This window comes from Lynx canadensis, chromosome E2 (genome assembly GCF_007474595.2).
Source record: "Lynx canadensis isolate LIC74 chromosome E2, mLynCan4.pri.v2, whole genome shotgun sequence".
NCBI lineage: Eukaryota > Metazoa > Chordata > Mammalia > Carnivora > Felidae > Lynx > Lynx canadensis.
In genome coordinates this window covers 51,258,257-51,326,749 of record NC_044317.1, presented here as the reverse complement: position 1 = coordinate 51,326,749, position 68,493 = coordinate 51,258,257, and the positions used below count along the sequence as shown (strand labels likewise).

The following is a 68,493-nucleotide window of genomic DNA, read 5'->3' as shown; positions in this document are numbered from 1 at the left end:
ATATTGGGGGGGGGGGGCACCCGGGTGGCTCAGTCGGTTGAGCGTCCAACTCTTAATTTTGGCTCAGGTCATGATCCTAGGGTCCTGGGATAGAGTCCTGCGTTGGGCTTCATGCTGAGCCTGGAGCCTGCTTGGGATTCTCTCCCTCTCCCTCTCTCTCTTTCTCTCTCTCTCAAAAAAAAAAAAAACAAACAAAAAAACAAAAAAACAAAACAAAAAACAAATCGGGTTTCTTTGATGGTTATAGTACTATTTAACTTTTCTATTTCTTCCTGTGTCAGTTTTACTAAGTTGTATTCTTCTAGGAAATTGTCCATTTCATCTCAATTTAGATGACATTTTCCTATCGTTGTATAATTGTTTTTTAAAGATTTTATTTATTTTAGTATTTTTAATTTTTTTTGAGAGTGTGTGAGTGAGCAAGGGGCAGAGAGAGAGGGAAAGAGAGAGAGTGTGGAGCCCGAAGTGGGGCTCAAGCTCACCTGAAGCAGGGCTCGAGCTCACCCAAAATGGGGCCAGAACTCACAAACCCTGAGATCATGACCTGAGCAGAAGTCGGATGCTTAACCCACTGCACCACCCAGGCGCTCTAAGATTTTATTTTTAATTAATCTCTACACCCCACGTGAGGCTTGAACTTACAACGCCAAGATCAAGAGTTGCATGCTCTACCGACTGAGGCAGCCAGGTGCCCCCCTCAGTGTATTATTATTATTATTAGCTGCATAAGAGTCCGCTGTGGGATTGTCAGCTCTCCCAATTATTTTGCTGTTAGGGACCTTGCTGCAGGAATGTCCTTGTACATACCTCTATGTGCATATATGTATGTATTTCTGTAGGCTTCACTCCTAGAAATAGAATTGTTTGGTCATTAATGTACACTCATTTAAAAACTTTTAATTGAGGGACGCCTGTGTGGCTCAGCTGGTTGAGCATCCGACTTCGGCTCAGGTTCACGATCTCATGGTTTGTGAGTTCGAGCCCCTTGTCGGTCGGGCTCTGTGCTGACCGCTCAGAGCCTGCAGCCTGCTTCGGATTCTGTGTCCCTCTCTCGCTCATGCTCTGTCTCTCTCTCTCTCAAGAATTTAAAAAAAAATTAAAAACTTTTAATTGACATTGCCACACTTCCTCCCACTAAAAGCGCCCTCAGCTGATATTTTCATTTCTTTTTTTTTAACCTTTTATTTGTGATTTTATTTTTTTAAATTTTTTTAATGCTTTTGTTTTGTTTTGTTTTTTGAGAGAGAGACAGACAGAGTGCGAGTGGGGGAGGAAAGGAGAGAGAGGGAGACACAGAATCTGAAGCAGGCTCCAGGCTCTGAGCTGTCAGCGCAGAGCCCGACGTGGGGCTTGAACTCATGAGCTGTGAGATCATGACCGGAGCCAAAGTCGGACGTTCAACGGACTGAGCCACCCAGGCGCCCCTCCCATGTTCTGTTTTAATTAGCATGTCTCTCTCCCGTACCCTTGAGGCAACACATACTTTGGTATATTCATTGGCCCACTTGTAATTCAGTGAATTGCCTGTTCATACTCTTTGCCCATATTTCTATTGGATAAGTTCAATGATCATACCCATTTCATGGATGGATAACTAGAAGTTTGGGGAGGGGCCATTACTTCCCCTGATCACACAGCAAGAAGGAGGGAGTTAGGGCTAGAACCCATCCCCCACCTGACCCCACAGTCAGGTGGAGAATGGTATTTGTTCTGCTTTGACTTTGTGTCTAGATGGGTGGGTCCACCTCTCGGTAGCTTTGAACTCTGAGAGAGCAGGAGACCAGGCCAGCTGTGCTCACCTGCATCTCCACTGCCCACTGAGGCACTGGGGAAAGAGCAAGGAACAAAACAGAAAAAAGTTTCGTTCCTTGTGGAGTTTCCATTCTAGAAGGTGGGTGGGCAGTGTGTGTGTATGGATAAACAAGTATTTCTTTTTGCATACCAATGAATAAAAGTCATTTTTAAAAGTTTGCCAAGGGGCGCCTGGGTGGCACAGTGGGTTAAGCGGCTGACTTTGGCTCAGGTCATGCTCTCATGGTCCGTGGGTTCGAGCCCTGCGTCGGGCTCTGTGCTGTCAGTTCAGAGCCTGGAACCTCCTTTGGATTCTGTGTCTCCCCCTCTCTCTGCCCCTCCCCCACTCACACTCTGTCTCTATCAAAAAATGAATAAACGTTAAAGAAAAAAAATGTAATAAATAATTAAGGAAAAGAAAAGTTGGCCAAGGGATGCCTGGGGGGGCGCAGTCGGTTAAGCCTCTCACTCTTGATCTTGATTCAGGTCATGATCTCACGGTTTGTGAGTTCAAGCCCAGCATCGGCTTCTGCACTGATGGTGTGGAGCCTCCTTAGGATTCTTTCTCTCTACCCCTCCCCTGCTTGTGCTCGCTCGCTCTCTCTCTCTCTCTCTCTCTCTCAAAAATAAATAAATAAAGATTTTTAAAAAATTGCCAGGAAAAGCCACTGCTTGTCAGGCCTTCCTTTGGGAATATTTGCCTCATCTCCATTCCATAAAAGTGGCAACTCAGAAAGGGAAAGGGACTTGTCCAAGGTCACACTGGCCACAGGGGTCAAAATGGTTGAAGTACACATGGATGACCTTTCTTCTTAAGATTTTGGTACAAACTCATTAAAAAAGAATAATAAATAAATAGCAGCGGGGCGCCTGGCTGGCTCAGTCTGTAGAGCGTGTGGCTCGTAATCTCAGAGTCCTGTGTCCAAGGCCCACATTGGATGTGAAGCCTACTTAAAAAAACAAAAAACATGGGGCGCCTGGGTGGCGCAGTCGGTTAAGCGTCCGACTTCAGCTCAGGTCACGATCTCGCGGTCCGTGAGTTCGAGCCCCGCGTCGGGCTCTGGGCTGATGGCTCGGAGCCTGGAGCCTGCTTCCGATTCTGTGTCTCCCTCTCTCTCTGCCCCTCCCCCGTCCATGCTGTGTCTCTCTCTGTCTCAAAAATAAATAAATGTTAAAAAAAAATAAAAAAAAAAACAAAAAACAAACAAAAAAACCCCACCCCAAACAAAAAATAACAGCTGACTGTGAAATTGAGCATTTATTGCATGCCAGACTCTATTCTCAGTGACTCAATCCTCACAGCCTCGAGGGTATATTAGAGAGATGATATATGGATACTAGTATGCCCATTTCACAGATGGAGAAACCGAAGCACAGAGATGTTAAGTAACCTAAGTGAGGCTGATAAGTAGCAAAGCCAGAATGGAAGTTCAGGTTGCCTAAGAGTCTAGGCTCTTAAGCGCTGTCCGACATGGCCTATATGGATTCTCTCTAGAAGGCTACAAAAGGAACTGCTTACAGGCGTGGGAGCTGGGGGGCGGGGCAGGGGCGTTGACATAACAAATAAATAAATTCTGTAATTTGCTAAAGGTGACAAGGATTATGGGGGAGAACTGAGCAGAGCTATGAGGAAATTGGGTGGGGTGAGGGAGCAGAGATGTTTGTGATTTTAAGTAGAGTCATCTGGACGGTCTCACTGAGAAGGGGACATTTGGACAGAGATCTGAAGGAGGTGGGGGAAGTGAGGCATGTGAATAGCATGGGTGACGGACAAAAGGGTGGGAGTAGCCGGAGTGGGGGGCAGAGAATCGTAGTGTCTACTACATTGTGTGGGGCCTCATGGGCCATGGTGAGGATTTGGGTTTTTACTTCGAGGGAGGTGGGAGCCATGGGAGAATTCTGAGCACAAGAGGGACTTAGGGGTTTTTTTTGGGGGGGGGGGAGGTGAAAGGGTTAACAGCTCTATTGAGATATAAGTCACATATCTGGACGCCTGGGTATCTCAGTCGGTTAAGCTTCTGACTCTTGATCTCAACTCAGGTCTTGATCTCAGGGTTGTGAGTTCAAGCCCCCAGCTGGGCTCCACGCTGGGCGTGAATCCTACTCAACAAATAAAAAAGTCAAGGGGCAACTGGGTGGCCCAACTCTTGGTTTCAGCTCAGGTCATGATCTCTCAGTTCTTGAGTTCGAGCCCCGCGTGGGGCTCTGGGCTGACGGCATGGAGCCTGCTTGGGATTCTTCTCTCTCTTTCTCTCTCAAAATAAATAAACATTTTTTTTAAACGTTGAGATACAATTCACAGACCATAACATTCACCCAAATCGAGTTCAGTGGCTTTTAGTGCGTTCACAGAGTTGTACAGCTCTCCCCACAATCAATTGAAGAATATTTCCATCCCAATAAGAATATTTCCATCCAGTATCTCCAGCCCCTGACAACCACTCACCTACTCTCTCTATCTCTGTATTTTGGCTCATTCTGGACATTCCATACAAAGGGAATCATGCTATAAGTGACCTTTTGTGGCCGACCTCTTTCACTCCGCATGATGTTTTCAAAGTTCATCCACATGGGAGCGGGTACCACGGCTTGATTTCTTTTTTACCGCCGAAGGATCGTCCATTGTCTGGACGGACACACCACATTGAGCTTTTCCGCGCCTCGGCGGATGGACATTTGGGTTGTTTCCACTTTGGGGCTATTATGACCAAAGCCGCCGGGAAACATTCAGGTACAAGTGTTTGTCTGGAGGTATGTGTTCATTTCTTTTACGTAGATACCTAGGGACTGGAATTGCTAGGTCCTACGGTGACTCTTTAGCCTGTTAAGAAACTGCCAGGCTGTTTCCTACCCTGGCTGTGCCGTTTTCCTTCCCACCTCCTCGCCAACACGGGCTATTATCTGGGGGCTCCCTTTCAAACAGGGTCCCTCTGGCTCCTCTGTGGGGCCCCGGATGAGGGAAGCCAGCGAGGAACTGTGGCTGGACCAGAGTGCCAGCCGCAGAGGAGGCGAGAAGAGACTGCAAGCCGGAGTTCATGGCAGTCGTTACCAGATCAGTCGTGGGGCGTGAGGGAGGCAGGGCAGGGGAAGAATGACCCCAAAGATTTACTATCAGCTGGCTGAGCCTGCAGTAGGAGGGGGTCTGGCGGATGGGGCTCAGTGTTGGACGCGTCGAGTGCGAGACACCCGCGGACACCCAGCCGGGAATATACAGTGGGCCATTGGGTATGGGACGCTAGAACCACTCCTGGCGTTCACGGCCCATTTCTTGAATAAAGTCAAAGCGGAAGCGGAATCCAGGGTCTCAGTTTCCCCCTCCGGAAAATGGGCACAATAGCACCACTGACTGCTAGGCTCTCACGAGGCCGGGGCGACTCCTGGGCAGCACAAGGCGGGATTGCACGTCTGAAAACTGAAGTTACACGTCGGGTGGAAAGACGGCTGGGGGCTGCAGCTCCGGCGAGAAAGGGAGGGCATTTAGGTACGGTTCGAGCAGCGTCCGTCCGTCCGTCTCCCCCCCCCCCCCCCCGGCGTCTGGCCGCCGTCAGAAAGCAGGATAGGAGATTGGGTCGTCACCCTGGCTTCCCCCACTCTCAGCTGGGTTTCCTCCTTGGGGGCGGCCGGGGCCAAAGTCGCTGATGGAAACCAGCTGCGGGAGGCGCAGAGGCTCGGCGCACGCCCAGGCCCCTCCCCGGCGCCGGCAGACCCCGCAGAGGGGGGAGGACGAGGGCGCCCTGGCTCCCCTCCCCCCTTCCGCAGCCGGGCCCGGGGCCCCGGCACGTCCGGCGCGCCTGATGCTTTCCAGATGTGAGCCCGGTTCCCTTCCCCCACCTGGCCCTGTGGCTTCTGCGGGGTGGCGGGGGGAAGCGGGGAGTCAGGGTCGGATACCCTCAGATCACCGGCACCCGGGCGGTGTCCCCTCCCCGCTCGGCTCGCGTCCCCATGCAGTCGGCCAAAACCGCGTAGGGAAGGGCTAACGGCGAGGAGAAGCTCCCTCCAGGGCCTCCCCCTGCTCCCCCAATGCCCGCCCCTTGGGGCGCGCCTCAGCCAGCCCACGCCCCTCCTGGCCCGCCCCCCCCGGACGCGCCCCTTGGGGGGAACCCCGCCCCTGACCACGCCCCCCGCATCGCCCCTAGGCCACGCCCCCGGGGCGCGCCCCGCAAGCCCCACCTCCGCCACCGTCCCCGGCGGGAGGCTTGGTCTGCGAGTTGGTGTCTCCGTGCGCTTCTGTGCGTGTCTCTCGGGTGTCTGTGTTTCTCGGTCCCTGTCTCGGCCTCTCCATTTCTGTCTGTGGGTCTCTCCTCTACCCTGCATGTCTCTGTCTGTCTTTGCGATCCTCGGCCTGTCTCTGTCTCACCTAGTCCCTAGGTCTCTATCTCTCCAAATTTGTCTCTGCGTCCCCGTCTCTCTCGGCCTCTGCCTGCATCTCTCTCCCCTTCTCTTTGAATTTCTCCTGTCCCAGTGCGTCTTCAGTTCTCTCCCTCTGGCCTCCAGCCCCGCCACCCTGCTGTGTCCCGGCGTCCCTCCCAGGTCTGCGTCCCCCGCCGGCCCCGCGGGGACGCCCTGCCCTCCCAATTTTCCACCTCCGCCTACGGCTTTGGTGTCGGCGGGCCGCGGGCGCCCCCGTGTGGCCATCGGGGGCTGTCACGAGAGGCCCGAGGGTTGGGTATGGGCGCCCCCAGGGGTGTGACCAGTGCAAGACAGAGACCCTGTGGGTGCCCCTGGTGACCCCGGGGAACGGCGTGCGACGCCAAGAGACTGTGTGAGCGTGTACTACCGCGAGCTTGTGACGTTGTGTGTGTGGCTGTGTGGCCTGGTGACATTTTGTGACAACCAGAAATAGTGTGTCTGTGAAACCGTGTGTTAGGCAGAGAGGCTGTGTGCGACTGAGTGTGTGACATGAGAGGTCGTGACACGCAGGTGGCTGTGTGGGACGCCCTGAGGCTGGATGTGCCTGCGACACCATTTGGGGGACTGTGACATCAGGAGGCCGGATGTGACAGCGAGAGGTTGTAGGGCACAGAGTGCAACATGGGGAGGACACGAGGGCTGTGGGGGTCACAGGGTGACAGGGTGAATGAGTGTGACACACCCAGAGGTGGCGTGAGAAGGCAGCGTGACGGGCCCCGGGCAATGGGTGTGACAGAGGGACCACGTGAGTGTGACCGTGTGTGTCAGCCACGCTGGTCAACTGTGAGAAACTGACGATGTGCGACACACGGCAGGTGGGACAGCGAGAGACTGTCACGGTGTTGGGACAGCGCGTGAGGCAGCGCGCCACTGTGCGGGGCACTCGGAGATGACAACACGAGAGAGACCTTGTGCGTGTGTGTCCCTAACATACTGGGTGACGGTGAAAGCGCGGGTGAAGTTGCCGCCGGGTGTGAACAAGACAGACAGAAGTTCCAACTGCGTGTCAAGGTGTGTGACGTCTTGAGACATGGCGTGTGACGCGGCCGAGCTGTGTGTGCCCATCTGACACTCTGAGACAGCGTGTCTGGCTGCGGCGCGTGAGGCGGCATCGGTGATGCTGGGCCACACGAGGAGAGACGGGGAGCCCCCGTGTGTGGCGCTGGGGGGAGGGGGAGGGGCCGCGACTGTGACGAGCGAGCGCGGGTCAGTCGTGAGACTGTGTGGCCCCCGCCGCCGCCGCGCGCGGGACAGAGCGTGCACGTCGATCTGAGGGACCGCGAGGGTGAGCCTGTGTGCTGGGAGGGGTGGTCTGTGGCGGGACGACGCAGGTGGCCGGCGGGACGGGGTGGGAGAGCACGTGTGCTGGAGGGGCCGCGCGGGACCCGCATCCGAGGTCTGGGGGACATCGGGACGAGTGCAGAGCGTGGGGCAGGCACCCTTGAAGACTGTCTCTCCCTGAGAGTGAGCGTGTGCGTGCGTGTTTGAGAGGGACGGAGGCAGAGGCAGAGATGGAGAGGGGGACGGACAGAGAGAGGGGACCCAAAGAAACAGACCCGAGGCGGTGGGGGGGGGGGGGCGGGACAGCGGTGGTGGCAGCAAGGAGGAGGCGGGCCCTCAGGGGCTGCGCCTCGGGGAGGGGGCGGGGCTGACTAGGGAGCGTGGGGGGGTGGGAGGGGGACCCAGACTCGGTCTCCCAGGCTCTGCCACCTGCCTGCCATCCCGGCCCTGAGCAGCAACAGGTAGGAGGCTCCGGTCTCACCCCACGGCGGATCCCTGTGCCCCATCGCAGCCGCCATCTGTCCCCCTAGGAATGAATGAATGAGTGAATGAATGACTTCCTACGTCTGCGTCTCCACCAGCCTGTCTCTCCCCAGCCCCTCCATCCCCCTCTCTTTGTCCCCCTGTCCCCTCTCTCCTCTGTCCCTTTATCCACCCCCCCCCCACGCCTCTCTCTGCCCCTCTATCATTGTGCCTTCCTCTGTCCTTCCATGTGCCCCTCCCTCTATCCTTTCCCACCCCCTGTCTCCACCCCTCCTGGACCCTCCACCTCCCCTTCTCTGTCCCTGCCCTGTGCCTTCATCCCCTCTGTCCCCCCTGGATCACTCTTTTTTTTTTTTTTTGACCCCTCTCCTTGTCCCCCCTCCCCCCACATCGCTTCATCCCTCCACCCCTCTCTCCCGGGCCCAGTCTCTCTATTTCTTCCGTGCCTCGGTCTTTCTGTCACTCTGTGGCTCCCTCTGCCCCTCCATGTGTCCCTCTCTCCATCCTCTCTGCCCCTCTCCCAGTCATGGCCGAGTTGCCCGCCGCACCCCACCCCCAGCCCTCTGTTGGGCGGCTAATGAGCAGAGGCGCCTTTGAGGTGGCCAGGCCGGGCGTGGGGGAGCTCCCCAAGGGGGCCGGAGGGGGCAGCTGCTGCCAAGGCCCTAATGAGGCCCCCTCTGCGCCCTTCCCGCCGCGATCTTAATTCCTTGTTCTCCCCGAGCCGCCGCTAATTGGCCTGGGGAGGGCCCCCCTCCTGGCTCATGCTCTGTCCCCGGGGGCTGAGGACACCTGGATCCCCATCCAGCACCTGTGGCCCTGTTCTTCGGTCCCTCCCTCCACCTGCCAGGCAGCCTTATCACTGGACTTCCCTCCGGCCTTCCCTCGCCCGTCTTTGTCCTTCCCTCCATCTAGGTACCCCGTCTCTGCACCCCTCCATCCCTCCTCTGGCCCCTCTGGCCCTCCCTTGGCCTGCCTCTTGGTCGCCCATCTGTAGGTCCCTTCATTCCTCCTCTTTTCTCTGGTTTCCTGTCCCTCCCTCCACCTCCGGGCACCCCATTCGTACGCTCTTCCATCCACACCCCTGTCGCCCGGGTCCCACCACCGCTGCCACCCCCTACCTGGGGACCCCGGCTTGTCCTAGCCTACCCCGTCAGCCCCTACTCCCGCCCGGCGTTTAAACTCTTCCCCGCCCTTAGCCATGTCCAACAACATGGCCAAGATCGCGGAGGCCCGCAAGACGGTGGAACAGCTGAAGCTGGAGGTGAACATCGATCGCATGAAGGTGCGGGGTGGGGTTGGGGAGGCCGGAGGGAGCTGCGGGGCCGGGGGCCGGACCCCGCGCTGTTGGAGGCGGGGCCCGCGGGAAGACCGGCTCCGGAACTGGGCGGGACCCGGGGGCGGGGCCGGGAAGGGCCGGGGCGGGGCCGGGAAGGGGCGGGGCCGGGGCTGGGAAGGGGCGGGGCGGGGGCGGGGCCTTGGGCGGAGAACGGACCGCGCCCCGGCGTCCGCAGGTGTCGCAGGCGGCCGCCGAGCTCCTGGCCTTCTGCGAGACGCACGCCAAAGATGACCCGCTGGTGACGCCGGTCCCCGCCGCAGAGAACCCCTTCCGCGACAAGCGCCTCTTTTGCGTCCTGCTCTGAGTCTTCGCGACAGCTTACCCCCTCCCTCGCCACAGAGTGAATCCAATAAACGTGGCGGCTGTGGTGGTACCTGTGCTTTTGGGGAAACTGAGGCACGCACAGAGCTTGGGGCCATCACGGGGGACCCTGTCCCTCCACGGCCCTCCTGAGTGTGTTTGGAGTGTGTTGGGGTGAGGATGTGTGGCGTGGGGGGGGGTTGTGGATGGGGAGGGTGTACCGGAGGAAGTGAGCACCCCGGACTCTGACCTGCACTGGGCCCTCCGCGACCCTGAACTTATTTAATCATCCCCACAGCCCCAGAAGGCAGCCGGCTACTTGAATAGTATCCATTTTGCAGGGGACGAAACTGAGCCAAAGGAGGTCCCCTCACTCCAAGTTACACAGCTGGGAGGTAATGAGGGGTAGACTGTGGCCTCCAGCGCTGAACCCCCGAACCCCTGAGCTGGCCCCTCTCCTCTCCAGGAGCCCCCGTGCCCACCCCTCCTTTCCCTCTCCCTGAGTGACTCCACCCCCTGCCACGGGCTTACCTCTGTCCGTAGCACTGACCTCTGTTCATTCATTTGTCCCGTTCATTCTTCCAAGCCCTCCCTGAAGACCTACCTACCTGCTCTGTGACCAGCCCTGTTCTGGGTGAAGCCCGGGGACATAGTTGGGACCGAGACAGCCCTTGGCTTTGCCCTCTTGCGGCTCAGAATCCAATAGGAGACCCAGACCTGTCCCCAGATAGTCATGACCCAGACAGGGCAGGGCTGGGGTCGGGGAGCTCCGAGGGAGCGCTTGACTCAGCTTGGGCGCCGGGGAGGGCTTCCTGAAGGAGGGGACATCTGAGCTGGGACATGGTGGTAATAACACTTGGGGACCCAGAGGAGAGAGAAGCGTGGCTGGAGGGAGAGGAGACAAATTGAGGTGTGACGTTCCTCCCTTCGGTGGTTATTTTCTTTGTTCTGGGGACACAGGGCTGCCTCAGTCACAGTTCCTGCCCTGTATTTCTCACTTCACACATTGGTGGCCCACAGGACATTTATAGCCTGCAGATATAGATATATAAATATATATATATATATATATATATATTTTTTTTTTGGTTCTCTACTTTTGGCCTACATAATGTTTAAAAATGTTCTTGACTTGGTTGCCAAATTGAAAAATAGGAGTACTTCACATAAAAGTCCTTATTTCTGGCTTCTCCCAAATCGGAAGTTCTGGTGACCTCAGGCCTGCCTAAGCCCTCGGGGGTGACCCGGAGGCTGGGGGATGGGACCCGGGCTTCGCGGTTCACCAGAGTCTCCGCCCCTGTCCTACCGTCTCCTGGTTAAGGCGGCCGAGTCCCAGGGGGTTCTTACCACGGCGTGAAGAGACTGGGAAATGTCTTGAATGTCGAAAATGAGGAGACGCAGACCGCAGACCCGGTGAGGTGGCTGGAGGGCCACTGAGTTAGAGACCCCCCCCCCCCAGGGTCCTCACAGACTTCCTCTTCTCTCCAGAGGAACACCTGTGCTCCCCAGCTTGGGGCTAACGGGGTGGGGGGGGGTTGCTGGACCCCTGGACCTGGATGGAGCCCCCTCACTGGGCCTCCCCTCCCTAGAGGGGGCCATGCGCGCTTCTGGCGAGCGCTCCATTATTCACATCGGATTGGGGTCCCCTGGGCCCCAACTCCGAGCTTCCTGCTGGATCGAGGCAGAAGCTTCTGTAATTACATCTCCCTCCTGCCTCCCACCTCTCAGCCGGCTCCAGCCCCGGTTGCATCATGTCTGTGGGAGCCCCGGGGGAGACTGGGGACAGAGAGAGCCAAGGATGAGCTGGGGAGGAGGGATGCCGGGAGGGAAGTCGCCAGAGGGTTCTGGAATTTCTCAGACCCGGCATCCTTGCCTCTTAGAACCTGAAAGGCGAAGGAATCTCCAATTGCAGGACCTCAGAGGGCCGGCATGCTGGAGTCTTTCAACCCCGGGGGGCCAGAATCCTCTTCCCCTGTCCGGCTAGGATCCGGAGCTCTGCACCTCACGAGTGTAAGGATCTCTTGAACCTAGACTGTTGGGATTTTTAGACCCTTTCAGCTTCGAAATCTTGGGGCTGTATAGCGGAGATCCCTTCTCCTGACTTCCTGACCCCATGTGGGGAAGCGAGGGCGGGCAGGAAGGGAGGTCTACCTGGAGGAGGCGGGGGAGGCCGGATGAGCCGGACAGAGCAGGTCCCGGGTGACCAGCATCCATGCGTGTAAATCTGGATAACCTTGTTAGCGGGTATGACTCGGGAGCACGGGCTTCTGGTGACCCGCTGCTCTATCCGGCCAGCCCCAGCTGTGAGGTCAGCTCTGGGGTCAGAGCCAGACCAAGAGGCAGAGAGGTGACCGCCTGGGGAAGTGATTGCAGTCAGCAGTCCCCTCCCTCTTCACCCCCAACCCCAAGGGCTGCCCCTGCCAGGCTGTCTTCCCTCTGTACCCCACAGGCCCTGAGCAGTGCTTGGTTTTGCTGAAGGGGTCTGGGGGCGGGGTGGCCCCGAGCCACAACTGTGACCATCACTTCCTGGAGTCCTGTTTCTGAAGCCCCCACCTCACTTAATTGTTGGATAACCCCTTCTCCCCCCCCCAAAGACCCGGTTTATCCCCATGTTTCAGACGTGGCATCAGGCACAGGGCGGTGACATCACCTGGCCAGTGGGGGCTTGAGGTGGGAGTGGGGGCCCACGGATGAGCTCTTCCAGAAGCGACTGGAGGTGTCGGGAGGGGGCTTGCAGGACGGAAGTGAGGGGCACACCCCCCCACCCCCCGCAAAGGCAGGGCAGGGACGACAGGGGAGAGCCCCCTGGGGCAGGGGTGAGACGCAGAGTCTGGCGGGTAGGCAAGGGCCCATTTGCGGTGCAGGAAAGGGCGGTGGGCAGAGGAAAAGGGCCCCTGACTGAAGGCGTTGGGACCTGCCGATGAGGGACAGGTCAGGATGGGCACACAGCGGCTCCTTGCAGCGGGCAGAGGGCACAGGAGGACAGGTAGGCTTGGCAGGTGTCAGAGCTGACGCGGCTGTGCTCACTCCTGTCTGTGCGTGGGGCGGGGAGGGGTACAGGGTGGGTCCATCCTTCTCCCTTCTCCCGGGGCAAGGTCAGGAGGCTGGGAGCCAAGAGAGGGTTGGGCCCAGGGCAAGGGTGGGGGGGGGGGCGTGAGCTCAGCCGCAAGGCCAGATGCGGCCCAGGCAGGCAGCCGGAGGCCTTGGCCAACAAGCAGGGGTGGGGGAGACCTGGGGGGCGCAGATGACTCAGGGGAGGGCCTGCCACTCCAGTCTCCAGCTCTGACCTTCCTGTCCCTCCCCCGTCCCCTTGCCGCACACCGAGGGGGGCCGTGGACGGCGCCCTGCCTCGGAGCCCCTCTGGGGCCCTCCCCCTGGGCACACAGTTAAGCGGGCGGGAGTCTGTGGAAGGAATAACGACAGCAGCTACCTGAGGGCTGCCTGGAGGCGGGTGGGGTGGCTTCTGCCCCCACTGTCCACACCACGCCCCCAGTAAGCGCGAGGCAGCCACTCGAGGAAGGAGGACATCAGGGCTGAGCTAGACCAAGTCGTCGTCCGGAGTCACACAGCAAGTGGCCGGCGGGTGGCAGAGGGGGGGGCTTTCCAGAACCCGTGTCTTCCCAAGGCGCCGGGCAGCAAACCTTCCCTTGCAAACCGACGCGGGAGACACAGCCACGGAGAGGCCCACGGGCCCGCGGTACCCAGGCGCCGACACCCGCAACAAGACGCGTCAACAGACACCGATGGGCGAGTGGACCTTCGAGGGAAGGGACGCCAGAGTGCACACACACACACACACACAGCGCTCTTCCAAGGCTCACCCGGGTGACACTAATCCCACACAGACCCGCACGTGAAGGTCACACGTCCACCACGGTCCCTGGCACACCCCGCCCCCGGGTGCCCCCCGCCCCCCCCGCCCAAGTTCTGTGCTGGCCGGCGCCAGCTGTCCCTGGGCTGTCCTCTCCTCTGCCCCTCTGTCCGCGGTCCTTCTGGGGACGCCTGAGTGGTGTTCGACCAGTGCGAGAGGGAGGAGGCTGACTCACCCACCCGGGGCGGCTCCTTCCCACGGTTCCCCCGCCCCGTGGAAGCCGCCTGCCCCCTCATAGCACAGCTGGGGGGACCTTTCACCCCAAGGCACCTGCAGGAAGAGGAACCCTTTGTGGCCCTTGCTGTGGGCGTGGCCCCAGCTGGGCAGGATGTCAGGGTTCCCGGAAAGTAAGTGGGAGTGTGTCCAGCACTGACATTGGCCCCGGGACTCCCGGCCCCCAGTGGCACAGGTGGATAAACTGAGGCCTGGAGGGGGGGGCAGGGTGTGTGAGGCCTCACTGGGCATGGGAGCAGAGTGGACTTCCTGAACCAGGAAGCCAGTGGGAGGGAGGCTCCAGGAACCGGAGATACCCCCGCCCCCCCCCCCCAACTCCCCTGATGCTTCGACAGGACAGAAGCCTGCCAGGCGTCATCTTTCATTAATATGATACAACTTCCTGAGTTCCCTCTGGTCCGTCTGGGGACTGCAGAGCATGGGGCGGTGGCAGGTTGGGGGGGGGGGCACCACATAGCTAGGAGGCCTGAGGCCCATCCACAGGGGCGCCCCCCCCCTCAGAGCCCCTGCTATGGCTGGAGCTGAGGCCGGAAGCCGGGATGCCAGCTGGGCACGGGCGATAGGGAGAGGGGGAGAAGGAGTGCGGGGGTTGTGGTCACCGAGGGGCCTGGGTACAGAGAGAGGAAGTCTGCAGCTACCCAGTGTCCGGCCCTGGAGATCGGGAGCATCCCTCCTGGCCTTGGACATGAGGCAACACGGGCACAGGCTCTCTCCTTGTGACAAAGGGGGCTCTGGGATGGGCCATTGGCCGCGGTTGGCCGCCAGGCCCGTGAAGCTGGTGTTAGTTAGTGGTGGGATGGGGACAGGAGCTCAGGGCAAATGGAGTTTGTCATCCCTCTACTCAAACGGGCCTCCCCTAAGGGGTATCCGACAGGGTCTCGGGCCCTTAGGGGCGGGGAGGCTGAATGGGGAGCCGTTGACTCAGTGGGAACCAGGACCGGTTACCAGCTGGGACACGCAGGCCGACCACACTGGCCCGAGGGCGGCGGTGGCCGGGGGTGTGTTTGGGGTGTGGGAGAGAACCATGTGACAGTGATGTTGGAGTCTTGGACTGCTGTCTGTGGCCAGAATTATTCCTGGAAGTCAAGGTCACCAGAGCTTGGCCTAAGGGCCTGGGATTGCTGGAGCAAGAAGCCGGAGGGTGGGAGGGCGCTCCCCTTTAGTGCTCTTGGAAGCCCTGGGTACCCCCCCCAACCCCCCACTCCCCGCCCCCGACGGCGGGGACACCAAGTCCCAAGTCCCTCGAATCCCTCTTCCCAGACTCAGCTGGCTGGGTGAGCTTGCAAGTTGGGATGGGCTCCAGGGACTGGCATTTTTTCCTCTGGCTCGGCCACCTCCTTCTCCAGCCTTCTGGAAGGAGCGAATTGTGTCCGGGGAACAGAGATCGCAGTAATGCCTGTAAAACACTACATCGGGGAGGAATTTCCTGGTCATTTCTCAATCCCTGGGCAATGTCCTAACCCCGGGGCCTGGAGCCCAGAATGGATCCCAGAGGCCACCCGCAGACGGCCTCTCGGACCGGTCAGCTGTGCCCCTTAGGTCTTGTCCCGGTGTGCCCCCGAGTGTGACATTCAGTGGTCCCCACGGGGGGCCACCGGGGAAGGGAGAAGAGCAGAGAGAGACCCTCCTGCGAGGAAGTGGCAGGTGGCTCAGTGAGGGCACCTGGACCGGGCAGGGGAGATGGAGAGAGCCCGAGGTTGGGGAGGGGTGCCTCTAGAGCAAGCAGGGGAGGGGAAGGCGGGGCAGAGGGAGGAAATGAAAAAGCCGGGCCAGGCGAGGAGGGAGGGAGGGAGGAGGAGGGAAGCAGGGAGAAGCTGACACACACAGACCAACACAGACAGACACAGACCTCGGCTGACAGGAGAGCGGGGGACAGAGGAGGCACTGAGAGAGAAGGCAGACAGAGGTGCGGTGAGGAGGGGAGAGAGAGGGAGAGGCAGAGGCAGAGAAGGGGTGGGCAAGGGAGAAGACAGAACCGGGAGACGGAAGGGGGAAAGACAGGGAGAGAGAGGAGAGAGGCAGACAGACCGACGGGTGGACCTTGGGGTTGACCATGGGGAGGGCGGTGGGCATCTGAGTGGGGCTTGGGGGGGCAGACCCGGCTCCCCCTCAACCCCCCGCCCCCTCGGGACCCCTCTAGTCCAGGAGGCAGGGGGGATGGCGGATTCGTGCAGGAACCTCACCTACGTGCGGGACTCGGTGGGCCCAGCCACCAGCACCCTGATGTTCGTGGCGGGCGTGGTGGGCAACGGGCTGGCACTAGGCATCCTGGGGGCGCGGCGACGGTCACGCCCCTCGGCCTTCACCGTGCTCGTCACCGGACTGGCCGTCACCGACCTGCTGGGCACTTGCTTCCTGAGCCCCGCGGTGTTCGTGACCTACGCCCGCAACAGCTCGCTGCTGGGCCTGGCCCGGGGCCGCCCCACGCTCTGCGACACCTTCGCCTTCGCCATGACCTTCTTCGGCCTGGCCTCCACGCTCATCCTCTTCGCCATGGCCGTGGAGCGCTGCCTGGCGCTCAGCCACCCCTACGTCTACGCCCAGCTGGACGGGCCGCGCTGCGCCCGCCTCGCCCTGCCTGCCGTCTACGCCTTCTGCACCTTCTTCTGTTCGCTGCCCCTGCTGGGCCTGGGCCAACATCAGCAGTACTGCCCGGGGAGCTGGTGCTTCATCCGGATGCGCGCCACGGAGCCGGGCGGCTGCGCCTTCTCACTGGCCTACGCCAGCCTCGTGGCCCTGCTGGTGGCCGCCATCGTCCTCTGCAACAGCTCCGTCACCCTGAGCCTCTGCCGCATGTATCGCCGGCAGAGGCGCCACCAGGGCTCGCTGGCGCCCGGGCCCCGGGCGGGAGAGGACGAGGTTGACCACCTGATTCTGCTGGCTCTCATGACGGGCATCATGGCCGTGTGCTCCCTGCCTCTCACGGTGAGTCCTCTCCGCAGCTGGAGGGGGAGGGGGAGGGGGAGGGCGGCACCCGGCTCTGTCCTCCAGCGGTTGCGCCCGTTTCACGGATGGGGACGCTGAGACCCCCCCGACGAGGCCGGAGGCTTTGTCCGTGGCCAAGCAACTCCCAGCTTTCCGGAGAAGTCTGTGCCCCCCCCCCCGTGCTTCTGCCCTATTGGACCCCTGCTGACCCCTGGTCTCCCAGCCTTGCACATCTCTGGCACCCCTCCAAACACACCCCAACCTTCCCCTACCCCCGCGGTGATAAGATCCACCGTTCATTGCGCAGTTGCTCTGGGTCCACCCTGTGCTCCGCGGTTTACAAATTCTCTCCGGAATAATCTTCAAATGACCCGCTGCACCCATTCCACAAGCACTTAGCAAGGAACCGAACAAAGTTCCTGTCCCGTCGCTATTTTTACCGGTGGAGGGTCATGTGTCTTGCCCACACGCACACAGAGCCAGGTCTGGACCCCAGATTCCAGGGTCTGCTTCCCCCCCACCCCCCGGCCCTTCCCACCCCAGCCCCACTCTCCCGGCCTCGCCCCTTCCCTGCAGAGCCCCTGCCTGCTTCTCCGGGGAACTGGAACGTGGCAAGGCCACCTGGTCATCCGGCCCTGTATTCTGGGCCTCGGCTTCTCTTTCTGTAAAATGCGAGGGCTGGGCTAGATTTGGGGGCCGTCCAACCTTAGGGGGTGGGGGTTACGGACAACTCAGAGGCTGGAAGGTGTGGACACACACACACACACACACACACACACGCAGGGGCCACGGCCCCGGGACACACCCACACAACCCCAGCTCTGTCCCTCTAGGCTGGTACTTTCCTGGGACTTTCTCTCCCTCTGCGCCCCGGATGCATTTCTCACTTAGGTTACATCTTATCTTATTTCCTTCCTTTTCTAAAGGGCGCCCCTCCCTCATTCCTGCCAGCGACCCAAGTGGAAGGCGGGGCGTGAGGGCGGGGGCGTGGGGGAGGGTGGGGGGTTCACGGGTGCTTCTTAATGCTCTCGCCCTGTCCCCAGGTCCGAGGCTTCACCCAGGCCATCGCCCCGGATAGCAGCGAGGTGGGGGACCTCCTGGCCTTCCGGTTCAACGCCTTCAACCCCATCCTCGACCCCTGGGTCTTCATCCTCTTCCGCAAGGCTGTCTTCCAGAGGCTCAGGACCTGGTTGTGCTGCCTGTGCCCCAGGCCTGCCCACGGCGACTCGCAGACACCCCTCTCCCGGCCCGCCTCGGGGAGGAAGGACTCAAGGGCCCCCACTGCTCTTGGGGGGAAGGAGGAGAGATGGGTGCCCCTGTCAGCCTGGGGCGAGGGGCGGGGGGGACGCTTACCCCAGGCACAGCGATCCGCCAGCACCACGGGAACGTCATCCAAAGAGGGGTCGGCGGCGGCCTGCTCCCTCTGCTGACCCGGCTGCCACGATCTCCTGCCCTGTGTCCCGGAAGCAGGAGCCGGACACACAGGGGCGGCACGGCCGCTGGTGGACAAGCGGGGATGAGTCTCGGGGTCCTTGTCTGCTGGAATCTCGACCCCCTGAATGCGGGGGGTGATCAGCTGCTATTCCCCTATGTCTCCTTCTTCAGGGTGGCCACGGCAGGCTCTGGGAGAAGAGGGAGGGACAGAGGGGACGTTTGTCCTGGAACACAAAAAGAACAGGTCTCTCAAAATAACTGGGGGCCTGGCCGGCCCGCTCTGGTCCTCGCTTGCCCATCTATCTCACTGTCTAAATATTTAGAGGGCGGGAAAGTTCCCAGAAGCTTCTGTGCACTCAGGTCTGCTCTGGTTCAGGTTCTGGCTCTGATCCTCATCCCTTCGGGGTGCTTGGCTGGCCCGCCCCCAAACCCCAGGGGACATCCCTGCCCTCTCCCAGGCCACTCCAAAAGCCACCCTCTCTGCTGCCTCATGAGAACCAGAGATTCTTGGACAAGCTCCCTGCCTCCCCTCACTCCTGATTTCCCATCAGACGTGGAAGAGATGGGGCGGGGGGGGGGGGACCAGAGGAAGGAAAGATTGTCATATGCTAGGTGGCACTCTGGACACGTGCCTGGGAAGCTGCATGGCTTGGTGGCCTGCGAGATGTGGACTGTGGGGGCGGGAGCCCGGGTGCTGGCGGAGACGAGGGCGACCCGAGGACAAGGGCACGGGAGTTAGGGATCCCAGGGACCACCCGGGCACAGGGACGCAGACCCAAGTCCCTGTGCCTGTCCCTGAGTAAACAGCCGCCCGCTTACTTACAAAGCCTGACCTCAGCTCATGTGTCCTCAGAGCCCTCACAAAAATGTCATTGATTCCTTCCACAAATAGCGGGCACTGACTCTGCAGGTGTTGGAGACCCTAGACCAGTCTATGCCCCGCCCCGGGACTCCGCTGGGGTGATCGCCAGCCTTCTGGCTTCTGGCTTCATGGCCTTCGCCTGCCCACAGAGAGGCCAGAGATCAAGGGTGCTTGGGAGGGAGCTGACTGACAGGAAAGGAAGTGGTGTTTGGGGTGGTAGGCGGTGAACAGAGGGACAGCCGGGACAGCTTTTTCCCCCCAGCCCCTCCCAGTTCCCCTTTGTAGTTGCTCTAGGGTTAAAACCATAAATACGTACCTGGGGAGGGACCGGAGAGGGAGGCATGGGCTTCCCATAGAGATAACAGCAGCTGACATCATTGAGTCCTCTGCTCTGCGGGGGGGGGGGGGGGTGCACCCTCTCTCCAGCCTGCTCTTATTGGAGCCTTTCCACAGAAGCTGGAGTGAAGGCCCAGAGAGGGCAATCGCCAGCCTTGGGTCGCACAGCGAGGAGGAAGCACAGTCTAAGGGTGCAGTTGATCTTTCTATCTCCGGAACCCAGCTCGCTTGGCTAGTGGCAGTGCCTCCCTGGGCCCTGGCTTCCTTTTGTGCAGAAGGGCGATGATAACGTAGTATTCAGTTCACAGGGCTGTGCTCAGGATGACCCCGTTCCCCCTGGAAAGCAGCGTAGCACAGTGCTTTCCTGGAATAAATACCCCAAGACGCGTTACTGTTATTGCCATCCTTGTCGCTGCTATTGTTGTCTGTGGCTTGAAACGTGGGTTGAGAAAAAGCAACACTTTGCTTCCGTTGTTTCCCCATTTCTTTTTTTTTTGTTTTGTTTTGTTCCCCAGCCACTATGATTTGAATCACATTACCGGAGAAAGAGGGGTGTCTGGGAGAGTTAAAAAATAGGTCCAGACGATCGTCTTTAATGGCCATGGGCTTCCTTTTGGGGTGATCAAAACGTTCTGGAACTAGGTAGCGCCGATGGTCGTACAACACTGAAAATATACTAAACGTCTCTGAAGTGTACGCGTTAAAATGGTACATTTTATGTTATGGGCATTTACCACCATAAAAAATGCTAAACAAAATGCTAACGTGATGCTAAAAAATGCTAAAAAAAAAAATTGAGCGTGTGTAGAAACTTTTATGACAGTCTTGCCAGAGTGACCTCTTGGTTGAATTTAATAATCAAAAACTTGACTTGTACAAAAACCAAACGGGGGGCCAAGAAACATCAGGTGGTCTGGCTTTTGTCGCCAAACCTGGCCCAGCCTCAGTGAGAACCCACCCAAAGGGCCCTTGGAGGGCGGTGGAGAAAGGATGGGGTGGGGGGTGGAGGGACTGCAGAGGCGCATTTTGGGTTGGAGGCCAGGGAAAGGGGGCCTGCCTGTCCAGGCAAGACCCCCAGGGGGCGCCCGTTTCCTCTCTCTGTGCTGTCTCGGAAAGTGGGTCAGTTCTATCTGGCCTCTTAGGGCTCCCTCAATGGCAGCACAGGGCTGGGCAGTTGAACCCACAGCTTCCAAGCCTGAGGTGGGTGCTATTGTCATCCCCATTTTTCAGATTTGGCTTAAAGGGAAGTGAAGATTAAATACCTAAAATGGCTTTTTTTTTTTTTTTAATGTTCATTTTGAGGTGGGGGAGGGGCAGAGAGTGACAGAGAGAGAATCCCAAGCAGGCTCCGAGCTGGCGGTCATCGCAGAGCCCGAGGTGGGGCTCGATCCCACAACCGTGAGATCATGATCTGAGCCGAAATCAAGAGTCGGACGGCGCCCCTTGGGGCTGGTTTTCTGCTGGTTTTTAACCACCAGGCCTGACTTCTCAAGAATCTGTCCCCCCTCTGCATCCCACTGTTTAATCGCCGACCCCATCACCTCATCTTCCAGGCCAGGGGTTTTCAAGCATTCCTCGCCCCAGCTCCCAGCAGCCCCTCCGGGATGATTTGGAAACTCCTCTCCTAGCTGGTGTCCTGACCCCTGCCTGCCGGTGTATTCTCTTCCACAGTCCCCAGCCGAGCGGTCATTCCCCTGCTTGCCAAGCTCCGAGGGCTCCCTCTGGTGGCGGCCAAGGGACAGCTCCTTCCCTGTCTTCTCAGCCACAGCAGACAACCAAGGTTTCCCCGAGAGCCTGCGCAAGACCTATGTGGCCTCCACCCCTTTGTTTATTGAGCTCACCCTTCCTGGAACAGTGTTTCCCCTTTTCCAACCCTCAAAAGCACCCTGGCCCTTCAGGTCCTGCTTAAACTATTCCTTCTCCCTTTTTCTTCTTAAAAATTTCGTTTTTAAGGAATCCCTACACCCAAAGTGGGGTTTGAACTCACAACCCTGAGATCAAGAGTTGCACGTTCCACCAACCGAGCCAGCCAGGCGCCCCACTCCTCTTCCCAGAAGACTCACTCACTCCTATCTCAGCACTCTCGGCACTTTTGGGGCAGGTCGAGACTGTGGTGCTGGGGACACGGCAGTGACAGAGACAGCCCTGGCCCTGTTCTCCTGAGGCCCATAGTCCAGAGTGGGCGGGGCTGAGAGATGGGGGGTGGGGTGCAGTCTACGGGGACACCAGGGAGGGCTTCTTGGAGGAGGGGGTGGCTGAGTGGGACCTGAGGATTGCCAGAAAGGGAGCCCGGGAAAGAGGAATGTTTCTGTCCTCAAGGTGCTGTCTCTGGCCTCAGCCTCCTGCTCATCATTAACTCACCAGATTCCCTGGAGCCCCCTGGGTGGGGGGAGGGGGCCCAAGGCGGCTCTGTGCCTGCTGGGGATATAGCAGTGACGGGACACTACCTCGGCCCCATCTCACTCACTTCCCAATTGGATGACATCACAGAACTAAGCCTCACGCTAAGCAGAAAAGATACAAACTTGCAAGCTGGGATGTGCTGAGAGCACAGCACCAGCATCTGGGAGAGCAGGGCCGAGGGGCCCGCCCAGCGTGGAGTGGGTGTCAGGAAGCCAAGGAGACTTTGTTCGTTTATAACTGCATTTTAGTCGTTTTGGACTTCCTCTGGGAAGGCACTTGGCCTGGCCCACAGATGGGACTGGTGCGCGCGTACAAACACACACACACACACACACACACACACACCACACTGGTCTCCACCAGGGGCAACTACGGGGCTTTCTACAGCCATTGCCCCACCTGCTGGTCACACTGGGGATGACACTTAGTGGTCCCAGTGGCCACTACCCGGGGGGGGGGGGGGGGGGAGTGAGGGGGCCCTGGGTGGGCCCCCCCCCCCCCGGGTCACCTCAGCTAGTCACCTTCGAAGGACAGGTTTGAGCTGGCCTGGCAGACCTGCGAGTCTGAACTGGAAATGATTCCCATTCCAAGCATCTCTCTACTCGGGGCTGGAGTCAGCTCCCTCAGTGCCTGCCTGGTGTCCATTAGAAGCTCCGAGTGCCGTCTACGTGTCTTTGATTAATAAAGAATGGGAAGGCGAAGTCATGATTATTTAATAACGCAGCCTGTCTGGGAGTAAAAGTCTTTCAAAACATAGGGCCCAAGGGGGAAAAACGATGACAGGCAGTAGAGCAGGGCAGGCAGTGCGAGGCGAGGCGGTGGTTAAAAGCATTGGGTGTTTGGGAATCCGAATGATCTGGGGTTTGGGGACCCGGTTCGGCCACGTCCAAGAAGTGTGGTGCAGGAGGCTTCACCCGCCTGGGGCCCTCCAGATTTTGATCATTATTTTAGGGCCAGATGCCCTGGCGCAGAGCACGGGCACCCCAACTGGGTGCGGAGTCTCGTTCGGACTCAATCTCGCCCGTGCGCCAATTAAACGAGATGTGTCTAGAAAGTGGTTGGCACAGCCCTCTGAAGTCGGTGGGTTTTTTTTCTTTAAGTATATTTTTTTAATGTTTACTTTTGAGAGAGAGCATGAGCAGGGGAGGGGCAGAGGGAGAAGGAGAGAGAAGGGGACTCACTCGAAGCGGGGCTCGAACTCGTGAACCATGAGATCATGACCTGAGCTGAAGGCGGACGCTCGACTGACTGAGCCACCCAGGCACCCCTATTTTTTTTTAAATACGTTTTGTTTATTTTTTTGAGACAGAGAGGGCACAACTGAGCGGGAGGCAGAGAGAGAGAGAGCAAGAGGGAGAGAGAAGCAGGACTCACTCGAAGCGGGTCTCGAACTCATGAACCATGAGATCATGACCTGAGCCGAAGTCAGATGCTTAACCGACTAAGCCACCCAGGCGCTCTGAAGTGGATGTTTTTATGATCTCCCTTTTACGGGATCATTACTATTTTCCATTTTGCAGAATGGTAAACTGAGGCCCACAGGTTATCAGGTAGGAAGTGGCACAGACGGACCGACCTTGAGGTTTGGCGAGCCCGCGGACTCACTGTAGCGAGTGCTCATACGGCTTGGAGCCCAGTTCCGTGGGTCACCAAAACTTGTCTTCCTCTCAACGGTGAGACCAGAATTTTCCACAGGTGTCCTGGCAGCTAAGAGGGCAGCTGCCCTCTCGGGGGTGGGGGTGGGGGGGGCAGGCTCTCATCCATCACACTCCACCTTCTCCCTGCGCCAGAAGGCAAACCACAGCCAGAGGGTAGAAAAAGGGGGCCCAGAAGCTGGGGCTCTGGAAGAATGGCCCACGGCGGGAAGGCCCAGCCCTGGCCTGATGTCTCTGCCACCAGGAAGGCCCCCGAGGTTGGGCCCCGCTGCTGGCCTTCTCTAACCTCCCAAGGCCAGGGATGGGGCAGCGAAAAGTAGGTTTTTTTAAAATTCCATTCGGTTCAGTCCCTGTTTCCCTCCTGCCAGGTGGAGGAGGTGGAGTGTGGGCGGGTCAGAAGTTAGACCCTGTCCGTTAACGGTTCATCCCCTGCACCCCCGAGAACGGGGAGCAGGTGGGATTTGCAGTCGGGGGCGGGGCTCATGTTTTGCGGAGAGGATGGTTCCACACCTCCCCTACGGAACCACCGGACCCCAGCCCTTGTTTCCTCGTACCCCTGTGTCGTTTGGGGCTCGTTTCAAATCTCGTCCCGCGCGCTCGTGCCCTCTCGCCCTCTCCCAGTGAATGTCACCTCTTCCCCAGAGCACCCTGAGAACCCCCCAGCTGGGCCTCAGCCAGCTTGCTGCTGCCAGCTTGGGTGTGCCTCCTTGCTGTTCCCTGGGACGGCCTCCCTCCCAGTGTGAGCGCTCATCCTTCGGGTCTGGGTGTCGGCTCGGCTCGATGGGACGGGCTGCTCTCATGGCCCGAACTGGCCTCAGGCCTTCCCTGGCCTCATCTTGGGCTCCCTCGCCGGCCGGATACAGGGGGCGGTGCACCCTCATCACTATGGTGAGCGCGCAAAGTTGACGGGGCCACACGGCCGGATCAGTATCCCGCCCTCAACGACCCGGACCCGTGAAATCTGGCTGGGATCAGAACTCCAGCTCAGAGGTCCCCTCTCGGCAGCCAGTGACAAGGACGAGGCTCTTGAGTGAGCATGGAGGAAAGGCTCTTCCAGGGCAGGGCTGCAGGGCCCACGCAGGGAGCAGGCCCAGAAACAGAGGCGAGAGGGGAAGACCCAAGTCAGGTAGTCACTGTATTTTATTGGAAAACATTGATATATATTTTTCTTCACAGCTTGAACTGAACACAATATTGCCCGGTTTAAAAAAAAAAAAAACAAAAAACAAAACAAACAAACCAAAACCTAAACCAAAACACTCCGAAAATGTCCACAGCCTCACGCCTACCTGCCCTTAACCCTCAGCTCTTGGCTGGGTCTCCCACTACGCCCCGTCCCTCCCCTCCCCTCCCCAGAGGCTGAGAGCCAGAGGGTGGGTGAGGAGATTCTCAAAGCTGGGCAGGTCCCAAGAAAAGCCACTTGAACGACCTGGGGGCGGGGTGTGTGTGGGGGGGGGGGGGAGGGGGGGGGCAAGATGAACTGAACAGAAAAAGGAAAAGAAGAATCCAGACGACCGAACTGCCCACATTGACTTACTTGTCCCAGAGGCGAAAATCAGAAGCAAGGTCACGGATCATGCTCTCCGCTGGGGGAGTGTGGGGGCAGGCAGGCGGGCGAAGGGAGAGAGGGCACAGAGACAGCACGGATGTTAAGGAGCCAACCAAGTCACCACGGAGAAGCGGGAGGGGCCGGCTGGCCAGTCCTCCGGGCAGCTAGCCGACAACACCGTTTTATTGCAGGTATGTTCTCTCGAGAGCGTGGTGGGGCTCGCCTTCCCTCTCCCCACCCTTCGGCTAGCCCGGCAGGGTCTTTGACAGAATTAGTTTTAAGGGGCATAAAGAAAAAAAGAAAGAAAGAAAAAAGAAAACCAAACCCAAAGGATAACCTGTACATTACAAAGCAACATCCCCACATCCGTTCCAGCGAGGGGACCTCGGTGCGGGCGGGCGGGCGCCTCATGGCGGAGCGGCATGGGACGTTAGCACCAGGTATTTACAGAACAGCCGGAGATCGCTTTCGAAACACGGGTGTGGACAACCTGCAGAGCGGCCCGGCCGAGCGAGCGGCCCCCCCCAGCCCAACCTCAGGAAGTCGATCGGATGGTTTCAGAACAGCGGCCGGTGGGATCTGAGTGTGGTCCGCTCTGTCCGTCCCCTTCGGCGAGTCGGCCCCCTCGACTGGTAAAAGAACGCCGGCTTCCAGGACTCCCTTGCCCCTCGACCCCCTCCTGGGCCACAGCCAGTCAATACCACAACTCCTCAACTCCCCCCAGGTCCTTCTGGAACGCCTCTCTCGGCACCCCTGCCCCAAAAGGCTGCCGGGATGTGCACACGGAATCACGGGGCTGGTTGCATGCAACAGTAAAAGGCATGCTCTTCTGTCCGGGTGAGGCCTCGTCCCCTCCCCAGCAGGTCCCGGGACGGGGCTGGCAGCCACCCGGCACCCAAAATAAGATGACACACGAAAGGAAACAAACCAAAACGGAGGAGAGCCACCCGGGCTGGAGGAGGAGGGCAGAGGCTCCCCTCAGGGGAATGGGGCTTCGTCTTATGAACGCATCAGGCCTCGGAAGATGTGAACGGAAGGGGGGAGGGAGAAAGGAAGGGACGGTGGGCACGGGAGGGAGGAGGCTCAAGGAGGGAGAAAGAGCAATCATGCAGCTTGGGACAAATCTTTTGTTGCTTTATCAGATTCTCAGTCAATCGACTGGTGTTCGCTAGAACCGGGGAACGCGGGGGAGTGTTGAAGAGAGCGCGCGCGCGAGAAGAGAGAGATCACGAGAGTGGGCATCACCAGCTGCCCGGGGGCCTTCACTTGGCCGTCATCATCTGTACAAACTCTGTGGAGTGAAACGGAGAGCGGGGGGTCAGCGGGTGAGCGCGGCCGGGCCGGCGGCCCTCCCGGGCGCCAGGGGCCTGGGGCTTGTTCCCGAAGCCGCGCCTCGCGGCCGCTCCGGAGCAAGCGCCTGGCGTCAGCTCACCTTCATAGTTGACCTGACCGTCCCCGTCGATGTCGGCCTCTCTGATCATCTCGTCCACCTCCTCGTCGGTCAGCTTCTCGCCCAGGTTCGTCATTACGTGACGGAGCTCGGCAGCGCTGATGTAGCCGTTGCCGTCCTGGGTGTGGGGACGGGGAAGGGCTCCGAACCTGAGGCTCCGACGGGGGGTGGGCCCAGGGGGAGAGGCAGCAGGGCGGGGACCGGCAGGCACCCACGCTCAGCAGGGGAAGGGGGGCCTCCCGAGGCCGCGCGGCAAGCCGGCACCGGGACCGGTGCCTCGTGGAAGCGGTGACCCGGGGCCCCAGCCACCCGTCTCTCCGCCGGATCCCAGAGCCACTCCGGCAAAGGACCGCTTACCTTGTCGAAGACGCGGAAAGCCTCTCGGATCTCCTCCTCGCTGTCTGTGTCCTTCATCTTTCTGGCCATCATGGTCAGGAACTCCGGGAAGTCAATGGTCCCGTTCCCTGGAAGCGGGGAGAAGGGAGTCGGGAGTGCTCCTGGCCCGGACCCTGGGAGGCCACGCCAGAGCCCCGGCAGCGGCGGCACCCGCTCATCCGTCACCCCTAGGAAGGTGCCCCAGAGCGGGGCCGTCCGCCCGCGCCACGGGGCTCACCATCCGCGTCCACCTCGTTGATCATGTCCTGCAGCTCTGCTTCGGTGGGGTTCTGTCCCAGGGACCTCATCACCGTCCCCAACTCCTTGGTGGTGATAGTGCCGTCTCCATCCTTGTCGAAGAGGGAGAAGGCCTCCTTGAACTCTGGGGTACGAGAGGGAACGAAGCAGAGGTCAAGGACCACAGGGAAAACTCTCCGTGGACGAAGGCCAAGGGAGTCCGTCCTACCTGAAGAAGTCAGAGCGAGACTTCTAGTCCGAGCCCCTCGCTTCGGGGCTCAGGGCAGACCCCTTCCTTCAGTCAACATTTACTGAGCACCTACTTTGTACCCGGTGGAGCTACCCGTTCCGCCAACCTAGCTCAGCGAGGACAGAGGGGGAAACACAGGCTGACGGCTGTTCTTAGAGAATTCTACAGTTCTTGCTGGTCCCTGGCTTCAGCCTCTCCCTCAGATGATGAAACGGACTAAAGTCACGGAGTGGACAAGAGCCAAGAGAACTCTCTATCTGAAGTAGGCCGGCCAAGGCCAACCGGCTGGGAAGGGAAGGGGAGGCTGCAGAATGCCTTTGCCCGGCCCCGCGTCCCTCCCGACTGGTACCGCGGGCCCGGTTCCCCGGGCCGGTGCCACCGGCTCCCCGAGGAGGAGCGAGTGGCCGCGTGTGACGCGGTGAGGGGGTGGCCGGCAGCGGGGCGTGGCCGACGGACGGACGGCGCGTGGGGTGGGCGGAGGATGGAAGGAGAGGGGCCGGCTGCCAAGCGGGATGGAGAGCTAGTGGCGCTGAGTGGGAAGGCCACAGCTGGGGACGCATCAGGAGCGGGGACAGAAGCACGCGGCTGCCGCCCTCCCACCGGGCCCATTTTGGCACCTGGGGCTCCCTAGGGAACAGATGCCTGGCAGCCTATTCCCAGAGGGTGTGGGCCGGGGTGACGTGGGGGACAGTTTGCTAATGGGGACGGGGCGGAGAGCGTGCTGTTTGTGTCACACAAGGGCAGAGCTGGGGCGTGGGTGGCAGGTGCCGCGAGAGCCACACGCACAGCCGAGAGAGAAGCTGTGTCCCCCAGCCTCCGGGCCACCGGGAGACGAGCCTCCCCAGGGAGACCGGGGAGGCCGGTCCCAGCGCCAAGGCCTTGCCGTTGCTGTGGAGGGCAGGGGGCGGGTCGTGGGGGCTCCCTGAGCTCACGATCACCCAACAGGGCGGTTCCCCAGCTCTCCTTGGCGGGTCTCCACAGCCACTGGGGGCCATTTCCAAACTGAAAGTGTGACCGACTGTGGGCTGGCGGGGGGGAGGGAGGAGACGAAGGCAGGTCGACTCCGGCCTCCTCCCACTTCCGACATGGGGCATTCAGTACTCATCACGCGGCCCGCCGGACCTGACAGCACAGCTGGGGTCTGGGGAGCTGCAGGGGCCCGTTCCGTGAGCCCCTCCCCTGTGTCTACTTCGTGCTGGCCCGCAGTCGTGGACATGAACCGAGAGGTGCTTTCTGTCCTCGGCAGTGCAGTCTTGGGAGAGGGAGACTGAGCGACCCACTCAATCACACAAAAGTTCCTGCAGTGGTGACCTTTTTGGGCCTTAGGGGCCAGGTAGGTGGCCACAAAAATGAAGGAGATGGGATCCCAGGATTTCTTTTGGCTTCCCGGGAGATGTACGACCATTCGCTTATTCATTTATTTGGCCAACAAAACGTACGGAGCACTGACTATGTGCTGGGCACTGAAGATACAGAACGGACCCCCCCCCACCAAAAAAAGCCCCCAATTCAAGTTGCTCACACCTAGTGACAAGAGACACAGCAGGTAAAGATGTAAAATAGTTTCAGATAGTGAGAAGAGCTACGAGGGGAGCGCCTGGAGTGACGTGCTGGGAAGCAAAGGAAGGTGATCTGAGACTGGGAGTTAGGGGAGGCCTCTCCAAGATGACATCTGAGCGGAGGCCCAAAGGATGAGGAGGGGCGAGGGGAAGCCGTTTCTGGCAGAGGAGAGTGGCTGCAAGCACGTGCAGAGGGGAGTGCGGAGCGCAGGCGAGCGCAGAGGTGGGAGTGACGAGCCATCTCCTGGGTGGCTCCTAAAGTGGGACGGGAGCTCTGCAGCCCCCGAGGGAGGCTCGCCTTCGGAGCCCAACTGGAGCCCAACTGGCAGGAGCTGGGACAGACGGAGGGGTTCGCCCTGAAGCCACGGGTTAACAAAGGCCCCCTGGATGACTCCAGCTTGGGAGAGGAACACAGACGTGGCATCTCAAGATCACGGGGGCCGGTGTAATCAGGGTGCGGTGCGCAAGTATCCACAGTTCCCCACGCTCGAAGCACAAGGCACGGCATTAAGCGATGTAGGGAACACACGAGCATATCTGTCGGGTGCTACTCCTGGCCGGGCGCTCGAAGGCCTTCCCGGGGCAGGACGAGGGGGAGGAGGGGAGGGGAGCTCACCTGCGATCTGCTCCTCGGTCAGCTGGTCAGCCTGGAAAGGCAAGGAGGAGAAAGTCAGTCACTGGGCCAGCCAGTCGCAGTCTTGCCGGCTCCGCCCAGCCCCCTCTGGTGAGGCCAGTTCCCCACGCCGCCGGCCCACGCCAGCCCACGCACCCAGGCACCTCGGCAAAGGAGGCACGTGCCTGACGGGGCCCAAAGGAGAGCCGGGGTCTGGGAGAAAGTCTGGTGATTCAGGAAGCTGGGGCCTGAAGTGGCCTGGAAACCCAGGCTGCCCGACAAGGGCCCTGAGTAGGCTGCCCAGACCCAAGGGCTTCCGGTCTCGACCTAGCGTGCCTCGGGGCCACAGCGGCTGGGGGGCCCCAGACCAGCCGCGCTGGCACGGCACGGCCGCTGGGAGCCCCAGAGGCTGAGTGAAGGGAGCAGTTGCCCTGGAGGCCCGACCGTGCAGCTCTAGAAGTCTCCACACTGAAACAGGCCAGCCCTTGGGTAGGACAGAGGGAAGATGTCTGGGCTCTTCGCTAGTTTCTGTGTCACCTATTTGGAGGTGCCAGGTCTGAGCACAGTGGACCCAACTGGCAAAAATTCTCCTAACTGGTGGTGCTGAACGGCTCTGAGTACTTGACAGAACCCCAGCCGGGCCAGAGGCGGCAGCTGTGCGTCCCTGGCCCGTCCTGTGCTCTGTTCCATTTCTTCTGGAGGGGCAGGAGGGGCAAATGTTGGGGAGGGGACTGCGGCGGCTGCGGCACAGCACCACCGGCAAAGGCTGGAGGACTGAAGTCAGCTTCCCCGGCTTCGCTGCAGTTTTTAACCCTTTCCAGTCCCGGCCACTCTGGGGACCGGCCAGTCGGTGGCAGGCAGCCCTTGCTGCATGCGGGGTTTGGGGGCGGGGCAGAGGAGAGGCCGGGACCGGCTTCTGCACTGGTGTGCTGGGAATCAGCCAGGCCGGGGGACCTTCTGGACGAGGAGCTGGGGGCGGGGGGGGAGCCGGAGTCCCAACATTTAGCTCCAGGCGGCCAATACCCGAATTCTCCCTGGTTTTGGTGAACGCTGCCGACAAGATGCCACCGGGCCTGGTGCCCAGGCGGCTGCCCCCTCCTTTGCTTCCACCATCAGGGGGAAGGGGCTCCGCGTCCACAGCACGGCTCTCGCCGTGAGGCTGGACGCCCTCAAAACTGATGCGAACTATCTGCACGGTGCTTCCAGAGCTCCCACCGGAAGCTAGCCACGACCCTCCCACCCGCACCCCGTCCCAAACACTAAGAACTGGTCACGTTAGAATTGGTCTGAGATGTCCCCTTTCCTTTCTTTTTTCTTTTAGATCTAAGGGAAGAGGAACTTGAGGCCAAGCCCCAAACAGGCGGAATGGGAGGGGGAAGCACAGTGATGATGAAAGAGAAAGAGACGGCTGAGGGAGGAGGGAGGAAAGAAGGTGGAGAAGGAAAAACACCACACGTGCACATTCTAGAAAAGTCCGAAGTCTAAAGGGAAGGTGAGGAGGACGACCGGAGGGACGCTTCTGTACCGCCTTCAAAAAAGACTCGGGGCTGCTGGGCTCCTAAAATGCCGGCCCGGCAGCCCCAGCCCCCGAGCCCCCTGCTCGCCCCACTTCCCTTGGCTCCCATGGGCAGAGAAGCCCGGTCCTGACACCCGAGGAAGCTGCGGGGGGGGGGGGGGGAAGTGAGAAGAGAGGATGGGCTTCTGGTTACCAAGGGCCAGGCAATGCCAGGGGAGAGGGAAGAGAGAGGAGGGCCGAGTAACAGTCCGGGGAGGAGGGCTGCCGTCCTCCTGGCACCTCGTTCTCTCTCCCCCCTGGCCCTGGATGGGGAGAGCCGGCCCAATCCGGGGCCTTCCCACCCCTACCGCACCACTCTGCCTTCGGGCAGCACCATCGGGGGCTGGGACAGGTTGACCGGAATGCCCGGAAGGGGCTCCGCAGGCCTGTCTGCCACTCCCCCCCGGCCAGCTGGACGGTCCAGATGAGGTATGCCACGCGGGGTTCCGGGGCCGCTGCAAATAGGCGCAGCTCTGCCTGTAGAGCCTGTCAGACGCTGTCCCTCCCCACACTAGGAGACCCTCTCCCCTGCCTGGTGAAGGAAAGGTCCCAGCTCCCGAGCTCTCGATCTCAAAGCATGGTTACTGGCCAGAAGACCGATCACCCAAGAAATTATCATCGCCGGGCGGGCGGAGGTGGGGGGGGGGGCCCTCCTCGGGGTTTCTTCCCTTTCCAAAATCTGAAGATTTTAAGCTTTCACAAAAAGCGTCTCCAAGATCACCCAGCCGGTCTACTGCTTCCTTAGCCCTCATCCTAGGCTCCGGCCAGGGGCTGGACAAGAAAAACAAAAAAACAACCCTTGGGGTGGGGGAGGGAAGAGGGTATTATTTCTCTGCCCTGACCCAGCCCCCAGCCAACGCCAGGGAGCAGTGTTAGATGAGATCAGAAACCAAGGCCAGGGCCCCTCACCCGGGCCAAGGTGGAGCCACAGCGCTCAGGCCAAAGTCCAAGGCCGGTTCACAGGGACTTGTCCCACCCATACCTTGCTGATTACAAACGGGAAGAGAAACCAGCTGGGGCCAGAGCTCAGGTCCCATCCGGGACGTGGGGGGCCTCCTGGCACCTGCCGGCGCTTCTTCGGGGCCCCTCTAGCAAGTCCTGCCGGGGGAAATCGGGGTAATGGCAAGAGGAGCCACCGGGTCTGTGTCAGCAAGTATGAGACCTGATACAAGCAGCGGCTGCTTGCTCTCCCCAGCCTTGCCAGGGAGGATGGCTGTGCACGGTTCCGAAGCTGAGCCTGGGGGGGCTGTGGGTGTTGTGGGTGGCGGGGCGCAGGAAAGAGCTCGTCTGCTGGTTTTCTCTCAAAGCCCTCGCTGTGTGAATTCACAGAAGCGCTCGGGGAGCCCCCTGGGCGGAACAAGCGGCCTTCAGGCTGACGAAGGGGTCCCTCTGGAGGTCCGCTCGCTCGGTCCCAGCTCTGCAGCCCCCACCCCGAGGCCCCAGGAACAGGCGTCCGATTGTCACCGACGCCACACTGTACTGCACTGTCATTTGGCACAAGTGAGGAGAGCAGCACAGGGAGCGGGAGACCGTAAGAAAACCGGGGCTCCTGTTTGGAAAAAGCCGCCCTCTTGGTCCGAAAGGGGCAGCGAGGGGGTGAGATTCTCCGCTTACAAGGCTGGCTCATTTGGTGCATCCCAAACTTTGATCCCCCACCCCCATTTCATGCGGCTTCAGTGCGCAATAAGGGGCCTGAACAACTCCGCCCACCTGCTCCCACTGCTGGGGCGCCTCCTGCCCAGCCCCATTCTTCCTGGGGAAGGGGGACCGTATGGCCACTCCCTTTGGCCTCTGCAGCCCCCTCCCCATCTACACGGAACAGTCTTTGTCCTGGTCTTTCCCCGGAGACTTCCAGGGCGCTAGCCACATCCACCTCCAAATCCAGGCCCACCTTGGCTGTCGTTCATCTTCTCTAACAACCCCCACCCCCACCCCCAGGCCTCCTTTCACCTCACCTCCCACCACCGGAGCCTGAGTCCTCTCCCACCCCCACCTTCTGCTGGACCCAACACAACACTCAGCCCCAGCCCCCTCCCAAGAACACCAACCTCCCCAGTTCAACAGCCTCAACCCACTAGTAACCTCAGAGCCCTTTCTGGCCGCCCCCCAAATCAACCACGAGGCCTCCTGCTCCCCCACCACTGGCAGGCACCGGCCTCGCCATTCCCTCTTAACCACCTCGCCGACCCCAATCCTTTTCAGTCCCCGCAGGCTTCCAGAGCATCTTCTAACCTCCACTGCCACCCACCGCAGGCTCTTCCTCCCCTAAGCTTGCACCTCGCCCTCCTCCTCCTTCCTCTGCAATGCCGGTCTTTGGAGAACCATCCCCCCCCCCCTCCAGGGTCTGATCTGCAGAAGTCACCCCCATCCCTGCCCCTCTCCCCCACCCAGGTCCAGCTCCACACGGCCCCCTCTCGGGAGCTCCCCGGCAGCCTGGCCTTCCTCTGATCTCCCTTCCCTGCATCCTTTTAGGACCCAAAGTCTTCATTAGGGCCCCGACACCCCCTCCTTCCCCAGCCAGTGTTTCTTACCTCGCCCCCTATGGGGTCCCAACACCCCACCTCAGAGACCAAACGCCCCACTCTGGCTCCAAACGCCCTTTCTGGGTCCAAACGCCCCCTCTGAGGGTCCAGATGTCCCATCCCGGGTTCAAACGTCCCCTTTGAGAGCTCGGGTGCCCATTTCGGGGTCTCAACACCCCAGCTGGTATTAAAAGTCGCTTTTCAAGCCCCAACCCCCCTTCTGGGATCCAAATGTCCCGCTCTGGGTTTGAACGTCCCCCGGGCCGAAGGGGGTCCAGAGGCGCTCGCCGGGGCCCCAACACTCCCCGTTCTGGGTCCCTTCGCCCCTTCGGGAGTCCTGCCCGCCGTGCCCGCCTCAGAGCCCCAGCCTGGGCGGCCTCCCAGCCTCACTCACCATGGCGAGGCCGGGGTGTCCGGAGCGCGGGGATCAAGGTTCCTCCGGCGGCGGCAGCAGCTGCAGCAGCTCGAGCTCCGCCGCGCGTCCGCGCCTCCACACTCACTGCCCGCAGCGCGCGCCGCCGCCGCCACCACCCGCCCCAACGGTCCTTCAACGGCCGCCGCGCGCGCGCGCCCCGCCTCGCCCGGCCCCGCCCCGCCCTGCCCGCGCGCCGCCGCACTGCGGCTCCCACGGATCCCTCCGCGCCCCGCTCCGCACCGACGGGCCCGCGGATCCCTCGCGCCCACCCCGCGCAGGGCCGGGCTTTGCCTCCGGTCGCGCGCGCGCGCGGGCACGCGCCTCCGCCGCGGGACTACTTTCCGTGGCCGCGCGCCCCGCCCCCTGGGTCCCTTCCACTCGCCTCCCCGGCGGAGGGGCACCGCTCGGCGGCGCGTGATGCGTCCCTGTGTGAGCGGCGCCGCTATTGGGTCCGGTCCATGGCGGAAATGAGAGCGCGGCGCCGATTGGTCCGGCCTGCCCTGCAATGCGTCAAACTGGGGCGAGCCACTGCGCGGTCGTGGTGGGGAAGCCTGAAATGTGTGGCTGCGGGCAGCCGTGAGGTGTAATGAGGCGAAGGGGGAAACTGTGTGGCTATTAGAGACGCAAGTATATTGTCCTGGTGGTCAGGGAATGGTAAAAGGGCTGGCGAAAGATGCAGAAGGCCTATCTCGGCCCTCCCCTCTAACAGGGGAAAGATGGTGCAATCCAAAATGCTGGGGTCTGGAAGCCCCGCCCCCAACTGGGCCCTGCTGGCTGGCGGGGTCTTCAAGGTTGTGCTCGCGAGGGTTCCGCCTGTCGCGGCTGGTGTCTGCGCCCTGAGACGCACCCCGCAGGTGTGCGGGACCCCTGTCCCCGCGTCACGCCTGAGCAGCTCAGAGTCTAGGAAACTGGGGCCGTCAGAGGACAGTCTCTGGGAACAGGACATTCATTCATTGACTTAACGAGCACGGATGGGGCGCGTGCTGTATGCAGCGACCTGTGTTGGGCTGGGCTGGGGAGACCATAGGTCCCAACCATTCTCCTTCTATCTCCTAGACCCACCCGAGTCTTGCACTTCTCCAAGGTTCCAACCATAGGAGGAAAGAGGATGCAAATATTAGCTGAAAACTGTTTACTGGAACTCCAAAACAACCTTGTTTAGGAGCTGCCGGTTTTTAATGTGTCCCGCCCCTCATACCCCCACGATTGGCTGAGGAATGGACAAGGAAGTCAAGCTGGGCCAATCATTATGTCCCGCCTGGAACCGACTGTAGGCGGAATCAATGAGAGTCTTTCCCTGGGTTTTTGGGTGCAGACTGGGGGGGGGGGGGGGGGCAAGAAGCCTTTTCCTTATGGGGGCGCCTGGCTGATTCCATTGGTAGAGCATGTGACTCATGATCTTGGGGTTGAAGTTCGATCTCCACATTGGGCGTGGAGATTACTTAAAAATAAAATCTAAAAAACAAACAAACAAAAAACCCACAACAAAAAACCCCACCTTTTCCTTATGGGTGGTGAGGCTTTGAAGGAATAGGTCCAGTGCTGGCTGTGGCCATCTTCCCACTGCTGGAGGAGAGAATAAAGTTGACACCAGGGAGACGCAAACAAGAGATGGGGTGAGAGTACCGTTGGTTTTTACTTCCCTGGTTCCAGTACTCTCGAAACCTGCATACCGTCATGTCGGAATTTTGATCACATGAGCTATTAAAATTTCCCTTTGTCCCAAACCAGTTAGAATTTTTGTCACTTGTAACCAAAGAATTCCTGATGGATATAATGTAGGCTAAACTCGGTCTTGATCGTCAGCACTGGCCCTGAAGTAGAAAGCCAAGGACCCCAGTCAACATTTACTGAGCAAATAAACAAAATGAAGGCAAGTTCATGCTCTCTCCTTCCCTCTCTTTTTCTTAGCTCTGAATTTCTACCAGGCAGATCTTAACTTCTGAATTACTTAGGGTTATGAAATAGTAAAATATACTACTAGTAACATCTTTGAGCACTTACTCTGTTCCATGCACTGTTCCAAGCACTCTGCGTGCTTTAGCCCATTTAGTTCTCACAGACTCTCTAGGGGTTTGTGCCTTCCATTTCCGCATTTGATGAACCTGTTCTGTTGTCACTGGAATTAGATGAGACCAGAGAGGTCTGAAGGCTTGACCAAGAACAGAATTGAAGTACTTTGTCCGTGATCACACAGGAGAAGGTAGAGTCAGGATGCGAACCCAAGCAATTTGACTGAAAAGCCCACACTCCTTTTAAAAAAAACAACAACAAAAAACTTATTTATTTATTCATTCATTCGTTCATTTTGAGAGATAATTTTTTCTCGTCATTAAAATTCCTTTTATTTTTCCTCCAGTGAAATTTAAGTATTCCCAGAGTCCTGAATCAACGATTTCTTCTCAGTTTTCCAACAGCTGTGATTTATCTTCTTTTGGTCTGTTCAGTGGAAAGTGAACTATCTGAAGTAGGACCCTCAGTGTAGAGCCCGATGTGGGGCTTGAACCCACAAACTGTGAGATCATGACCTGAGCCGGAGTTGGACACTCCACCGACTGCGCCACTGAAAGGCCACCCTCTGAAACACCACCTCACCACCAGTAGGAGAGATTGTGTTTGTCTTCGATTCCCCTTTCTCCCTAACTTCCTGGAGCACAGCCCATCCTTCCATCCCCAGTGCCAGACTTCTCCTGAAGATGGAAATAATCGGGACGCCTGGGTGGCTCAGTTGGTTGAGTGTCCACCTCTTGGTTTGGGCTCAGGTGATGATCCCAGGGTTGTGGGATCGAGCCCTGTGTCAGGGCTTGGAATTCTCTCTTTCTACCTCTGCCCCTTCCCTGCTCATACATATACATATGCTCACACACACACACTCTCTCTCTCTCTCTCTCTCTCAAAAAACAAAAGACAGAAATAAGCTTCTGTATCGCTTAAGCCACCCTTAGTTTGATCACTTTGTTATACCAGCCAAACATACGCTTGAAGAAGCTAAATCATCTCCATACCCCCTTGTTTGCCACCCTTGGTAACCGTCCTTGCTTTGGTGGAGCTGACTCTTAAGATGCCCACAGCGTGGTTCAGACATAAGCCAATCAGCAGGTCCGACTTCCTTGCCTTTGACTGGTTCAGAGCCCCCCCCCCCCGTGTGTGTGTGTGTGTGTGTGTGTGTGTGTGTGTGTGTGTGGTATAATTTACATTCAATGATGTGGCACAGATCTGAAGTAGTCAGTTCAGTGAGTTTTGACAATTGCATATGCCCGAGTAACCGCTACTCAGGACAAACTATAGAACATTTCCATCACCCCAGAAATTAGCTCCCCTGTGGCCCTTTCCTGTCAATTCCTGTCCCCTCCGGGCAACTACCGTTCTGGCTTCTGTCATTAGAGGTTATTTTTGCCCGTTTTAGAGTTTTATAGAAATGGACTCGCGTGGGGCGCCTGAGTGGCTTGGTGGGTTAAGCATCCGACTTTGGATCAGGTCATGATCTCATGGTTCGTGAGTTTGAGCCCCACTTTGGGTGAGCATGAGCCCCGCATGGGGTGATGCGGGGTGAAGCCCTGCTTCTCTCTCTTTCTGCCCCTCATGGGATTCTCTCTCTCTCTCTCTCTCTACCTTGCTCACTTGTGTCCTCTGTCTCTCTCTCGAAAAACAAACAAACAAAACAAACGAACAGCGGCGCCTGGGTGGCTCAGTCGGTTGGGCGTCCAACTTTGGCTCAGGTAATGATCCCCTGGTTTGTGGGTTCGAGCCCCGCGTCGGGCTCTGTGCTGACAGCTCAGAGCCTGGAGCCTGCTTCGGATTCTGTGTCTTCCTCTCGCTCTGCCCCTTCCCCGCTGATGTTCTGTCTCTGTCACTGTCTCTGTCTCTGTCTCTCTCTCTCAAAAATAAATAAACATTAAAAAAATAAAATGAGGTTTTCTTTTACTGACTTTTACACCAGGTCCAGTGGACCCATGCCACAATCTGGTGACCCAGTTATTTTTTTGATCTCACCTCCCTGTTCTCTGCCCCTTGCTCTCTCTGTTCCAGCCACACTGGCCTCTGCTGTCCCTCAAACATTTGTGTCTGGCTCCTGCCTTAGGGCTTTTGTATTATTTCCTCTTCTTAAATATTCTCCTCACAAGAGCCAAATGGTGTAACTTTTCCTTAGCTTCAAATCTTTTTTAAAAAAATTTAAAAATGTTTATTTATTTTTGAGAGAGAGAGAGAGAGAGAGAGAGAGAGAGAGAGAGAGAGAGAGCATGAGTGGGGGAGGGCCCGAGAGAGAGGGAGACACAGAATCTGAAACAGGCTCCAGGCTGTCAGCACAGAGCCCGAAGCGGGGCTTGAACCCACAAACCGTGAGGTCATGACCTGAGCTGAAGCTGGACGCTCAACCGACTGAGCCACCAGGCGCCCCAGCTTCACGTCTTTGTTCAAATGACACATTCTCGGGTCACTTGGCTGGCTCAGTTGGTAGAGCCTGAGACTACACTCTTCGTGGGAGTCTGTGTTGATAGAATCCTTGTAGTGAGTGTATTAGTCAGTTTATTTATTTTTTTTAATGCTTATTTATTTTTGGGAGAGGGAGAGAGAGAGAGGAGAAAGTAGGAGCAGGGGAGGGACAGAGAGAGAGGGAAACACAGAATCGGAAGCAAGCTCCAGGCTCTGAGCTGTTAACACAGAGCCCGATGTGGGGCTTGAACTCATGAACTGTGAGATCATGACCTAAGCTAAAGCCAGATGTTTAAAAAAATTTTTTTAAGTTTATTTATTTACTGTAAGAGAGACAATGACAGCATGAGTGGGGAGGGGAAGAGAGAGAGAGAGAGAGAGAGAGAGTGTGTAAGCCCAAGCAGGCTCCACACCGTCAGTGCAGAGCTCGATGTGGGGCTCGAACCCATGAACTGTGAGATCGTGACCTGAGCCTAAACGAAACCGAGACTCGGATGCTTAACCAAATGAGCCACCCAGGTGCCGCTGGTGGATTGCATTTTAATTTTATCGAGTTCAGGGTATTTTTAAATTTCCCTTGTAATTTCTTTGATCGCTAGATTGACTATTATTGTGTGTAATTTCCAAATATCTGGGGTTTCCCCATGCTTCTTGTTATTGATTTCTAAATTAACTCCGTTGTGATCGGAGAATGTACTCTTCAATCCTTTGAACTTTCTTGAGGCTTGTTTTTACGGGCCGCCAGTAGGTGGTATATATTGGGCAATTGGAAAGAATGTGGTTGTTATGCGGAGTATTCTATAAATGTCTATTAGGCAAAATTGGGTAATAGTTTTGCTCAGGTCTTCTATGTCTTTACTGCTTCCCCTCCCCCCCTCCACTTGTTCTAGCATTTACTGAGGAGGCAGTGTTAACACTTCTAACTGTGATTGCGGATTTGTCTATACCCCCCTCCCCCCAGACCTGTCGAATTTTGCTTTGTGTATTTTGAAACTTTGTTATTTGGTACATCTACGTTTCTGATTGTTCCCGACAAATGGTGTCATAATTATGAAGTGACTCTCTTTATTATTTTTTTTTGTAATGTTTCTTGTTCTGAGGTCTACTTGGTCTGATCTCAATATAAACACTCCACGTTCTTATATTTTCTTTATATTTTTTGTTTGCATGATATATCTTCTCTACCTTTTTGCTTAAACAATTTTCTAAAGTTTGTTTATTTTGAGGGAGAGAGAGAGACAGAGAAAGAGAGAGAACGAGTGTGGGAGGGGCAAAGAGAGGGAGAGAGAACTCCAAGCAGGCTCTGTGCTGACAGTGCAGAGGCCGACGTGGGGCTCGAACTCATGAACTGTGAGATCATGACCTGAGCTGAGATCCAGAGTTGGATGCTTGATCAACTGAGCCACTCAGGTGTCCCTCTACCCTTTTACTTTATTTTTTATTTTTTAAATGTTTATTCATTTTTGAGACATAAGAGAGAGACATAGTGCAAGCAGGGGTGGGGCAGAAAGAGAGGGAGACACAGGTCCTAAAGCAGGCTCCAGGCTCTGAGCCATCAGCACAGAGCCCAACGCGGGGCTCGAACCCACAAACTGCGAGATCATGACCTGAGTGGAAGTGGGACGCTTAACCAACTGAACCACCCAGGCGTCCCTCTACCCTTTTGTTTTTGATTTGACTCTATCTTTATATTTAGAGTGTGTTTCTTGTGGACAGCATAGAGTTGGGTCTTGGGTTTTTTTGTTTTGTTTTGTTTTGTTTTTTTGTTTTTTGTTTTTTTTATCCAGTCTGGCAATCTCTGTATTTTAATCCGAGTGTTTGGCTCGTTTATATTTAATGTGATTAATCATACGGTTTGAAGTTTGCCATTTGCTGTGCACTTTCTATTTGAAATCTGCTATTTGTTCCTATTTTCTTATCTTCTTTTAGGTTAATTGTGTATGTTTATTATTCCATTCTTTCCTCTGTACTTATAAAAACTGTATTTTAGGATAGTTTTAGATTATAGAAAAGTTGTAAAGAGTACAGAGAGTTCCATATACCCCACACCCAATTTCCCTTATTATTGATTTTACATTTGTCACAAGTAGTGAACCAATACTGATACGTTATCATTAAGCCAAATCCAGTTTTTGGTGTTTATCTAAGGTCCTTTTTCTGTTCCAGGACCACACCACTTTTACTCATCATATCATTAGCCTCCTCCAGACTACGGCAATGTCTCAGACTTTCCTTGATTACCTTGACCAAGGTTTTGATTACCTTGACAGTTTTGAGGAGTACCGATCAGGTCTTCTGCAGAATCTCCCTCTACTGTTATTTATCTGGTGTTTTTCTCATTATGGGATTGGGATTATGGTCATTCTCATCACATCATAGGAAGGGTAGATGACTTACCACTATTGACGTTAACCTCGATGAGCACCTGGCTGACATAGTTGTTCATCAGATGTTTCCACTGTAGACTTACTGTTGTTTCCCCTCCCTCCCCAGATGTGCTCTTCAGAAGGAAGTCACTGCATGGTCTACGCCTAAGAAGTAGAGAGTTCTGTTCCATTTCCTTGAGACGGAAATATCTACATACATTTTTTGAATATACAGTCCACACGAGAACTCTGTATATTCTCCCCTATTTGTTTCCTTATTCAATCACTTTATATATACCGCTATGGAGTTGTGGATATTTATTTTATGTTATAGCTTATAATACAACACTATGTCGTTTATTTTGTTGCTCAAATTTTTCCAGCTTTGACTAGTGGGAGCTCTTTCAGTTGCCTCCTGTGTCTCTTTGGCTTCCCCTCACTGTGTGTGTGGCCGGGTGGGTGGGTACTTCTTTACTTTCTGGCACTATAAGATATCCCAAGCTCATTTTGTACATTTCTTGCTGCAGTCCTAGAATTAGCCATTTCTCCAAGGAACCTCCTTTTATTGGAGAATGTTAGAAACCAAGATTTTGGCTCTGAGTGTGCTCATTGCTATTGATGATTGTTTTTCTAATTCTACCTCTCTGCATTATGTTTTAGTGATTTGCTCCATGTTTCCCTCAGTGATCACAATTGGTCACTTGTCTGCCATTGTTGTATCATACTAGGTTTTCATTAAAAAAGTATCTCACTTGGGGCGCCTGGGTGGCTCAGTCGGTTGAGCGTCCGACTTCAGCTCAGGTCACGATCTCGCGGTCCGTGAGTTCGAGCCCCGCGTCGGGCTCTCGGCTGATGGCTCAGAGCCTGGAGCCTGCTTCCGATTCTGTGTCTCCCTCTCTCTCTCTCTGCCCCTCCCCCGTTCATGCTCTGTCTCTCTCTGTCTCAAAAATAAATAAATGTTAAAAAAAATTAAAAAAAAAAAGTATCTCACTGGGAATGCAAACTGGTGCAGCCACTCTGGAAAACAGTATGGAGGTTCCTTAAAAAATTAAAAATAGAACTACCCTAGGACCCAGCAATTGCACTACTAGGCATTTACCCAAGGGATACAGGGATGCTGTTTCGAAGGGACACACGCATCCCCATGTTTATAGCAGCACTATTGACAATAGCCAAAGTATGGAAAGAGCCCAAATGTCCATCAATGGATGAACGGATAAAGAAGATGTGGTATACACACACACACACACACACACACACACACACACACACAATGGAGTATTACTTGGCAGTCAAAAATAATGAAATCTTGCCATTTGCAACTACATGGATGGAACTGGAGGGTATTATGCTAAGCGAAATTAGTCAGTCAGAGAAAGACACATATCCTAGGACTTCACTCATATGAGGACTTTAAGAGACAAAACAGATGAACATAAGGGAGGGGAAACAAAAATAATATAAAAACAGGGAGGAGGACCAGACATAACAGACTCATAAATATGGAGAACAGAGGGTTATTGGAGGGGGTGTGGGAGGGGGGATGGGCTAAATGGGGAAGGGGCACTAAAGAATCTACTCCTGAAATCATTGTTGCACTATATGCTAACTAGTTTGGATGTAAATTAAAAAAAATAAAATTAAAAATTAAAAAAAACAGGGAGTGGGACAAAACATAAGAGACTCTTAAATATGGAGAACAAACAGAGGGTTCCTGGAGGGATTGTGGGAGAATGGGCTAAATGGGTAAGGGGCATTTAGGAATCTACTCCTGAAATCCTTGTTGCACTGTATATTAACTAACTTGGATGTAAATTTAAAAAAAACAAATAAAGGGAAAAAGGAAAAAAAAATGTAACGTCCAAATATTTTCTAAGACATTACCAAGCTACTGTAGTCACATAATTTTCTTCCTGAATGATACACACTGGCTTCATTTTATTGTATTCTTTTTTATTTTTTATTTTTATTTTTTTTTAAATTTTTTTTAACGTTTATTTATTTTTGAGACAGAGAGAGACAGAGCATGAACGGGGGAGGGGCAGAGAGAGAGGGAGACACAGAATCGGAAACAGGCTCCAGGCTCTGAGCCATCAGCCCAGAGCCCGACGCGGGGCTCGAACTCACGGACCGTGAGATCGTGACCTGAGCTGAAGTCGGACGCTTAACCAACTGAGCCACCCAGGCGCCCCAATTGTATTCTTTTTTTAAATACTGTTTTATTAAGCTTAATATATTTATCCAACAAGGGGAGGAAAAATGAAACTAGGAGGTTTCTGGAAACATCTGAAATACTGTCTCCTATATATTGAGAGATAATTCACATTTTCGCATCAAGACCAATGGATTTTTATAGTATTCCGACTTGAGGAAATAGAGATTTCTGATGAATAATAGCAAATAAAGCAACAACATTGAAAAACAACAACAACAACAAAGTATCTCACATAATAGAAGGTCAGGAGGCAGGGTCAGCCCAGGTCTGGTTCAGTAGTTCAATGATGTAACCAAGGCCTCAGACTCTTTTTCTGCTTCTTGTCTGCCATCGTCAATATTCTCTATTTTCAGGCTCTTTGCCTTATGGTTGCAAGGTGGCTGCCATAGCTCCAGACATGACTTCCCAAGGCAGTAATCCAAGTCAGGATGAAAAGGAGTAGGGCTCTTCTGTTTCTTTTTATCAGAGAAGTTAAACCTCACCCCAAATCCCTTCAAGTTTCACTGGCCTCTAGTGGGTCACATGATCACCCCTCAACCAATCACTAGCAAACAGGAACAAGGCTCAGGCCAATCCCGGTTCGCCTTTTGGGGCAAGGCTCACCTCCCTGGAGCACATTGTTACTTAGCACCTGGACAAAACAGGTTGGCTTAGCAAGAGAGAGGGGTGTGGTGGGGGAAAGTCCTGCCACGTGGAAACGTCTAGATCTTTTCTTTGAACATCCTGGGGGGCAAAAGAGGAGAGTTAAGTTGTCCATCACGTGGAAACACATTCTTTTTTTTTTTTTTAATGTTTATTTATTTTTGAGATAGAGAGAGAGACAGAGCATGAACGGGGGAGGGGCAGAGAAAGAGGGAGATACAGAATCGGAAGCAGGCTCCAGGCTCTGAGCCATCAGCCCAGAGCCCGATGCGGGGCTCGAACTCACGGACCGTGAGATCGTGACCTGAGCCGAAGTCGGCCGCCCAACCGACTGAGCCACCCAGGCGCCCCTGGAAACACATTCTTAATCCCCTTCTTTGCACATTTCTATTCTTTCTCCCAAAGCAGTGTCCTCAATCAAACCTCAGCTTTCTTCTGTAATGCCTTCTAGTCATTTCCAGAAGCTCGCCCATCTCTAGCATGGCTACTGACGTCATCCGGGGCTGGTGGCTTGGCCCTGCCGTCCCCCACATGTGGCTTCCCTGTCTGCATCCAAATGGCTGCTATGGGTCTTACGGCTTCCCCGCTGACAGAAAGGAGAAAATGAGGAAGAAGGGCGCTCACTGTTGTCACTAGGAAGATGCACCTGTTACAGTAAGCGATGTGAGCTATTCTAAGAAGTAAGTCCCCCAAATCTCAGTGGCTTTAACACCGTGAAAGTGTGTAAACCTTACTAATGTGGCAGTGTCTAATGGGGCAGTTCCTTCTTAAAAACAAAAAAATTTTTAATGTTTTTATTTATTTTTGAGAGAGAGAGAGAGACAGAGGATGAGCAGGGGAGGGGCAGAGAGAGAGGGAGACACAGAATCTGAAACAGGCTCCAGGCTCTGAGCTGTCAGCACAGAGCCCCGACGCGGGGCTTGAACTCACGGACTGTGAGATCATGACCTGAGCCGAAGTCAGACGATTAACTGAGCCACCCGGCTGCCCCACATGGAGCGTTTTCTGAATCATTTGAGAATAAGTGCCAGACCTCATGCTGCTTTACCTCTAGATACTTAAATGTGAATTTCCTAAGAACAAGGACATTCACCTACAAAACCACAGTACAATAATCAAAATCAGAGAATCTTACACTGATACAATTATCAGGCCTATTCAAAGTTTACCGATTGTCTCAATCCGTCCTTATAGCAAAAACAAAAACAAACAAACAAAAAAAACAAACCAAAAAACCCACAAAAAACACAAAAACAAAAAACCTTTCCCCTCCCTCCCTCCCTTCCTCCCTCCCCCTTCCTTCCTTCCTTTCTCTCTCTCTCTCCCTTCCTTCCTTCCTTCCTTCCTTCCTTCCTTCCTTCCTCTCTTCCTTCTTTCCTTCCTTTGTTTTTCTTTCTTTCTCTCTCTCTTCCTTCCTTCCTTTCTTCTTTCTTTCTTTCTTTCTTTCTTTCTTTCTTTCTTTCTTTCTCTTCCTTTCTCCAGCCAGGATCACATATTCCAGTTAACGGTCATATTGCTTTAGTTTGGAACAGTTCCTCGATCTTTCTTTGTGTTTTTTTTTAAAGAAATTGACATTTTTGAAAATTTTATGTCAGTTACTTTATAGAATGTCCATCAGTTTGGGTTTGTCTGACATTTTCTCATGACTAGATTCAGGTTATACATTAAAAGAATGATTATCATAGAAATAACTCTTTGTCCTTGGTGTGTCTTATCAGGAGGCAGATGATGTCCGGTTTGTCCTGTTACTGGCGATGGTGAGGTTTGTCACTGTAAAGTTACTCTTTTCTCCTTTTGTAATTAATGAGCAATTTGTGGGGAGATACTCCAATACGGTCTAAATATCAGTTCTCACCAAACCTCTAGCGACTAACTTAAAATTAAAAAAAATTTTTTTTAACGTTTATTTATTTTTGAGACAGAGAGAGACAGAGCATGAGTGGGGGAGGGGCAGAGAGAGAGGGAGACACAGAATCGGAAGCAGGCTCCAGGCTCTGAGCCATTAGCCCAGAGCCCGACGCAGGGCTCGAACTCACGGACCGCGAGATCGTGACCTGGCTGAAGTCGGACGCTTAACCGACTGAGCCACCCAGGCGTCCCTAAATTTTTTTTTAAATATTTATTTATTTTTGGGAGACAGAGAGACAGAGTGCAAGCAGGGGAGGGGCGGAGAGAGAGGGAGACACAGAATCCGAAGCAGGTCCCAGGCTCTGAGCTGTCAGAGCCCAACTCGGGACTTGAACTCACAAACCGTGAGATCGTGACCTGAGCCAAAGTCGAACGCTTAACGGACTGAACCATCCAGGCGCCCCATCCAGCTCCTGACTTTAGATGACTTCGTTTTTCGCACGGATTGCTACCCCAGAACCATCCAGTGTGAGCCCCAGGGCGCTCAGATGTAGAGAGCTCTTCAAAGTCAAGGCCGTCATTAGCGCCTTTCTGTCTTCAAGTAAATTGTAACCCTCACCATATCTTTCTCACCCAGAAAGGTAGGACAACCTAATCTCAATCCCGTCATGACGCCACTGGCAGAGGCTACGGTCACCAAAGATGTCTCCAGGGTCCCCCTGCACGTCTGCGACCATCAGACTGCAGCGCATGAGACCATTTGCCTAGATTTCTGCTCCCTGCCATTCCTTTCTAGAAAGGCTGTCCCAGACACCAGCCCTCTGGAGCGCCTGGCTTTGGACTCCGTGAGCTCATCGCGGGTTCCACCTTGGGGCGTGTGCTGTTCTGGGTCGCACGTCGTTTCATCCGTTCACACTGCGCCAGCTCCAGCTTGTGGGCAGTTCTGACGGGGACAGGGACCGTGAGCCTGGGTGACCCAGTTGTGGCAGCCCGTGTGCCCACAGGGGCAGGGAGCGACTCTGGCGCTGATAGAAATAGACGCCAGCCACAGCGGGGCCCCAGGCCGCCTCCGGCAATACCAATCCTGCTCTGGTCCACGTCTGGCCCAGCTGGCTTCACCTGACCCCAAAGGCTGGGATCCAAAGGCTTTGTCCCCAGAGGCTGGGATCTCAGGCTGATGTTATTTGGTCTCCAGAACTATCCACTGCGTGATCCAGAGGTCTGTGGTAAGCCACCCAATAAAGAGAGGGTGCAGCCCGGGGACCCTCCCCAAAGAGATAAGCTCTCACCAAACGACACTTCCTGTCCTCAAAACAATTCTTAGATTCTTGTATTCTTAGAGCTCCAAGGCCAAGGCAACGCAGGATATTCAGCCTCCCATCTTTCCTCCCAGAAAGTGGGTAAGGAGAGACTGCGTGAGAGGTTTCACTCTACCCAACACTGCCTTTATTTATTTTTATCTTGTTGAGATTTTATTTATTTAAAAAGTTTTTCGTGTTTATTGATTGATTGATTGATTGATTGATTTGATTTGATTTAATGCTTATTTATTTTTGAGAGACAACGAGAGAGAGCACGAGCAGGGGAGGGGCAGACAGAGGGGGAGACACGGAATCCGAAGCAGGCCCCAAGGCTCCGAGCTGTCAGCACAGAGCCCGACGCGGGGCTCGAACTCGCAAACTGCGAGATCGTCACCTGAGCAGAAGTCTGATGCTTAACCGACTGAGCCACGCAGGAGCCCCATATATCGTATTATTTAAAAAGAATTTTTTTAAACATGTATTTATTTTTTTGAGAGACGGAGACGGAGCATGAGCAGGGGAGGGGCAGAGAGAGAGGGAGACACAGAATCCAAAGCAGGCTCCGGGCTCTGAGCTGTCAGCACGGAACCTGACGCGGGGCTCGAACCCATGAACCATGAGATCATGACCTGAGCCGAAATCAAGAGTCAGATGCTTAACCGACTGACCCACCCAGGCACCTCTAACATTTTACTGTTACGTAACCTCTACACCGAACGTGGGGCTCGAACCTACAACCCTGAGATCAAGAGTCACACACTCCACTCACTGACTGTGTCCATCCGGAGCCACCAACCAAGGCTATCTTTAAAAGTGTGGTAGATTTTATTTTCCAAAGATGGTCACAACAATGTCCACATCCCACATCCTCTTCTAGAGCCTTGTCTCCTCTGGCATTTAGAGGTGGATTCTGGGGCATGCCTGGGTGGCTCAGTTGAGCGCCCAACTTTGGCTCAGGTCATGATCTCGCGGTTCAGGGGTTCGAGCCCCGCGTCGGGCTCTGTGCTGACAGCCCAGAGCCTGGGGCCTGCTCCGGATTCTGTGTCTCTCTCTCTCTCTCTCTCTCTCTCTCTGCCTCTCCCCTGCTAGTCTCTGTCTCTCTCTCAAAAATAAATGCACGTTTAAAAAATTAAAATATATTTCTCCTTGGGGCGCCTGGGTGGCGCAGTCGGTTAAGCGTCCGACTTCAGCCAGGTCACGATCTCGCCGTCTGCGAGTTCGAGCCCCGCGTCGGGCTCTGGGCTGATGGCTCAGAGCCTGGAGCCTGTTTCCGATTCTGTGTCTCCCTCTCTCTCTGCTCTCCCCCGTTCATGCTCTGTCTCTCTCTGTCCCGAAAATAAATAAAACGTTGAAAAAAAAATAAAATAAAATATATTTCTCCTTAAGTTTGTTCAGAGGATTTCGTGAGATGATACACCTAAAGTGCCTGGCCAAGAACATGGCCCAGAGTAAGAGCTCATTAACTATTAGTCGTGATTTACCGTGACTGGTGGACAGCTGGATGTTGAGAGCCTCTTGCTGACAAGCCCAGTTGGTACTGGGCAGTCTCTCTTGAGCGATTAGGAACCTTCTTCTTGTTCTCTCATCTCCCACCAGTGGGCGCTCTGGTGACGTTAAGATCACCGCTCATTGCCCCTTGTGTGCAGATCCGACTGTTCTCGGGACTGAAGGCTTGGGTGTCTTTATTTGAAGGGCACAGGACTCTCCACGCCTTCGTTAAAAACAAGAAATCGAGCAGAACCACAGGCTTTTATTCCCCTTGTGTTGGTGGGAGAAACGGGCAACGATCTTCTTCTGATTGAGAGAGGGAGGAGGCAAACCCTGCGCGCAGTTACTCCTTTTAATAATAGAAAGATGATGTTATCACCATGGCAACAAATGATCAAAGACGACGACCAATCGGAATCACAGTCTTCTCCGGGAGGTTATTTTTCTCAAGAGAGAGCGACAATTTCTAGGCGACTCTCACAAGACTCTCTGGTTCACACGATCCTTCCAAGGACAGTCTTAAAGGAACAGACCAGGAACGCAAGCCTGGGGACGGCACCAGAAGAGATGGGTGTTCCTGGGAATGGTCACAGTTCGTCACCTTAGGGGGCAGATTTTTTTCGACGGGCTTGGTTATGCAAAAGGGTATCTGTGTGTACCTGCAGGGACGAGAGAACCTCCTCACCTCTTTGTTTACATTAAAGAAAATGATTTTTTTTATTAAAAAGACCTTTTAATCCGGGCCCCTGGGTGGCTCGGTCGGTTAAGCGCCACACGTCAGCTCGGGTCATGATCTCAAGGTTCTGCGGGTTCGAGTCTGTGCTGACGGCTCAGAGCCTGGAGTCTGCGTCGGATTCCATGCCCCCCCCTGCCCCTCCCCCACCCACACTCTGTCTCTCTCAAAAATAAACAAGAAAAATGTCTTTCCAATTTTATTAATTTATATTTAAGACAAAGAGAGAGGGCAGGGGAGGGGGAGAGAGAGAGAATCCCAAGCCGGAGTTCACACTGACAGCACGGAGCCCCACACGGGCCCTGAACTCATGAACCTCGAGATCATGACCTGAACCAAAGTCAAGAGTTGGTTGCTTAACCGACTGAGCCACCCAGTCGGGTGCCCCTGGCTGCTGCCATTTTGAAGCACTTAGTCTTGGGAGGGCTTGTCACACAGCAAGGGATACGTGACACACCTTTTGGGATCACGATCGGTGAGATCATATATATTAACCGTCTGATAACGCTGAAAAATAGGAATTACCATTATTATCACTTTCTACCTGCTGTGTCCCACCTCCACAGCCAACCCCTCCCAGATTCATATGTTGAAACCCTAACTCCCAACATCATGGTATTTGGAGGTGGGGCCTTTGGGAGGTAATTCGCTTTCAATGAGGTCATGCGGGCAGGGGCCCCAGGATGGGATTGGTGTCCTTATAAGAAGAGAAAGAGATCCCAGGGCTTTCTCTCTTCCTCTCTCTCTCTCTCTCTCTCTCTCTCTCTCTCTGCCATACGAGCACACAACAAGAAGGCAGCCGTCTGCAAGCCAAGAAGCGGGGCTTCACCAGGAATCAAATCAGCTAGCACTTTGATCTTGGACTTCCCGGCCTCCAGAAAATAAATAAAAGCTCCCCCAGCCTGTTGCATTTTATTAATGAAGCCTGAACAGACTAATACACTGAGTCCCCTTTTCTGCCCAGAGGCTCAGCAGCCCTTGGGGTAACACGCCTCTCTCGTCCACCGCCGTCCTTTACCTGCCCCGGAACAAGGCCGTGCCCCAGATCAGCCTGAGCGGGCAGGGCCGAGAAAACGTTCTGTTTTCCTAGAATCCTTCCTTGGTTGTGGCAGGTGTAACAACCACCCTTCCTCTCGCTCCTTTTCCAGCCGGGCTCGGCCCAGAACAGAGATCCTCACATAGAAGCTGAGGGCGATGTAACAGAAGCCACCCTAGGTATTTCCAACTGAAGGAATTGAATGCCGGGGATTTATGACAGCAGCGTCAGAGAGGCCAGCAGAGCAAGAGCGAGACAAGGATGGTGGGGAGACCGAAAAGGAGGCGTGAGTTCCAGAGGCCAGGAGCCGCTGAAACAATTTTGCTCTAACGGTGACACCGTGTCCCCTTTACGGATGCTCTAGTTCAGTCCTCGCACCTGTGAGGTTGCAGGTCTCCCTGTTTTAGGGACATCTCCCAAGTTTGAAATTAAAAAAAAAAAATTAGAGGGACGCCTGGGTGGCTCAGTCGGTTAAGCGCCCGATTTTGGCTCAGGCCACGATCTCACGGCGCATGAGTTCGAGCCCTGCATCGGGCTCTGTGCTGATGGCTCAGAGCCTGGCGCCTGCTTCGGATTCTGGATCTCCCTCTCTCTCTCTCTACCCCTCCCCTGCTCGGACTCTGTCTCTCTCTTTCTCTCTCTCAAAAATAAGTAAACATTAAAAAAGAAGAACATGCTGATGAAAATGTTCTAGAATTGATTGTGACGGTTGCACAAGTTGGTAAATATACCCCAAACCATTGAGTAAGTAGATGTTCAAAGGGTGGGCTTTATGGTATATGAGTCCTATCTCAATAAAGCTCGACAACGAAACTGCAATTGCTTTAACGTAAGTTTGCGTTTCCTTACATAAACTGACGAGAGGGGACATAGCACGCGGGTGCTTTGTGTAACTCCAGAAGCTTCTCTGTCATTTGTGCTCAAGGCGAATTTATTATTTTTTTAAGTTTATTTATTTTGAGAGAGAGAGAGAGAGAGAGAGCACGCATGAGCAGGGGAGGGGCAGAGAGAGTGGGAGAGAGAGAATCCCAAACAGGTTCCACTATCATCACAGAGCCTGACTTGGGACTCGATCCCACCAACCATGAGATCATGACTTGAGCCAAAATCAAGAGTCAGACGCCTAACCTGACTGAGCCCCCCAGGCACCCCTGTTATTCCACTGTGTGTGGAGCCCAATGTGGGGCTTGAACTCTCAACGCGGAGATCAGGACCCCGGCCAAGATCAAGAGTTGGACATTTAATCTACTGAGCCACCCAGGCGCCCCAAGACGAGTCAATTATAACTGGATTAGTGATGATATCATCGGGGTTAAATTTTACAAGCTTGAGGAATAAGTTCTAGCTCCTGTCAAAACCACTCAGTAATTAAACACACCTCCCTGTAGCAAACATGTGAGCCAAGTTTTGTGGTCTCCTCGGCCTCAAGGTCAAAGATGAAATGCCAGCTGGGATGAACAGAGATGCTTATGGGTAAAGACACCTCTTATTGGCTGGCCGTTGGCTAAGAAGCCAGCCGGGAGACACTATTGAGTCACGAAAATGAAATCATCTGTACAGATCCAGCTTTCAATCATTCATGCCTTTAAGAATGTTTAAAATTCTCCCTAATGTTTATTTATTTTTGAGAGACAGAGTGCAAGTTGGGGAGGGGCAGAGAGAGAGGGAGACACAGAATCGGAAGCAGGCGCCAGGCTCTGAGCCATCAGCACAGAGCCCGACGCAGGGCTCGAACTCACGAGCCGTGAGACCATCACCTGAGCTGAAGTCGGGCGCTTAACCGACAGAGCCACCCAGGCGCCCCTGTTTCGGTGTTAAAGATCAGAAGTGCAAGATGGACCTTCACAAGCTAAGATCAAGATGTCGGCAGGGCTTTAGCAGAGAATCTGTTCTCTCTCTCCTTGTCTTTTCCAGTTTCTAGAAGCCACATGCTTTCCTTGGCCCGTGGCCCCTTTCTGCGATCCTCAAAGCTGCAGGACAGGCCTTTCCCATGCGGCCGCTCCTCAGGTTCTCCCTTCCTGTCCCACCTCCACTGTTAAGGGTCCTTACACTGGCCACACTTGGGTAACCCAGGATAACTTCCGTATTTTTAGGGAACTTGAGTTAACAGCTTGCATTCATAGGTTCCGAGGAATAGGACTCGGACATCTGCGGGGTCTCTTGTTCTGCCCAGCATAGACCAGGATTATTCTTTTGCGTGCGTGTGGACCCTATGCATCATCCCTGGCCTCTACCCACTAGATGACGGCAACCCTGCCCTTGAACCCAGCTGTGACACCCAGGAAATTCTCATTGCCAAATGTCACCCAGCGTCAGCGCCCAGTTGAGACTCGCGGTTCCAGGCCCCGGGGACCCAGAGGTGAGCGACACAGGCCAGTTCTTGCTCTCATGGGTTTTATGTTTCCCCAGTCGAACCAGCACATGTATCACACGTCACTGGGAGACGCTGTGTCCCCAGTCGCTCCATTCCAGTCTCCCGTTTATACCTTTGGAACGTGCAACCTATGGGTTGCACGTAATTACAGCCAAGGCCGGATGGACTCTGGTGACGGGGCTGGGCAGGAGAGCCACACAGGAAGCCATCAGCACAGAGGGGGACATCGGGACCTTCCCTGAGCCATGGAACTCCATGCTGCCTCATGAGTGACAGGTGTGAGCCTCTGACTTTTGTCCTTAGTGCCTCTGCTCTCTCTCTGATGGCTTCCTGTCTGCCTCCCTGGGATCTCCTCTTCCACGATCTGTGCCCCTCTCGCGGCTGCCCTGCCCGAGGCCAGACCCTGACGCTGCTAATCCCATGCTTTTCTCTCTCCTCCCTCCCCTCCCCACCTGCACCTTTGCCCTCAGCCCGCTGCGTTCATTTCCTGGGGCTGCTGTGACGAATCACCCCACACCGAGCAGCTTAAAACAACATGTATGAATTCTCTTACCGTTCTGGGGCACAGAAGTCTGACGCGGGTCACAGGGGGTTTATTTTAGCTGTTGGCCTGGCCGTGTTCCTTCTGGAGGCCCCAGGGGAGAAGGCACCTCCCGACCTCTTCCAGCCTCCAGAGGCTCGCCTGCCTTCCTGGGCCGGTGGTCCCTCCACCTGCAGGGAAGCATCTTCCTCTCCTGTCCCACCTCTGCTTCCCTCCTTACCCCCCACCTTGCACCCCTCTTCCCTTGTATTAGTTTTCTAGCACCGCTGTAACCGAGCGTCCCAAACAGGGTGGCCTGAGACAACAGAAGGGTATTGTCTCACGGTTCTGGAGGCTAGAGGTTCAAAACTGAGCCCTTCCTTGCCTCTTCCAGCTTCTGGGGGTGGCCTTGGCGGTCCCTGGCGCGTGGCTCCCGTTGTGTTGCAAGTGGACCCACCCACCCCAGATAATCCAGAAGATTCTCCCCGTCTCCACAACTTTTACCGATCTTATCTTTTTATTTAAAAATTTTTAATGTTAATTTCTGTGAGAGAGATAGAGAGACAGAGTGCGGGCAGGGGAGGGGCAGAGAGAGAGGGAGACACAGAATCTGAAGCAGGCTGTCCAGACTCTCGGCTGTCAGCACAGAGTCTGACGTGGAGCTCGAACTCACAAACGGCGAGAGCATGACCTGAGCCGAAGTCGGATGCTTAACCCACTGAGCCACCCAGGCGCCTCCCATCTTATCGTATCGTATCTTATCTTATCTCATCCCATCTCATCTTATCTCATCCTGAGATCAAGACCTGAGCTGAGATCAAGAGTTGGACGCTTAACCCACTGAGCCACCCAGGCGCCCCCACAACCTTAATTTAAACATAGCCACACATTCCTTTTTTGCCATGGAGAGTAACATTCATGGATCCCAGGGATTAGGATGTAGCTATTTCTCGGGGGTCAGGATTCTGCGAACCATACAGCCCTCTCTCTGAGCTCTAGGCTTGGGTGGCCGAAGGCCTCCTGGATGCCCCCTCCCTGCATGCTCAATGCGTTATTTTTAGTATAAGTATATCCCAAGTGTTGCATGGGATATACTTATGCTTTTTACCAAAAAAAAATTTTTGTTTTTCAAAATTCAAATTTAACTAGTCATCCTGTGTTTTTTCTGGCAACGCAACTACGAAGTTAAAGTTGTTACGGGGCGCCTGGGTGGCTTAGTCGGTCAAGCGCCCAGCTCCCGATTTCAGCTCGGGTCACGATCTCACCGCGGTGAGATCGAGCCCCCGGTCGGGTTCCGCGCTGAGCGTGGCGCCTGCTTGGGATTCTCTCTCCCACCCTCCCTGCCACTGCTCCTGTGTGCATGCTCTCTCTCTCTCTCTCTCTCTCTCTCTCTCTCTCTCTCAAAAAAAATTTGTTAGAAATAAAACTTCCCGTCTTGTCACGTCCCCTGCCGTTCGCCATCCCTTCCCACCAGATGGAGCCCTGGTCACATTGATTATCACCTTAGCCTGTCTCCTTAGGAGAGGCGACCTCTAGCATGGCCTCCTGGTATTCGCACGATCCTGGGGTCTATGCCCCTGTGAGTGTAGGCTGGACCTGGTGACAGGCTTCTAACAAATAAATGGCGAAAGGGACGCGATGCCCCTTCAGGGATTAGGTTACAAAAAGACTGACTTCTGGGGCGCCTGGGTGGCGCAGTCGGTTAAGCGTCCGACTTCAGCCAGGTCACGATCTCGCAGTCCGTGAGTCCGAGCCCCGCGTCGGGCTCTGGGCTGACGGCTCAGAGCCTGGAGCCTGTTTCCGATTCTGTGTCTCCCTCTCTCTCTGCCCCTCCCCCGTTCATGCTCTGTCTCTCTCTGTCCCAAAAATAAATAAACGTTGAAAAAAAAAATTAAAAAAAAACAAAAAGACTGACTTCTGTCCTGGCCACATTCCCTGTCTTGTGGGGCCTGGCTGCCATATTGGGAGCTGCTGGATGGACAGGCCCTCGGGCGGGGACTCATGTCTGTCCCCAACAGCCTGCGAGCCCCTGAGGCCTGCCCACGGCCAGGTGAGTGAGTTTGGAAGCAGTCTTCCGCCTCGAGATGACAGCAGCCTTTAAAAAAAAAAATTTTTTTTTAATGTTTATTTATTTTTGGAAGGGGGGCGGGTAGGGGCACAGAGCGAGGGAGACACAGAATCGGAAGCAGGCTCCGGGCTCCGAGCCGTCAGCACAGAGCCCGACGCGGGCCTCGAACCCACGGACCGCGAGATCACGACCCGAGCCGAAGTCGGACGCTTCACCAGCCCAGCCACCGGGCACCCCAGCCAAGGCCTCAGCTCCGTCCCTCCTACATGAACGCCCTTGACATTGGACACATCAGGATGAGTGGGAGAAACACTGTTCCGTAGAAACTTCGCTTCTGACGGAAGGAACGATCAGAGGAAGGGTGGCTATTTTGGGGTCCAGAAACAACAAATCTAGAAGAGCCTTGGGCCCTTATTTCAACGTGCTCGTGGAAGGGAAGTGATCCTTTCCTGATGTGACAGAGAAGACCCACGACGATTTATTCTTTAAAAAATAGAGGCCGGTTAACCTCGTCGTCACCATGGCAACAAACAGCCAAGGGAGACAGCCAACCAGAAACGTAGGCTGCCTTGGGGGGCCGTTTTTCTTCCGCTATTGCAGTGATTTCTAAGAGACTCTCCCAGGCTCTTGTTCAAATTCTTCCCAAGGACAGGCTTAAGTGAACAAGGGAACCGGCGAGGTTGGTAACGGAGGCTACTGGCTGCACAGGAAAACCAGATAGATGCTTGGGGAATGGTTTCAATCTGTCACCTTCTTGAAGCCGATTCTCCCCCCCACCCCCACCCCCCGGAAGCTGATTCTGTAGATGGATTTTATGATGCAAAATAGTATCTCTCCCACTGCCACCGCGGGAGAGAAAGAATATCTCCATCTCTCTCTCTCTTTCTCTCTCAATGTTTAAAAATTATTCTTGCAGTGGGCATGAGGTCACGTCAGTCACCGATAGTGTTGATTGGCTGATCTAACAGCCACTAACAACTCCTCTCCCATTTACCACCTCATACGAAAGTGGTGAAAAAAGCCAGCTCTCCTTTTTCCTCGACTCCTTTGTAGGGGCAGGTAGGCAGTGACCCAGTTCTGGCCAATGAGTGTGCTGGCCGCTTTTGGGAAATAGGTTTGTGACTGGATAAAAGAGGAGAAGCAGGATAGGAGAGGGCTGTCACCACCCCACCTATCCATTTTTTTCCCTGTTGTGGGAGAAGGTGATGTCCGGAGCTCAGCAGCCATGTTGTGACCGTGAGGCAATAAACTGAAAGGCAAAGAGCAACAATTGGAGGAATAGAACAATTCTGGGTTCTCAATAGCATACTTGACCTGCTAACTAAACCCAGAAGCCTCTTTCCTCCAAAGCTGTAATTAAGAAACTAAGAAATATCTTTATATCTTCTTGCCTGCTATCAGTTTGGTTTTCTCTGATTTGTAACCAAACATCCCTAGCTGACCCGTGCTCACACTCGAGCAGGGCTCCCAAACTCAAATATCCATAGAGAGACCAGGCAGCTGATGTGAGGGAGAGAAGTGGGCCGAACAGGGACTCTAGGCGCCTCTAGATTTTGTTCAAGTAGAAGACAGAACTTCTTTGGGGGTGCCTGGGTGGCTCAGTCGGTTAAGCGTCTGACTTTAGCTCAGGTCACGATCTCCCTGTTTGTGAGTTGGAGCCCTACTTTGGCCTCTGCACTGTCAGCACAGAGCCCACTTTGGATCCTCGGTCTTCCTCTCTCGCTGTTCCTCCCCACTTGTGCGCATTCTCTCTCTCTCTCTCTAAAAAATAAACATTGAAAGAAAGAAAGAAGGAAAGAAGGAGAGAAAGAAAGAAGGGAAGAAGGAAGAAAGAAGAGAAGGAGAGAGAGAAAGAAAGAAAGAAGGAAAGGAGAGAAAGAAAGAAAGAAAAAGAAAAAAGGAAAGGAGAGAAAGAAAGGAAGAAAGGAAGAAAGGAGAAAGGAAGAAAGGAAGAAAGAAGAAGAAAGAAAGAAAGAAAGAAAGAAAGAAAGAAAGAAAGAGCTTTTTTGACCTTAATCAGCCTCACCCTGGTCAGGGGGTAGTCAAGCGACTCAGTACTGGCCAAAGGTATATAAAAGGAGGTCTGCTGAGGAATTCTGGGAGAAGGTGTTCCCACCCTTAACGAAGAGAAATGTCCTGCTTTCTGCGGTCCCCTGCTTCCTGTCTTTGAACACGGTGTGTGATGTGATGTCTGGAGCTGCTGCAGCTATCTTGTGACTCTCCTCTTGTGAGGAGAGGCCAGGAGAATCACAGACTCTGAAACTGACATTGTTGGGCTGCTAATTCAAACCCCAGCAACTTCCACTGCTTGACTTTCTTGCCTGTGTGTGAGCCACTATATGCTGAAGATTCTGTGACTCGTCCCGGAAAATCTCTTTAATGGTGCACTGGGCTTCCTTTTTCGCCCTGTAATGATTCTCCGCTGTAATTTCACGGCCTGTCTCACTGTTCCCTAGATCTAGACAGGGCAGAAACTGCAGATTCCTGCACAGGCAGAAGGTGCTCTCCAGAAAAGAAGGAATTTGCCCTTGAGGCCATTACAGACCTTTTACCACTTACCCCCAAGCCAAATCCTAATGCAGGAGCCCGCGCTGAGAATTGGAGACAATCAGCTAGCCCGTTGCTTTCGCGGGAACTTCTGAGGGAGCCACGTGTCCCCCGCTGCATGTGCGGCTTTCACTTTCATGAGTTAGGCAGAAGATGAACCAGGAATGGTCAGGATCTCCGTGCTGCTTTCAGACTCTGCCCACACACTCTCAGATCCTCTTCCCTTCCAGAGGTGGCGCTCACGTCCACTCCCCATGAGTGAGGTCTGGACACAGAGGCTCACTTTCAACAAACGGAAAATGGCAGGAATGGCTGCGTGTGGCTTCTGAGGCATCGTACGAGAAGGCATCGAGGCCTCCGTGCTCTCCCTCTGCCAACGCACGTTCTGGGGGAAGCCGACTGCCGCGTCAGTCCCACAGGGAGGCCTACGTGAGGAGAGGCACTGGCTGTCCAGCCAACAGCCACGGGAGTGAGCCATCTGGGAAGCACGCCCTCCGGCCCCGGACAAGCCTTCGGATGACAGCGGCCCCAAGCCGACATCCTGATTGCACACTCAGGACAGACCTCGAGCCAGAAGCACCCAGAGGCAGCTCCCAGATTCCTGACCCTCAGAAAATGTGAGATAGGAACCCACATTGTTGCTTTGTGCTGCTAGGCTTGGGGGCAATTTCCAACCCAGCAATAGGTGACCCGTACAGACTCTTCGTGGTTCCCCGTCCTGGTTCCGGCTCTGTTAATTTCTTGGGAGCAGTATCACTTAGGGGGATAGAGAACCTGTCATCCTCCTTGTTTTATGATTTTCCCTTCATCCCTAATCACGTCCAAAGATTCCATACCTGTGTTTCATGAACGCTGTAGCAACAGAACTCGGAATCAGAGTCGGTGGTGGCTGAAGAAGCCATAAAGCCCACCGAGGAACCTTGGCATTGATAGGATGGATCCGAGACACGTGTCTCCCTGCGTGACCTTCACCCACAGTGAATACAGCGGGGGCCCAGACCCCAAAAGAGGGGGCCGGGGAGGAGATGAGGAGGTGCCCCGCCCCCACTGCAAGTCCTGGGACCACAGCTGGAGAAAGAGAGAGAAGGAGGATGGAGTTTGAAACAGAATTGGATGGGGGTGCCTGGGAGGCTCAGTCAGTTGAGCGGCCGACTTCGGCGCAGGTCACGATCTCGCGGTTCGGGAGTTCGAGCCCCGCCTGGGGCTCTGTGCCGACGGCTCGGAGCCTGGAGCCTGCTTCGGATTCTGTGTCTCCCTCTCTCTCTGCCCCTCCCCCGCTTGCACACACACACACACACACACACACACGCACATGCACACTCTCCCTCTCTCAAAAATTAAATGAATGTCAAAAAAATTTTTTTTTCGTTTTAAAAAATAAACAGGATTGGAGGGACTTTTCTCCCACCAAATGTGATTGGGCTGGGCCCAAGAAGCCATTGAGGGATGGGAAAGGAAGATTGTAGGTGGTCCATACAGGTGCGGACACAAAATGAAAAGGTTTCGTGTCTCCCCACTCTGCACCCACTCGATTTCAGAGCTCTCAGTTACATCAGTGTGTCCAGCCTCGAGCTGGGGAAACCCATTTCCAACCGGCTTCCTCGGCCGGTCCCTGTTGGGGAGGGGACCAGGTCTTTCTGCTCTCTCTCCTTCGTCCAGAGAAGACGGCTGGAGGCAGAAATGACACAAAAATACTTAAAACCCATATGGCCAGCACCCAGCCATCAGAGGGTCGCTGGCTAGAATCCCCGCTAGAGCACAGACCAAGGACCAGGGGGCCAAGTGGGTTATCAGCCTTGAACGTGAGGCCCTCTTATCTCCAAATTACAAATGCGTCCCTGCTCTGGGCCTGAGAAGCCTGGGTGTGGACAAGGCTTGTACTGGGTGAGGCGACCCGGGGCGGGGAGTGGTGGGTGTGTGGGGGGGGAACAGGCTGCAGATCGGTGACAGGGCAGTCCCAGGGTGGTGGCCCAACCTCAGACACTCCCCTCCCCCTTCGTCCAGAGCACATTGAGACCAGACCAGAAGGCTCCATTCGCCTTCCTGAGGGGCCCCAGGGGACAGGGGCTCCAGGAGAGGAGCCCAGAGATGCTCCGCCCTCCTGCCCCGCCCCCAGGCGGCTGCAGAGGCCACTCAGACCAGGGCCATCGCCCCCAGGGAGGACGGGCTTCCTCCCCAGCCCCAGGGCATCCTGACTGCTGCCAGGTGATCTCAGTCACTGTCCTTGGAGGTCCCTGCAGCCCTGAGACTCCTTCTGGCGCAACTGAAGCATTCTGGTGTCCCGAGGTGGGGGTAGGACAGTGCAGTCCGGCCGTGGGGACACCCCCGGGCCCCTGTGCCTTCCTGGAGACGTGGAGGGAGGGCCCTCCTGGCACGATGGGCCCGTCACCGCCTGGGGACGGGAACTCTGGCCCGGGCACACACGCAGCCCCAGGACGAGGGGACGAGAAACAGCAGGCAGCCCAGAACGAGGGTCCACCTCCCCACCCAGACACCGCCGGGCACCGAAGCAGCTACGCGGGGACAGCAGGTGCTGACCGGACAGCGCGGAGCCGAGAGCCTGGGGGCTCAGGGCTGGGCTGCAGCTCCCTCCTGGGGACATTCCTTCCTCTCAACACAAGACCCTGGGCGGCTCCTGCACTGGCTGGACTGGCCCTGCCCCCTCAGGCGCCGCCTCGGGGTCCTTCCCGTGTTTACTTCACTCAGAGGGAGAAACGGGGACCCTTCGTCCTCTTCAGCCGGGGCTGCAAGGCCAGCGCCTAGGGGTCGGTCAGCCCACGGGACCCGAGGAAGGGGACAGCTGTAGGGACAGCGGGGATGGGGGGTGAGGGGACCCCAGGCCTGTTGGAAGTGCGCTGCCCTCACTGCCACGGACAGAAGCCGGAAATCGGGATTTTATGTGATCTACCCAGAGGTGCAAATTTTGGCCAATAATTGAGATGTCTGGGAATCCCTGGGCGGCCTGAGTGGCAGATTCAGCCCGGGACGGTGGCAGGTGGCCGGCCTTGGGCTGGAGGAGCTGGGTCCCTTGTCTCAGCTGTGGCTGAGGGGGGCAGGGCTGCTGCTCTTTCCCTTGCTTCCTCCTCCTCCTCCCCTGCCCCCACCCTTCCCACCTCTCCTCTCTCCTCTTCTCCCACGGGACCTCTCCCCTCCCCTAGGGGCTGCTCCCTCTGCCCCTCACGTTCCTCTCTCTGGAATCATCTCCTCCCCCAAGCAGGGAGGATCAGCCTTCAGGCCTCGGCTACACGTGGGGAGAGTGGGTGTCAACCCACTGCCCAGCTGGGTGGCGGGGGCTCCATCCCAGATCCCAGGCCCCTGTGAGACTGGCTGGAGTGGGGGGACAGTGGCCCACAGACGCTGGCCAGAAGCAGGTCTCCGGAACCATGGGGGCCTCACGGAGAGCCAGAAGGAACCCTCTGGCATGGCTGGCCTCCCCACTGCCCCATGTCCCCCCACGTTCACCTCCCCCCCACGCTAACCGGGTGCCACCTGGGTGGCCCGAGACACCGGCCCATCACCTGGGGCTGCTGCCTTCCGGAGGGGCCGAATCTCTCTCCTTCTTCCCTGGGGATCGTCCCGCCACCTGCAAAGGAGGGACAGAGAGGGACCCGGGAGGCCGGCGGCGGGTGTCGCAGGGCGTCGGGGGAGGGGGTTGCCGGGATGCGGGGGTGAGGCCGCGCGTCTCCGGGTTCCCCTAGCGGCACTGGGGGGGGGGGTCAGTCTCTGGCCGCCACGACCCTTCTCACTACCGGCCGACTTGGAGACGGGGGTGGGGGAGGGTGAGCAGCCGACCCCTGGCCTCGCCGGCCTCCGCAAGGGCCCCGGCGCCCCTTCTTTTCCCGGTTCACCGCCTTCCCCTCGGGAGCGACGCCAGCCCCACCCCACCCCACCCCCACCCTGCCGCGGCCTCCGCCTCCGCCTCCCCTGCCCCCACCCCGCCTCCTGCCCGAGCCCGACGGGGCGGCGCCCGCTTGGCCCGCGGCCTCCTGGACGCCCCGGCCTCGGGCCCCGACTCCCCGCTCCCCGCGGCCCCCGGCGCCGCCTCCGAGCCCGCGCCCGGCTCGCCTCCCGCGCGCCCGCACCTCCCGCCTTCCCGGGCGCCTTCCTGGGCGTCGCTCGTCAGCCCCGCCGGGTCCCCGCGCCCGTGGAGGGGGGCTCGGGCTCGGCCAGGCTGGAAATGCGCTCCCGGCGGCTCCCGCGGCCCGCGGCCTTCCGCAGGACCCCGGCGTCCACCCGGCGGCCCGCCTCGTCCACCTTCTCGCGGGCTCCGCGAGTGTCCCGCGCCGGACGGGCAAGACCGCGGGGAGGGCCGCTGTCTGGCCTCGCTTGTCGCTCCAGCCCAGTGACTCCCTCACCCGAGCGACTCTCAGCACCTCCCCTCCCCGCCACGGCCCACGGATCCCGCGGGTCCGCACAGGCCGCGATGGCCACAAACTCGGGACTGTCCACCCTCTCGTCTCCTGCCTCCCCGTTTCGCTGCGACTGGCTTTCGGGAGCGTCGCTGTCCCTGCGCTCCTGCTGCCACGTGTCTCTCACCGCCAGCAGGGCCACTAAAGCCGGGCCGCGCCGCCCTGGGCGCCGGGCTTCTCCCCTGTGGAGGCTGAGGGCCTCGCCCCCCGCGGCTCTGCCTCCGCCCGCTCCTGCTTGGCTTTGTCCGTCCCGTCACCAGGGCCAAGAACTCGCGGGGACCCGCTCCTCCGCCCGCGTCGCTCTGCAGGGCCCACTCCTTCTTCCTGAGCGCTCAGGTCGTCCCGGATCACCATCCCCAGAGAGTCGTCGGACGCCCGCCTGGCTCTCTCTCCTGGCCCTGCTGGGCCCACCTACCTGTTGCCTCTGGCTGTGTTTCTGCGAGCCCGGCGGCCCTTCCCTGGGGGGAGCCGGCCTTCCTGGGGCGGGCCCTGAGCCCCGGGCCTGGGTCTCGAAGCCAAGCGGGAGAGGGGGGCGTGTCCCCGGGGCCTGCAGCGCCTGCCGCCTGCCTCCGAGGGCCTCTCATCCAGCAGCAGGCCTTTCATCTGCCTCAGGACCCTTGTGTCCTCCGCGCGGTCGTGACACAGAACCCTCCGGACGCCGCCCTTGCCCGGGATCTGTGTGGGCACGGAGGCGTGATTTATGGCCGCCGCAAACTCCACAGGGCGGCCTCGGCCTTCTGGTCCCTCGCGGCCCTAGTGTTGCACAGCCTGCACGTGCCGGGGCGGGGGTGGGGGGGCAGGAAGGCCGGCTGCAAGACGGCTTCGACGGCCGCCTCCTCCAGGCCCTCCGGGATGCCGGTGACCAGTAGGGCCCGTGCATGTCCGCGCGCAGCCCCCTGCCCCGGTGGCGCAAAAGCTTGGCGCCCATGGTGCCTCCTGCCCACGGGCACAGATCGCCGGGGGGGGGGGGGGAAGCCCGCAGCGGACTCGGGCTGGGGCGCCCTGTGCAAATCCGGCCCTGGAACAGAGCTGCAGGCCTTGGGGTTCAGGTTCCAGCGAATGTGGCCAGGCTGAGAGCTGGGGGTCTCGGGGCTCCCTCTGCCTCTAGCCGGCTGATGCGGCGGCCTTTCTGATGCCCCCTCTCCTGGGCTGTTGGAGGCTCCGCGGGGGGGGGGGGGGGAGCTTACGTGTCTTTGCTGGTTTGACCAGGCTCCCTGCAGGCTTGGCCCTGAGACCAGCCTGGGTGAGGTGTCTGGGAGCAGCCCCCTCCCCCCCACCCCCTCCCCCCAACTGCTGGCCCCTCCTGGGTTGGATCCCTGGTCTCCCGCTCCAGCCAAGTGTGAAACAGGCACCGCCTTCTTCTTCATTCTGGCAGTTTCTCTCTGCCAAGCCTGGTGCTGGCATCCGTCTCTCCGAGGTGGCTGTTGCCATCTCCATGGCAACCACTTTTAGGCTGTTGCCAGGGGCTGAGCATTTGTGTTAAAGAGCTCACTGGGCCCTTTCATGATTCAGGACGGTGCATCTCACCCAGAGAACTGGGTCTCACTGACCCGGGGCCAATCTCCTGGAACCGGGCTTTTAATGGGGGGTGGGGGGGTTACTCTGCATCTGGGGTGAGTTTAATGTTCAGGGCCGGAGGGCAGGGTCTGAATTGAAGCTAAACCTGGGTGTGACAGGGCAAGAGAAGCCTTGCTCAGGCAGGGCTGCATGCCCAGAGGCGGCCAGATGAGACCCAGGCTGAGCGGGCGGGGCTTTGGGCTTCCGGGGAGAGCTCCTGGGACACCACTAATAATCATATCATAGGGACCCCTAGGAGCTCACTTTAATAATATCCCAATAACTGCCCCCATGGACACTCAAAGCGCTGCCCCAGTGTGTTGCAGGGCTGCCGCACCCCACGATGCTTCCAGAACGGTCTCCTCAAGCCCCAGGCCTTGTCCCTCCTCTCCCCTCCCCTCCCCTCCTCTCTGGGCACACTGTGGTGGTGAGCCAGTCCCAGACCACAGGAGGAACGCCCCTCCTTCTATCTGGGCAAGATATGAGATGTGAAACCAGTGATTTTCTTTTTCTTTTTTAGGTTTATGTATTTTTGAAAGAGACAATGTTTGAGTGGGGGAGGGGCAAAGAGAGAGAGGGGATACAGAATCTGAAGCAGGCTCTGTGCTGTGCTGTCATCACAGACCCGACGTGGGGCTCGAACTCACGAACCGTGAGATCATGACCTGAGCTGAAGTTGGACACTTATCTGACTAAGCCACCCGGGCGTCCCTCTTTTTTTGAGAGAGAGAGTGGGGGGGGGAGGGAGCACGTGAGTGAAGGGCAGAGAGAGAAAGAGAATCCCACGAGGATCAGAGAGAGAGAAAGAGAGAGAGAGAGAAGCGGGTCTTGCCCAAAGCAGGGCTTGAACTCCTGAACCGTGAGATCATGACCTGAGCCCAAGTCAGATGCTTACCCGACTGAGCCACCCAGGCGCCCTCAGTGATGTCTTTCTCCTCAGCCTAAATGCCGTGTCTGACAAACTGCTCGCTGATGGTCTGCTCCAACGGGGGCAGTGAGACTGCCTTCGCTGGTCCCCCGCTGGTATGAGACCTGGGGTCCCTGGAGGGAAGCGAGAAGCCCCAAGAATGGATGGCAAGTGGTGGTGCTGGGCCTGAGAAATCGGGAAGACCCTTTTCTTTATCCCTCCAAGCCCTGTCCCAGCCCTTGGAGCCAGAGGTGTTATCTGCCAGGCACCGAGAGCCCCACTGCGCACCTTCTCTTCGGGCAGGGCTTGCAGAATGTTTTAGGGGGCACATTACACAACACTCGTTGGGTCCCAAGTGCAGAAACCCGAATTATCCTGGATTAAGCAGAAAAGGGGATTCATCGGCTCGTGTTACTATAAATGTTCGGGTTGATGGGCTTCAGGCATGGCTGGTTCCAGGGCCCTTTCATTCATTTATTCAGCCAGAGACTGAGGACCGACTCCCATTGGACCAGTTGGGTCACGTGCCTGCAATCACAGGGATTGGGAAGGGGAATGAGTTCTCTGATTGGCCAGGCTTGGGTGTGTGAGGGTTAGTGGTCCCCACAGGAACCACCTGGTCCGTGGTGGGGGAGGGGGTTCCCACAATCACATAGAGACGTGAGCATTACCAGGGAAAGGCCTGGATTCTCAGGGGGGAAATGGGTCGGAAGAGCTGAAGCCGGTTCTGGGTCAGGGAACAGCGGCTCCCTCCCCAGAACGGCTGCGCATCTCCTGGGTGAGGGTCACTGCTCTCCCTCCTGTGGGAGGTGACACTGAGCTGAGCCTGAAGGGAGGAGGTGGCCCTCTGCCGGGTAGCGTAAGGGAAGAAGTGCCTTCCAGGTGGCTGGTTTACAAGGGCCCCAGTGGCCAGATGGAATGGTTGGGGGGGGGGCGGAGTGTGGCTAAGGGGGGTAGTGTAAGGGCCAGGCCCGTGGGGACTGGTGGATGTGACCAAGGAGCACAACTTTGTTGGGTCACCAAGGTCAGAGCTGGAAGCTTCTTTTCAGTTTAGGTGCCGTGTGACCCTGGGAAAGTTAAACAACGCCTCTGAGCCTCGCTTTCCTCCTTCGTAAGTTACTCTGAGCTGCTGCGTGGAGTTAGGCGCCTGGCGGCTGCAGCGCACTCCTAGGACGCAGTCGGGCTTTGGGTAGAAGGGCTCCGCGGCAATCCTCGTCGTTATGATCCATTTTTGTCTGTCGGGGAGCCTGAGGCCCTGCAGGAGGGAATGTGCTGGCTCAGAGCGCCCTCGGGTGGGCGCTTGGGGACACAGCTCGGAAAAGAAAGAAGCCAGAGCTTTACAGATCCTTCCTCCCTCTCTTCTTCCTTCTCTCCCCTCCTTTCTCCTTGCTTTCTTTGCTAATCTTCCTTCCCCACACGCTGTCACAGAGCCTGCTCCGGCCTAGCGGGAGACCCAGCCACGACTGAGACAGCCCAGGCCCTGCCCTCCTGGGGTTCACAGTCCCTTGGGCGGTGGGGTGGGGGGACACAGGGATCCCTCCCGAGGGGAGCTTCACGTGCGACCCCTGTGCTCCAGGCTGGACAGACCCCCGGGGAGGAGGGCAGGACTGCAGTGTGCAGGGGCCTCAAGGGCCGCCGCGAGGAGGGCCCTGGAGCCATAGAAAGGGGAGAGGCAGGGTCAAGTTTGTGACGCCTTGTGGAGGACGGGTGTGAGCTCCCTGCCCTCCCCCTCCCCCCCCCCACCTAGGGCGAGTTCCGGGTGGCTCTGCTGGGATTGAGGAAGAGTCTGGCAGGCCACTTGGGGCGGGCTCTGTCCTTGCACGGGCAGGAACGACCTCCTGGCTCCCACAGCAGGGCGAGAGTGGGCGAGGGATAGTGGACACTGGGTTTCTGTGTATGTCTCTAGGTGTGTGTGATGTGTGTTAGAGGTGGGTGTGTGTGAGGGGTGCAGGGTTTTTTGTAAACGTGTTGGTCTGTGTGTCAGTGGGATCGTGTCATGGGCAGGTGCGAGCCCAATGCCTCAACTTGAACGGAGCAAACCTCTGACACCAGCCCGCTCGGGTCTCCCCCCCCCCCCAGGCGAGATAGATCCGATCCTTGAAACTGAGACCACGGTGTCCTGCCTGGGACCCCCTCCCCCAACTCTGTCCCCGTCTTGGGCAAATGCCAGGTCCTACAACGGCGGGAAGGGAACAAGGAAGGAGCCATCACCTTGCACTCATTAGACAGACAAATCTTCGAAGGCTGGATAACGTCCCGCGTTGGGAGAGGGGGTCGGGGCCCGGGGAATCCTCAAGCGCTAACGGTGGGGGCGTGAACGGGGACAGTCCTTGCACTGGGTGGCTTGGGGGACTTGGGAGAATGAGCAGTCCACAGACCCTACCTCCCGGCAATCTGCATCTGGGACGCGTGCCAGGGACTGTCCCACTCGGCCCAAGAGGATGGGGCGAGGGTGTGGATCCTCACGTCTTTAGCAGCGTGGGGTGGGGGGCGGGGAGGCGGGAGAGATGCAGACAGGCGTGTGCCCCGTACTCCTGCTGGGTACCCCGCCACCCCCAACTTCGGGCCATAAAACCACAACTTTTGCTTACGCTCATGGATTCTGCGGTCAACAGCGCTGAAAGGGCGCCGTTGGGAACAGCTCCTCTCAGCCCTACGAGGTCTGGGGCCTTGGTTGAGGTGACACCGACGTCAAAGGTCTGGGAGCCCTTGGAGGCTTCGTCTCTCCTGTGACCAGGGCCTGGTGTGGGGTGGCCTGACCGGAGGAGGACTGGCGTGCCTCCAAGTGGTCTATCCGTGTGAATCAGGCGTCCTCGCAGCCCGGCAGCTGAGTTGCACACAAAAGCCTTCTGTCGACACGTTATCACTGGGGGCAGCCGCAAAGCTCGCCCGGGTTCAGGTTCAAGGAAGGGGGATGCAGACCCCCACCTCTAGGGACGACCCAGAACTTGCAGCCGTGTCTTAAAACCGTGATCGGTGTCTCGCCTTGGAGGAGGGAACGATAAAAAGGTGAAATGGGCTGTGCGACTCCACCCGGCGGGCAGAATTACAGACGAGACGTATTAACGACGGTCGCTCTGAGACACCTTACCCACAAGGGCTCTAAGCAAAGGACGCTTTGAGTAACCAAAGCGGGGAACAGCTCTCAGACAAGTTATCCAGGGGCACCCGGCTGGCTGAGTCGGTGAAGCGTCCGACTTCGGCTCAGGTTATGATCTCGAGGTCCGTGGGTTCGAGGCCTGCGTCGGGCTCTGTGCTGATGGCTCAGAGCCCGGAGCCTGCTTCCGATTCAGTGCCTCCCCCTCTCTCTGCCCCTCCCCTGCTCGCGCTCTGTCTCTCTCTTTCTCTCAAAGATGCATAAAAACATTAAAAAACTAACTAACTAAATTAATTAATTAAATAGCTATTATTTTCCCAAATCAACCAATTCAAGAGGAGAATGGCGTTGTGTTATGTTCTTGCAAATCTCCTTCGTGTCTGATTCAACAGAGGTTACTGGATCCTCTTACCTGCTTCTGCGTTCAGCCAGTTGCAACATCGCCATGCCGCGTAGCCTCTGGAGAATTCCACCGAACACTGGTGAGAGACTGAGAGGGAAAAAGGCAAATAACGCGTTAGTCCTCTCGTGACCACAGGTTTGATCCATGGACCCCCTGAAGTGCCTCTGGGAACCCCTAAGGGTTCCTGGAGCGCACTATGAGAACCCCTGTCCCAGTGGTTGCTTTTGCCACTTCACAAGTAGACTCAGGTTTTTTATTTTGTTCTGTTTTCCTTCCCCTCAGACACAGGGAGGTGGGAGAAGAATTGTGCCAAGCATTTGATATGCCCTTCTCTTCCAGCTGTTTCTATGGGAACCGTGGAGGCAACAGCCAGGGCTGGGCAGGGCATTCGGGCTTCCTATCGCCCTGCCTGGCTGGTGCCCGTGTGATCGTTCGCTCACAGGGCTCAGAGTTCAAGGCCTACTCCGATCCTGTGCCCTGGAGCTTCTGCAATGTTTCCGTTTCTTGGGTGCCACAGTCTTCTTCCGGAAGTTTCTGAGACTCTCTAATTCTCTACTTGGCTTCTGGGACCATGTCCCCACCCAGTCTGCCCCACTTCCCGCCCCCACCCCCACCTCCCGGGAGAGAAATGAATGGGGCCAGCTTCTGGGGGGACACAGCAGCCAGAAAGTGGGGTGAAGAGGACAGATGATCGCACCTGCC

General features: G+C 56.5%; 4 protein-coding genes across 4 annotated transcripts in view; 3 read left to right on the top strand and 1 right to left on the bottom strand.

Moving 5' to 3' along the window:
• The first annotated feature begins 8,871 nt into the window (after positions 1-8,871).
• Positions 8,872-9,667, top strand: GNG8 (G protein subunit gamma 8). Its single transcript, XM_032591420.1, has 2 exons — positions 8,872-9,247; positions 9,477-9,667. Exons 1-2 carry the CDS (start codon positions 9,164-9,166, stop codon positions 9,603-9,605), a joined length of 213 nt encoding a protein of 70 aa, XP_032447311.1. The 5' UTR covers positions 8,872-9,163; the 3' UTR covers positions 9,606-9,667.
• Positions 9,668-15,863: 6,196 nt separating this feature from the next.
• On the top strand, positions 15,864-19,954 carry PTGIR (prostaglandin I2 receptor). The gene is made up of 2 exons (XM_030298697.1): positions 15,864-16,631; positions 17,675-19,954. The coding sequence occupies exons 1-2, from the start codon at positions 15,864-15,866 to the stop codon at positions 18,059-18,061; spliced, it is 1,155 nt and encodes a 384-aa protein (XP_030154557.1). The 3' UTR covers positions 18,062-19,954.
• A 4,489-nt stretch (positions 19,955-24,443) lies between these two features.
• Positions 24,444-33,977, bottom strand: CALM3 (calmodulin 3). The gene is made up of 6 exons (XM_030298137.2): positions 33,826-33,977; positions 29,358-29,388; positions 26,934-27,077; positions 26,678-26,784; positions 26,303-26,438; positions 24,444-26,161 (listed from the first exon to the last, which is right to left on the bottom strand). Exons 1-6 carry the CDS (start codon positions 33,826-33,828, stop codon positions 26,133-26,135), a joined length of 450 nt encoding a protein of 149 aa, XP_030153997.1. The 5' UTR covers positions 33,829-33,977; the 3' UTR covers positions 24,444-26,132.
• Positions 33,978-67,833: 33,856 nt separating this feature from the next.
• Positions 67,834-68,493, top strand: part of PNMA8B (PNMA family member 8B) — a 4,838-nt gene continuing 4,178 nt past the window's right edge. Inside the window, 1 exon segment of the mRNA XM_032591291.1 lies at positions 67,834-67,870. Within this exon segment, the coding sequence (XP_032447182.1) occupies positions 67,834-67,870 (37 nt within the window).

What these genes read in the sequence shown, in the direction of transcription:
- CALM3 (XM_030298137.2), bottom strand. An exon ending in GACCGAGGAGCAGATCGCAG is followed by an intron (nt 27,078 to 29,357) that starts GTGAGCTCCCCT and finishes CTCGTACCCCAG; the next exon opens with AGTTCAAGGAGGCCTTCTCC. An exon ending in CTTTCCGCGTCTTCGACAAG is followed by an intron (nt 26,439 to 26,677) that starts GTAAGCGGTCCT and finishes CCCCACACCCAG; the next exon opens with GACGGCAACGGCTACATCAG.
- GNG8 (XM_032591420.1), top strand. Translation starts at nt 9,164, where the DNA reads ATGTCCAACAACATGGCCAAGATCGCGGAGGCCCGCAAGACGGTGGAA. An exon ending in TGAACATCGATCGCATGAAG is followed by an intron (nt 9,248 to 9,476) that starts GTGCGGGGTGGG and finishes CGGCGTCCGCAG; the next exon opens with GTGTCGCAGGCGGCCGCCGA.
- PTGIR (XM_030298697.1), top strand. Translation starts at nt 15,864, where the DNA reads ATGGCGGATTCGTGCAGGAACCTCACCTACGTGCGGGACTCGGTGGGC. An exon ending in TGTGCTCCCTGCCTCTCACG is followed by an intron (nt 16,632 to 17,674) that starts GTGAGTCCTCTC and finishes CCCTGTCCCCAG; the next exon opens with GTCCGAGGCTTCACCCAGGC.